We start from the raw sequence: 71,136 nt of genomic DNA on the forward strand, positions 1-71,136 counted from the left end.
AGAACACCTGGGGAATCGATCTCATATCAGGAGAGGAAGGCAGAGCCAGGCAGGAATATCTCATGTTTCTTTTCCTAAAAGGCAGCAATTTCCTCGAGAGTAACTGATCTCTGTTGCCTGGAGCTATATTTCCAGTATATCCCCATGTCCACTTTGGAGACCAGTATCCCTAGTCCACCCGCCAAAAAAAACCCATTTTCTCCAGTATAACTGATCTCTTTGTTCTGAAAATGAGCTATTATGCCAGTGGATCCCCAGGTCCCACCTGGAGGCTGGCATCCCTAAAAGCAGCAGATAAGGTGGGACCCTGGGCTGCACTGCCCCCCCCCCAGCCCCCTTCACAACAGGCCAGGTTCTCGAGGGGGAGATTTTATCACCAGAATAGGTTTGTGTGATAATGCCTTGCTCTAAATTCTGGAAGGAAAGCCTTTTACACTCTAACATCACAGAAGGACAGAGTTGATCAAAAGAGAACAGTGTCAATAGATCAGGGGCCAAACTGATCAATATGGCCTCTATGTGGTCATCATCAGCCATTATAAATGGACATAGCACCACTGACCCCTCTGGAGATTCTATGTGCGTCTCCCCACAAGGTAAAAGGTAAAGGTATCCCCGGTGCAAGCACCGGGTCATGTCTGACCCTTGGGGTGCCGCCCTCTAGCATTTTCTTGGCAGACTCAATACGGGGTGGTTTGCCATTGCCTTCCCCAAAGTACTAGTGATCAATTATATATTAGTTGAAAAATTATGAGCTTTGCCAAAATATTAGGAGGAGTTTAAAATTAATGGTGCAGCGACACATGATCATCTTGGCCAACAGCAAACTCATAAGGAGACCGAAATGTCAGCTCTAGGCTCCTCCCCCTCCCTCTTTTCTTTTGTTATTTTTCTCTTTTCCCTCTCTTTTATTGCATTGAAACTTTATTTTGTTGAAGCTACTAATAAAGGTTAATATTAGAAAAAGAAGAAAAATGAGCTTTGCTGAAATATTGGAGTTTATTACAGTTAATGATTTGGGAAGAAGTGACCATCTTCCCATTTCTGTTTAGGTATCTTTAGGCTTCTTTTAGGATGCCCTGGCATCATAGCTCATCTCTGGGCTACAAACCGGCTGCTTTGGAGGGAAGGGGGGCTTCATGGCATTATTCCTCCCTGAGGTCCCTCCCCGGCCCCACCCCAAAGTCCCCAGGTCTTTCCCAACCCAGAGTTGGCAATCCGGCTTGCAGAGCGGATTATTTTCCCTTGTGCCGAGCCCGTGTGCGTCTCCTAAACTCCGCCCCCAGGGCCGACCACCCATGCCCGACCAGAGCTTTCACTTTCGCCTCTCTCCGCATTCGCCCCTCCTTCCTTCCCTCCCTCCCTCCCTGCAGCCGCCCGAAGGTGCCCGACTCTGCACGGAAGTGCCCTGAGCCTCGCCCGTCTCCGGCTTGGAGCCTCGCAGCGCCGCTATCCGGAGGGTGAGACCCGTCACCGGTGCTGCTGCTGCTGCTGCTGCCGCTGCTGCGCCCCTGGGGATCCCGCAGCGGGGTCTCCCGGCCACACGGACTCGGCGGACGAGCCTGCCTCGCTGCCCGGGCGTGGAGCTGGCCTGAGTGGCCGCATCGAGGGGGCGGATCGCCGCTGCTGGAGCGTCCCCGCCTTGGCCGGGGGAGGGGGGTGCGAAGGGCAACCGGGAGCGGGAATTAGGGGGTGGGGTGGTGGGTCCCCAACAAGCGAATGCTCCTGGGTGCGGTCAGTCGATGCAGATGTCGCGAGGATGGGGGGAAACTCATTAGATCAAGGGTGGCCCGACTGCGACCCTCCAGAAGTCCGTGGACTACAATTCCCATGAGCCCCTGCCAGCATTCGTATTCACTGGCAGGGGCTCATGGGAATTGTAGTCCATGGACATCTGGAGGGCCACAGTTGGACCACCCTTGCATTAGATCAACTTATTGACAATTGTATGAGAGAGATAAATTGTAGGAAAAAGAGTGTCGGAATTCAAGGGAAAGTGAGAAGGAAGGAAGGAATGCTGGTGATTGATTGATTTCTTATCTCGCTGCCACGCCCTGTCTCCAGGGACTCCGACTCTTCAGGAAGGACCAAGGGTCCGCCCCACCCCTTCCTTACCCTCCCCTCTCAGCGACAGCCGTGCCCTTTTTCTTTTCTCTGCGTCCTGGGAGTGCTCTTCGGGAAAATTCTCCTTTGTTCCCCGCTTGCAGGTTTGCAACATGGAGCCCCTGGCAAGTGCAAATGGGCATTTCGCTCTCGATCTCTTCCAAAAATTCGGGGAAGCCAACCCGACAGGCAACATCTTTTACTCGCCGGTCAGCATCTGCACTGCCATGGCCATGGTCTTCCTAGGGGCCAGAGGGAACACAGCCACACAACTCGCCAAGGTCAGCAACCCTCCCCTCCTCTCCCTTCCGTATTTCTGGTGGTTTCTTCTTCTTCTGCTATCCGGCTGTTTTGTTATTTGGCCCTAAGCAAAACCTTCCATGGCCTGTGGGGATGCTTTAAACTGTCACGTCCATAAGAGAAGCTTTCCTTGCACTGGGTCCAGGAGCTCCTCTCAGCTCTCAGCTAGGGATGCCAGCCTCCAGGTGGGACTTGGGGATCCCCTGGGTGTATACCTCATCGCCAGACTGCAGAGATCAGTGCAGAAAAATGGAGAACTGTCCTATAGTTCCATGATGACTTTGTAAATCATTTCTATTTGACATAAGTCCCTATTAAGGTAAAGGTCAAGGTATCCCCTGTGCAAGCACCGAGTCATGTCTGACCCTTGGGGTGACGCCCTCCAGCGTTTTCTTGGCAGACTCAATACAGGGTGGTTTTCCATTCCCTTCCCCAGTCATTACCGTTTTACCCCCCAGCAAGCTGGGTATTCATTTTACCGACCTCGGAAGGATGGAAGGCTGAGTCAACCTTGAGCTGGCTGCTGGGATGGAACTCCCAGCCTCATGGTCAGAGCTTCAGTCCCTATTATCAAACTGTTATATATATTCAGAGCAGTATGTTTATTTACAATATACTGTTTCATGAAAGTTCCATGTAAAGCTTTCCTGAGCCACAAGGGAGGGCAGTATATATATAAATAAATAAAATAACTATGCTGAATTATCATGAGATCAAACATCCCCTTCAGTTTTCTATTTGACCTTCACCAAAATATCTGCCCTGTGGCTCATTCACATCTCCCCTTTCCCCTCTTTACCCCTAAAGAGTTGTCCTCTCTCCCTTTCGTATACCAGACAGTGCTTTCTCTGTCACGTGTTCACTCAGCTGCGTTTGTCCATGTTGTCTCCCTGAGAGGAGGAACTAAAATATATGCCAGAGGTAGTCAACCTGTGGTCCTCCAGATGTCCATGGAGGACATGGCCCCTGCCAGCGTTTGCTGGCAGGGGCTCATGGGAATTGTAGACCATGGACATATGGAGGACCATAGGTTGACTACCCCTGGTGTATGAGATGGGGCCATGCGTACAGGCCATTTCAGTGATCGTGGGGGTCATACATGTTATTTCAGTGAGGGCTGTTAGCCCAAATGTGGAACTGATTGCCCAGTGTTTAGCTCATGAACACTGAGATGCAATCCTAAGAACACTGGAGCAGACCCCATGGAGTAGACCCATTTAGGATTGCTCTAAAAAGGGTTTTAATAGCATAATATTGAATCATAGCAAAGTCTAAAATGACATGCCACAGGTCTGTACATAGGGGAAGCAAGATGTGTCCAAATTGTTGTACAGCTGTCAGATATATCAACTGGGATAAATTTCATTGTTCCAAGTGATATTTATGTGTATTCTTGCATCACAATGGCGATCCACCGGATGATCGATTGAGTCCTCTTCATTTCTTGGTTGCTTTACAAAAATACCGAGAGTAAGTGGTTGGCAGAGAATGTATCGCAAGAGATCAAAGGAGACAAAGAAGTAACATTCAGGAAGTAACATACGAGATAGTAAAGAGCAGAGATAGGCTACATCACTAACAGAGAGTAAGTGTGTGGAACTTCCAAGAAGAAGTTGCATATTGCCTACGGTGACCAGATTTTAACATTGGTAAAGCAGGACACCATTGACCGGGGGGGTTCTTGATTAAAAATTTGGTCTATATGGAGCAACAAAAATTTTCGTAGAACGCATAGAATGCCAAAATAGTATTGTAATATATATATATATATATATATATTTAAATTTCAACATAAGTACAATTTGCCAAGTAACCCCAGATGTCCCTCCAAAAGTGGGACAATCTGGTCACCTCAATATTGCCCTAAGAGAAGAACTGGCTTCTGTCCCCTGTTTTTTACTACTCAGAGGAGTTACAAAGCACCTTACGATTGCCTTTCTTTCTTCTTCCCACAACAGTGACCCTGTTTGGTAGGTGGGACTGGCCCGAGGTCACTCAGCTGGCTGCATCTGGAGGAGAAGTGGGAAATCAAACCCAGTTTTTCAGTATAAAGCCACTGGTCTTAACCACTACACCAAGCTGGCTCTCTAAGCAGTGATCAGGAGACAGCCAAGGACTGGCACTTATCAGGAAAGCAGATGCTGACCTTACTATTCTGTTTAACCTGTGTTCTTGCTGCCCCCTAGTGGGGAAGATATATTTTTGCAGGGTTCAGCCAAAGAGGTCCAGCTAAGCAAGCAACTCACCAGTAGAAGCACGTTCTTCAGTCATTAAGTGCTCATGATTAAGGGATGTCTCTATCTCATGGGCTTTTCATTGGTTTTTTTGCAGCTGGGGAGTCCTCTGCGAAATAAGGAAATTTGCTTCTCAAGTGCATTAAAAGTGCATTATGCAATGTGTGTGGAATGGGCCTCGGTCCAACATTCCCTTCAGTTCAGTTCTCTATTTGGCCTTCACAGACATGGCTGCCCTGTGGTTTATTCACATCTTTCCTCTTCACCCCTAAAGAGTTGTCTTCTCTTCTCTTCTTTTTATTTTTATTTATTTATTTTATCTTTACAGTTATATTCCGCCAAAGGTTCATGCCCTGAATAAATCTTTGTTGGCCTTAAAGGTGCCACTGGACTCTGATTTTATTGTGCTACTTCAGACCAACGTGGCTACCCATTTGAATCTATTGTTGTGGGAAGAGAAAGGGAAGGCGAAGATTAAAAAAACAACTCTTCCTTCCTCCCCCCTGGCAGACGCTTCATTTTGATGGTGTCGAGGACCTTCATTCACAGTTCCAAAAGCTCAATGCTGACTTGAACAAGAGTGGCACCCCCTATATATTGACGGTTGCTAATCGGCTTTATGGGGAAAAGACCTACACCTTTTTGCAAGTAAGTTGATGTTGAGGGCATAAAAGAACTTTTGCTTTCGACTGGCCCACAAGCTGCATCCTGGGATGGTCTTTTTTGCAGTGTGAATCTGGGATTGAGAATTGTTTGATCCCAAACCAAGATCTGCTATTTGAGCAAAGAAAAGTAAACAGGCAATGCAGATTCTTAAGAATGCTTCAGAGCAGTGGTCCCCAACCCCGGGTCCGGGGACTGGTGCCGGTCCGTGGCTCAGTCAGTACCGGGCCGCGGCTCCTCCTCGTCCTCCTCCCTGGCTGCTGCTCATCTTTGATGCTCTCCGGTGGCCGCCATGACTGAGGCTCGCCCTCGGCATGGCACTGCGCAGCTGCTGCTGGTAAGAGCCCCCCAGTGGACGGCGGGAAGTCAGGGGCCCCAGCGGGAAAGAAATGGAGCAGGGCTCAGGCGGTGGCAGCGACGTCCCTCGGCAAAATACTACCCCCCCCCCCCCCGGTCCTCAGTAAAATTGTCAAGCGTTGACCGGTCCCCGATGATAAAAAGGTTGGGGACCACTGCTTCAGAGGACGTTGGGTTTTTGGTGTTAAGGAGGCAGTGTCTTTTAGGATGATGGGATTGCCAATCAGATGATGCTCAAAGGTTTGCAGTCCCACAGATCTTAGTGAGGGGAGACGAATTGTCCTTTATGGAGAATCTTGGGGGACGGTGTCACATCATGTGAAATAGTAATAGAGTTTCTGCTGATGTTTCAGTGCTTATTATCCCTGATGAGAACTTGCCTGCAATGTGGATTATTTTGGTCAATGAGGATTAATGCAAAGGAATGCAATTCCTGCTCCCATCCAGAAATGTGATTAATTCAGTCTGTAGTTCCTAGGGGCAAGGGTGCCTGACACAGTATATTGAAACAGATTCTGCATGATTTCTCCAGGACTTTTTGACTAACACTCAGAAACTATATGGCGCTGAGTTATCTGCCGTGGATTTTCAAAATGCTGCATCTGAAGCCCGCAAGCAGATTAACCAGTGGGTTGAAGAGCAAACTGGAGGTGAGTCGGTCATAGACTTCCTGTCCTAACCTCTTGTCTTTCTGAGGGATCTCAGGTGAGTCTGTTCCTGGTTAGCATCATGTGCCATTCTGTCCACTGTCCTTCATCATTCTTAGGGAGAGGCAGAACCCAACCTCTCCCATGACAATTACTTGCTATGGCAGAACCATTAGATAAGAACCAAGTTCCCCTTCCCATGGACATGGCATAATTCTTCCCTTTCCCCCAGGATTGAAATGATGGTTGTGTCTTTCACAGGATTCGTCACATGGCTAGGCGAGCAATTGTTGGCCCCATTACCATGCTTCAGGCAAGCGGTCTGCTTTGGGATAGAGAGAGCAGACTGCATGAGTATTTGTGGAGCTACTGTTTAGTTCATTCTTTTAAAAGATTCTTTTTTTTAAAAAAAACCCCTCATACTTACAAAATTGCAAAGCAGTTCTCAGGGGAGGGACGAGGCTCCCTGGTGACAATCTGGGAGTTAGCAGCAGCAAGACAAATAACTACGTACCTGGCTGTCTAGCTAGCTGTTGTCTGTCATCATTCTTCTGCTGTCCAACAGTAATTCTGAAGGCGACCGGGGGGGGGGGGAGAGGGGAAGTGCGCTCAAAAAGCAGGAGCTGTTGAGCTAATCTGGGCACTGGAGGAGATAATCTGAAAACCATCAGGAAGTTCCCATCCGATCTACGTGAAATATGCATTCCTTCAGCGCCCCCTGGTGGACACTGGATTCTGACCCATCAGGCACACTGCAGATCTTGGGCTGAACACAGTAAGCCAACTGTACAACACAGTGACAATAGCCAGCCCTGCCTTGCATTAAGTCACCAGCCCACACTCAACTCTTTTTCATTTTAGTTGTTTTGTCCGTGGTTTCCTTGTAAGCTGCCTTGGGCCTCCTTTGCAGGAAACGTGGATTATGAATGGCCAAACAAATCAATGTTCCAGATGCTTTATGTGTTGGGTAGAAAATTAGTCTATTATTTCTTCTGCCTTTTCATTCCAGGTAAAATCCGTGACTTGTTACCTGAAGGCACGGTCAGCGAGATGACCAGACTCGTTCTGGTGAATGCCGTCTACTTCAAAGGCAACTGGGAAGAGCAATTTGAAGTGGGGATGACCGAGGAGATACCGTTCCGACTCAATAAGGTAGGAACCCAAAAGTTGAGCGGCAAATACAAAATTAAAAAATCTTTCAAATATTTATTAAAGAAAGTGCACTGATATACATTAAAAACATAATAAAAATAAGATATATCTAATTGCACGTGACAAAATAGACTGAATGTGTTTTGACCACGAGGGGGTCTTCTTTGGTGGTCAAATTAATGTGTGGAAGGCTCTTTTATACAATCTCAAAATCTAAAGGCTTGCTGGGTGGCAAAGAAAAATCCTGAAAAAATAAATGTTTAAAACACGTTAGAATGAGCATATATGTATATATATATATATATATGTGTATGTATATATATATATATATATATGTGTATGTATATATATATATATATATATATATATATATATATATATATATATATATATATATATATATATATAAAGGATATCTAATGTAATATATATTTTTTATTTATTTGATTTGCATAAACATGGTGGTAGCTTACTAGTATGTTTTAAGGGTCCAGTAGCACCTTTAAGACCAACAAAGACGAAGAGTGCTTGCACTCGAAAGCTTACGCCCTGAATAAATCTTTGTTGGTCTTAAAAGTGCTACTAGACTCTGATTTTATAGTATTATAAAGTATCTTATTTGGAGCACCCCTTCTAAAATACGTATTATTTGAGGCCACCGCTCTGAAAAGAAGATGAAAGTAAAATTATACAATTAAAAAAATAAAAATGCCCATATTTCAAACAGAATAGCTCCATACATACCTCAGCTTGTGTCTAGCTCTGCATCAAATGTGCATTCCCATGTGTGCCAGAAAAAGCTTTGTAATTGCAAAAAAAGGAGGGGGGAGGGGACATTTTATGTCCTGCTGGGCTGATCCAATATGGCTGTTATTGCATCAGCAGTTTTCTATGGGCTAGTGTTGAAGTCTCGGGCAGGAATGTAAGGGGAGGGGGGGGAGGAACAGAGATAAACCACAGAGTCAAGCTACCAAACAGTTTAAAATATAATAATCTAGTCCAATAGAACAGGGGTAGTCAACCTGTGGTCCTCCAGATGTCCATGGACTACAATTCCCATGAGCCCCTGCCAGCAAATGCTGGCAGGGGCTCATGGGAATTGTAGTCCATGGACATCTGGAGGACCACAGGTTGACTACCCCTGCACTAGAATGCAGACATCCAATTCATCTCCTCATTCAGTCCATATGCAAAAGAGTCCAGCTGGTATGTCCAAAACACCTCCCTGTTCCTCAAAAGTCTTGATAGTGTTATTGGGTGCAGACACCTGTTCGATCCCCCAAAATCTCAGTTGCCTCTCCGTGTGTCCAGCTTTTACAAAGGGCTTTGCAGGTGGAGCAGTTATCCTTTTACATCTGATATAGTTCACATATCCATGTCCTTATGGCTCTCGCAGTACATCCCGCATACTGTTTTTTACACGGACATTCAATTATATAGATTGTACAATTGCTTGAACAGTTTACGAATGGTCTTGATTATGGAATGTGTTTCTCTTGCATGCCAGAGATCAAACCAAGCAGTGGCCTCACGGGAAAAATCCAAGAGGAATGCTCTTTCTATTGATTGTGGTTGTCTCATTTTTGTTGTTATAAATTTTGCTTTTAACCAACATGTCCTGAATATTTTTAGATCTTCTGTAAGAGAATAAAGGTGGAGCTCTGCACCTGGTGATAGTTGACAAAAAATGCCAATGGTTTTGGGATGGCTGCTCTGACATAATTATATGAACCATTGTATGTAAAAACAGCAACCATCCCATCAGAATCCTGATTTCTTATCTTTAGTTTCAGAACAGGGGGACTCTCTAGTTGTATTTTCAGCTTTACAGAAGGCATGTTTTAAATTTTGGCTGAATAGCCCCATCTGCCAGTTGTTTTAATACTATGTTAGTCTCCCTTACAAAGTCAGAGTCAACCCTACAGTTCCTCCTGATCCTTAGCAGTACAGAAAAGGGCAAGTTCTTTTTTACATGGAAAGGATGGAAACTATCCACAGCTAGGTAGGAATCACAGCACTTAATTCCACCTTCCCTCTTTCAACCATCTGTACAAGATGCGTTTTCAGGGGCTGATAACTGGAGAGTTTGTTAATTTTGTTGGGAATCCTAAATCACACAAGTCCCCATCCTGTTCTACCCACACCACATCGGTATGCAGATGACACCATGCTCTTTCTGTCGATGAACGGCCAGCTGAGTAACCCCCCACCCGAGTCTCTGACTTAGTGTCTACAGACTGTGACAGAATGGCTCAGACAGACATAATATTTTCTACTGTATTTAGCTTGAAACTGTGTAGACTTTTTTTTTTTTTACATTTTCAATATTTTGGTGGCTGGAAATTATTATGCTGCCCTAGATTTCCGTTAGTCCACACAGAAGGCATGCAAGAGAATAAAGTGAAAAGGTTAAATCAAAATTGCTTTCGCTACTCAGATTACGAACCACAGCTTCAGATATGCTAAAAATTGTGCCTATATACTCTAAATCTGTGTTTCTTAACTTTTATTACAAACTTTCTCAACCAGAGTTTTCTGAAACCTTGGGGTTTCTCAACTGCCCTAGAAGGGTTTCACAAATGGGTTGATTATTTTATAAAATATATTTTTGAAATTTGTTAAACATTTCTTGGATGATATAACCACATGTGGTCATGTCAACCTCCTCCCCAAATGGTCATTGATGGGCCTAGAGGGGGTGGGCAGTTATGTTTCCCAACCCTATTCTACACGGTGGCACCACTTCTGGGGTTTCTCAAAGCCTGCAGAATGTTTAAAGCGGTTCACAACAGTAAAAAGGCAGGTTGGTCGCCCATTTTCATCAACTGCCTTCCCAGGCTGCAAGTGCAAAATCAGGACTCAAAAGCAATGCTCCAGACTTGATGTGGGATATATACATGATAGTCATGTTTTAAGTCTAGTTTCATTTAAGTCTAGCAGCACCCTCTGCTGCTAGACTTAATTGGTTCATAAGACTTCTGGCAGTCATCACAACCCTTGGTGTTATCATTGATTTTTGTGTGCTTTTTAAAAGCCTGGATCTGGGATTTTTATACTCAGAGTGGTGTGAGAAGGACAAAACTTAGATCGCTGACCAAAGGCCACTGCAAATGAGAAGGCGGAACTGGTTAAGATTCCAGATGCCCCCATTTGTCCCCCCAAATCATGAATGTACCCTGAGGTTTGGAGGAGGCTGTATAGGAACCTTGAGTATCCCTGGGCTGTAAGTTGCCTTACGCTGGAGGAACCTTCTCTAACTTAAGTGGCTCTGCCTCTAGAGGAGGAATTAATGGCCACTGGAAGCTACAAAGCATAACTTGTTTGAACATATTTGGGGCAATCTTGTTCCTGTCTATGTCCACTCATCAATCTCCCTGCCCCATTTTTTTCATTCCCCCATCCAGAAGGAAAAGAAGACCGTGAAGATGATGTACATGTCCAAGAAGCTTCCTTTTCGGTACATCCCTGAACTCAAATTGAGCATCTTGGAACTGCCGTACAAGGGGAAAGAACTTAGTATGATTGTCCTGCTGCCGGACGACATTGACGATAACTCCACTGGCCTGGAACAGGTGATCCCCCCCCCCGATATAAAATATTCTGCCTAAATAATAATATATCAGAGATATGGAAAAATACAGAAACAGAAGTGGCCAATACAGTATTTTGTTTTTAATTCAGAAATGAAGGCAGGAACAAGGAGAGTCTTCAAATCAGAACATTGCTTCATCTGGCCCAGTATTCCATTCCATTCATCCCATCCCATCCATCCATCCATCCATCCATCCATCCATTCATTCATTCATTCATTCATTCATTCATTCATTCACTGCCCCTCTCTGTATCCTGTCTGAGGGTGGTGTATAACATTTTTTACAACAAAGTTAAAATCAGAGTACAAAACTATACAATAAATAATTAAAACTCAGTCCTGATGCTCTGCCTCAATGTATCTGGGTGGTATGGATATTCTGGGGGGGGGGGGATTCATCTCTGCAACCCAGCCTCAGCCAAATGCTTGCTCAGAAGAGCTCTGGCATGCAGGTCCTATTGAACTTTGATAGCTCAGTCAGGGCTTGTGTCTCTGCAGGCGAGGAATTCCACCAGGCTGGGGCAGGGCCAAAAAGGACCTGGTAGAGGCCAGTTGTACTTCAAGAGGGCAGGGAACACCAGCACATTAGCATCTGGAGGTCTTGTCTGGGGGTATATTGAGAGAGACTGCCTTTAGATATGCAGTGTACTCTGATGGCTTGTGGAGGACTCAGAGAACTTTCCAAATTCTGCTGCTCAAGGCCCCTTTTCACTAACCTATCCTGTCTGAAGGACTATGGTCAGCCACTGAGCCTTTGTGGCATCCACCCCTTCCTACTGAACCCCACTAGGACTCCATAAACTCTTCTCCATAAACTTTTCAGATTAGGGCTTATGCTTTGCTAATTGCAGGTAAAGGTTTGTCTCATGGCAATACTTAGTAATGATGTCCTGGTTCTCTCTCTGTCTGTCTCTAATTGTAGCTGGAGAAGGCGCTCACCTTAGCAGAGCTCCAAAAGTGGACAGACCCAAGAATGATGACTTACTTCAGTGATGTTCGGGTGTACCTTCCGAAATTTAAGCTCGAAGAGACCTACGATCTGAAGTCATATTTCTCAGCGTTAGGAGTGCGGGATGTCTTTGACAGCTCCAAGGCCGACTTGTCAGGGATGTCCGGGTGCCGTGACCTCCACTTGTCCAAAATTCTTCACAAGTCATTTATAGAAGTGAACGAAGAAGGTACAGAAGCCGCAGCAGCAACTGCGGGAATAACATTGCTTTGCAGTTTGCCTATGGAAGAAGTTTTCAATGCTGACCATCCCTTTCTGTTTTTCATCCGTGAGAACACGAACCGTAACATCCTTTTCCTCGGAAGAGTTGCTTCTCCATGAAGCATGAAACAAAAGGCAGAACCATAGAGGAGAACTCCCCAATTAGTTATCCTTACCCTGATTGAGATCTTTTACTTGCTGTACAATCCTATGCAGTTAGGCCACGTTTCATTCCTATTGCTTTCGGTGGCTTAGGTGGAAGGAAGCCTGCCTTGGCTTGATTTCAATGCCGCTTGGCCTCCCTTGTGCTTGTTTTGCTGATTCTGCTCGGATGTTTTAACACTGTGTCCCACCACTTCTGCACTGAATGCTTCCTGGAATATGGAGCAAGGCATTAGTTATTTGAAATGAAGGGATGTTGCCCCAAAGATGGACATGAACACATTTTGGAGCAGTTGTTCCAGGGGTGGTCTTTCCTTAAAGCTGATTGTGATTATTTCTCAGTATCAGCTGGTTTTGCTCCCATAATTCAGTACCGTTAAACCTGAAAACTGGTGCTGCTAGGCTCTTCACTGGCCTTTAATCCAAAAAACTGGGTTTGATTCACGACTCCTCCATGTGAAGCCTGCTGAGTGCCTTTGAGCCAGTCACATTTCTCTCAGAGATCTTTCAACCCCACATACCTCACAAGATGGCTGTTGCAGGAAGAGGAAGTGAAAGATGATTGGTAGCTGCTATGATACTGCTTAAAGTAGAGACGTGTGAAGAATAGAAAGCTCTTCAGAGTCATTTCGAAAGAAAAGAATGAATAATGTGAATTTGTGCCTTAAGAAAATACCTATGAAACGGCTGAAGCACCTTTGGAAACAGTTCACCATTCAGTGCTCGGAAGGCGGGAGGCGACCATCTTGGAACAGGGCAACAGTATTTTCTTTGACATCAACATAAATATGGCATTTAACCCCTTATTTTCACAATGAAATAATCCAATAAAGCTTTTCCATTTGTCGCAGTGACTGTGGTCTGGTCCGATTCAGGTACAAACAGACGTTGGAGAAGCCTTAGGGATCTAATTAGGGTTCTTGTATCATTAAGATCCTGGGAAGAGGTAAACGGCAAAACTATTCCTGATTCATTTTAGATACGGCTCACAAAGAAAGATGAGGCCTCCAAATTACCTTTTTATTAAGGCATCAAGTATTTTCTTCTTTAGCCTCAAGTTAAAAGAATATAGGAAATCCCATTCTCCGTAGATAAAGGAGAGCAATAACATGAATCCACTTAAATATATTATCCCCAAAGCAAGCAGGTCACAACCAGGAAGCCCCTTTGACAGGGAGGGGGAGGGGAACTAGGAGAGAACTGTGGGGTGCACCCTGGGGTGGGGGGATCCAGGCAGTAAAAGTGGTCCATTCTTGGGTGCGGTCAGTAGATGCAGATGTATCAAGGGCAAGTCCAGAGAGGATTTGCAGGGAGTTTAGCCCCCCCCCCCCCGAATGATTAAATGAAAGAAAAAACACAAAAAGCTACTTATTGAATGATATGAGAGAAAAAGAGTTTGAAAATTCAAGGACAAGTGAGATAGAATGGACTTACTTGCACAAAGATTCTGGAATTAATTGTAACCCCCTCTTTCAAAATCCTATGCAGGTACCTGAAATGTAAGGTTTGCACATGTTTTGCACAAAGGAAATTCCTGCAGTAAACCAGGAAGATTGCATTAGGCCAGGACTGCCTGTGCCAGAGAGCTGTATATAATCCATCCATACACATTCAGCAACTTTTTAACAACAATCTTCAATTTTTAAAGGATTTTTAGTCACCAGGCACATAAAAGTTATTAGAGGTAAAGGTATCCCCTGTGCAAGCACCGGGTCATGTCTGACCCTTGGGGTGACACCCTCTAGCGTTTTCATGGCAGACTCAATACGGGGTGGTTTGCCAGTGCCTTCCCCAGTCATTACCGTCTACCCCCCAGCAAGCTGGGTACTCATTTTACCAACCTTGGAAGGATGGAAGGCTGAGTCAACCTTGAGCCAGCTGCTGGGATTGAACTCCCAACCTCATGGGCAGACAGCTTCAGACAGCTGCCTTACCACTCTGCACCACAAGAGGCTCTTTAAAAGTTATTACAAATATCTTAAATGTCACCCTGTAATGCACATGGAGATCTGGTACACTTCCTTTTGCCAGACTTCTGCTTCTTCATTGGATTCAGGAAACCAAATAACAGGAAAGCACCTCATAACTTAAGTGTCCTAGAAGAATTCTTCATTTTTTTTTAATACTTCGTATCTCAAAAGATCACCTCTTCTCCTAGGCGCTTAGGAATGATCCGTTTTTAAAGAAATTTGAGTAATATATTTTTAAAGATATTTTGCTGAGTGTTCCTGGATTGATTAGGCAGGGCTCTATCTTTAGCACAGGGATTCTTGGTCCATTGTCAAAGCAGGTTCCTGCCTTCCCAGCAGCATGGGTGGTTCTTCCCCACAGTCCTGGGAGTGCTCTTCTGGCAAGTTCTCCTTCGTTTCCCACTTGCAGGTGGGCAACATGCAGGTTGGCAAGTGTGAATGTTCAGGGAAGTCCACTTGAAAGACAACGTCTTTTACTCCCCAGTCAGCATGTCTACTGCCATGGCCGTGAGCCACACAACTCACAAAAGGTTAGCAACGCTCCTCCCCTCCCACTTCTGTATTTCTAGTGGTATCTTCCTTTACTCGTATCTGGCAATTTTGTTACTTGGCACAGACTGTCAGCCCTAAATAAAATCTTCCGTAGTCTGTGAGGATGCTTTAGATATAAGCTGTAACAGACTTTCTTGGGGATTTCTTTGTTAATTGAATGTGATTGTTTGTCTCATGATATTACTGTTACGTCCCAGGGTTCTTGCACAAGTGAGACCCACTCTCAGATGAAAATCCAACATGACTCCATAGAGCAGAAAAGGCTAAGAGTCTTTATTGATAAGATCCATTAAGCACAACAGAACATAAAACGATTGGAACAGGAATCATCGACAGACATAGAATGATGATCTCCCTGACATTTTAAAGGTCAGGGGTTTAAGCGGGAATACCAGTTCACATCGAGAGGCCTTTGATCTTTAGACATGAAACACAGGAGACATTACGTCCCACTTCCTAAGTGCTGAATAGACCACAGCTGGCCTCTAGCCACTCTCTTGTGAACCAAGGACACTAGGAGATAAAGCAGAGTTCTCAGTGGGGGGGGGGGGGATGAAACAACCGGATGGCTGGTTGTAACCGCGGGATGAAAGAGAAACCAGGAATTCCAGAGGAAGGATGGTGAGTTAGGCTATTGGCCCAAAAAAACAAAACAGATTGGGGCGGGGACAGAATATGATAAGTATGTGGTAATGATTTCCTGTCTCTCTGTGTCCCTAATGGTAGCTGGAGAACCGGTTCACTTTAGCAGGGCTCCAAGAGTAGACAGAGCCAAAAAAGACTTCTTACTTCATTGATGTTCATGTGCACTTCCCAAAATTTAAGCAGGAAGAGATCTACAATCTACAGTCCAGTTTTTCAGCTTTGGGTCTACTGGAAGCCTTTGACAGCTGCAAGGCCAACTTGTCTGGGATGTCGGGATCCCATACCATTAAGTGTCCACAACGGTTCACAAGACATTTATAGATGTGAACAAAGAAGGAACAGAATGTACAGCAGCAACTCCTGGAATAAATTACCTCTTGCAGTTTTAAAATGCCTAAAGAAGATTTCAATGCTGACTCTCCCTTTCTGCTTTTCATCTTTCAGAACCCGACAAAAACTATATTTTTCTTCGTACGTTTCTCCATGAAACATAAAATAAATGTCAGAACCTTAGAGTAGACTTACCTGGATTGAGAGAGAATGAAAATCTTTTACTCGCTGTGCGATCCTATGCAAAGTTATTCCAGCCTAAGTCCTACTGCTTTCAGTGGCTTAGGAGGAAGTAAGTCTGCTTACCTTGCTATCAATGCAGCTTGGCTTCTCTTGTGTTTGTTTTGCTGATTCTGCTGGGATGTTTTAACACTGTGTCACACACTTCAGCGCTGAATGTTCCCTGTAAAATGGAGCCAGATGTTATTTGCTTGCAATTCAGGTGTAATTGAATCAATTGCCCACATTATATTATACTGTGACTTTTATAAAGTTGCCAGAAGCCGTTTAATCTTGCCCTTGCTATCAAGGTTTCCTGGACTTACAGATGATCATCTAACTAACATCTTGCTTGCAGATAAAGATAATTCTGTTTCTTACATGGTGGCAAAGTTTTGCTATACTGCCAGCAGAGTGCGGAAATCTTTGGCTACTGTTGATGCTGAATGACCTGACTGTCAAAATGCTGTATTCATGTTTTGTGCCTTTGTCAACTCCCTGATGCCGAATGTCCTGTTAAAACGCTGTAATAATGTATGTGATCTGTAGACACTTTGATGCTGGTCATTGACCGTAATAAATAAATAAAAATATTTGCTTTAAATGAACGGATGTTGCCCTAAAGGTATACATGAAAGAAGTTTGGAGCAGTTCTTCCAGTGGTGAGGGCCAGCAGCCTTTCTCTGGAGTTCTGGGTTTGCTTCCCAACTCCTCCACAGGAAGCCTGCTGGATGACCTTTGGATGTTCCCAGTTCTTTCAGGGCTCTCTCAGCCTCACCTCCCTGACAAGATGCCTGTTGTGGGGGGAGGGAGAGGTGATTGTAAGCCACTTGGATGCTCCCTAAAGCAGAGACTCCTCAGAGTCATTTCAAAAGTCAGGAAAGTATAACTACTTGTGCAGAAGGGAATACCCACGAAAGGGTAGAAGCACCTTTGGACACACTTCCCCATTCCCTGCTGGGAAGGTGGGAGGCGGCCCCCTTTGGATAGGGCAGCAATTCTGCTTTCTTTGGTATCAACAGGACGTTGGTATTTAACTCCCAGGTCTTTCCCAACCCAGAGTTGGCACCTCGACTCCGAGAGGGGATTTTTCCTGGAGCCAAACCCCAGAGGCGCCTCCTAGGCACGGTACTGCCCCCATGGCCGACCCCGAGCAAGGAGGGATGAGCTTTCCCTGGACCCTCTCTCCCGCCCTCCCGCGGCAGCCCGGCCCCGAGACGCGCTGTGCGGGGAGGCGCCTCCGCCTTGACCTCGCTGCACCTGCTCGGAGCCCGCACACCGGCGCCGCCGTCCGGACAGGTAAGTCCGTCGCCTGCTGCTGCGCCCTGCAGTCCCGCCGAGGGGCTCCCTGCTTCGCGCCCGCGTGGGCTGGCCTCAGGTGGGGCTCACCTGGGTGGCCGCAGCGAGGGGGGCGGAGGGCCTCGTCGGGGGCGTTCTCGACTTGGCGGGAGGGGAGGACCCGGGTGCCAGAGGGGTTTGGGGGGCAGGGGTGAGGGGGTGCATTCAGTTCATGGAGACGTAGTAAGGCCGGGCTCAAGGGGCGGTTTGGGGCGGGCTTTAAACCTCCCCCCCCCCCCGAATAAAATTAAATAAAAGAAGCAATACAAAAAGCTGCTCGTTGAATCGCTGGAAACCGATTCACAATGGTGCGAGATAGAAAAAATAATGCAAAAAGTGTTTGACCATTCAAGAAAAACTGAGAAAGAACGAATCGTCTTCCTTCCTTCCTTCCTTCCTTCCTTCCTTCCTTCCTTCCTTCCTTTCTTTGCTCCAGTGCCCTGCCTGTCTCAAGGGACTCCGGAGTTTCACAAAGGCTCTGTAATGTACCTTGGCATGTATTCTTTTTGGGCGGGTTGGCTGTTTTTCCATCTCTTTCATCTGCATACCATCAAACCTGCTTGCATTTCCGAGGTGACGGCATTGCTCTGAGGACAGTCTTATTGGTCCCACTGTCTTCCTTTCTTTCCAGTGTGTCATCTGCAAAATCACCCCCAAAGCAAGAGACGCCATAAGAAGAGCCAGTTGTGCTTCTGGACCTGGTAACTCTGTCCTCCTCCTCCTTTTGCCATTTTTCGTTTCCTTTTGTTAGCGGGCACCGACTCCACCACGGGGGCCGTTGTCAACAGCCACAAAGGGAGACGTGTCCTCCAAGAGGGTCCATCTCAGCCAAGTCCTTCCCCTCTGACGTCCTCCTATGTGATCCCTTAGAAGGTACAGAGGTATTTCGGATTGTGTGTTGGAGACCCACAGACTGAGCATTCTCTGTTTCCCACTTGCAGGTTGGCAACATGAATAGAAATGGATATGTGTGTTTCGCCGTCCAACTGTTCAAAATAATCCGGGAAGCCAACCCAACAGGCAACATCATTATTTCCCCGGACAGCATCTACAACTCCTTGACCATGCTCTCCGTAGGGGCCAGAGGGAACACTGCTGCACAATTTGCCAAGGTCAGCAATCCCTCCCCCCTCCCCCCCACCCCTCCTGGTGGTACCTTCTGCTGGTATCTGGCTTTTTTTTTTTTACTTGGCACCCCTGCTCACCCTAAGTAAAATCTTCCATAGCCTGTGGGGATGCTTTAAACTGAACTGCTTAACTCCTATTTCTCCTCAGTCTTCTCTTGTGAGAGAAACAGTGATCAATGTGGCAAAAACGTAACACAACACAAGGGACAGGAATGGTGGCCTAGGATAACTGTTGGAGCAGTCCTCAAACACCTAGTTTCTTTAAATGAAACAAAGTCTTCTATGCCAGATGCTGCATCCAAGGGTACTAAATGAACTTGCAAATGTAATCTCTGAACCTTTGTCCATTATTTTTGACACTTCTTGGAGAACAGGTGAGGTGCCAGATGATTGGAGGTGGGCAAATGTTGTCCCCATCTTCAAGAAAGGGAAAAAGGGAGGATCCGGGTAACTATCAACCCACCAGCCTGACATCAGTAGCTGGCAAAATTTTGGAACAAATAAACACTCGGTCCTTGAGCAGCTAGAACTGAGAGCTGTGATTTCTAAAATTCAGCACAGGTTTCGCAAGAACAAGTCATGTCAGACCAACCTTATCTCTTTTTTCGAGAAAGTGACTACCTTGCTCTATCAAGGGGATGGCGTGGCACTGTTATCACTAGGTCCGCGGTACCAGGGGGAGGTGGGAATTTCAGCCGCCAAGGGGGTGGGTTATAGGGATTTTATTATTATTTTAGGAAGATTTTAATGTCAGTCGACAACTGTCACCCACCATGAGTCACGTTAGTGGGAGTGGCGGAATATAACCGTGAAGATAAAATTAATAAATGAAAATAAAAAGAAAAGAAGCCAACTTTTTCAGAGCGAAGAGGGAAGATGTGAATAAACCACAGGACAGACTGTTCAGGAGCTAAGCATTAGGCAATCAGTTCCACATTTGACTTACAGCCCTCACAGAAATGGCCTGTAAGACCCCCATGATCACTGAAATGGCCTGTATGTAAGGGGTGGGGATGAAGAGGGGATGGAATCAGGCATTTTCCGCTTTGGCAGCAGGCCTGTAAGGCTTTTTGGGGGGAGAAATGGGGGGGAATCACTCATTTTGCTCCCCAAGAACATACAGCACCTTTGTGAGTCACTCCTCTGTGAGTTGCGGGACAAGAGTCTTTGTTGAGAATGTGTGTGTGAGAGAGTGTGGAGGGAGGGGCTGCCAAATCCAGGTTGAGAAACTTCTGGACTTTTGGGGATGGCTTTGGGGATGGAGCAGAGGGGTGCAATGGCAGAGGGGCGCACCGTACACCCCAAAACAGCTCTTTTCTCTCGAAAACTGATCTCTGTAGTCTGGAGAGGAGGGCTATCTACACCCAGACCCAGTGCAAGGAAAGCTTCTCATGTTGACATGACAGTTTAACATCATAGAATCATAGAATCATAGAGTTGGAAGGGACCTCATTTGTCATCTAGTCCAACCCCCTGCACTATGCAGGATGCTCACATCCCTATTGCTCATCTACTGTAACCTGCCACCCCCTTGAACCTTCACAAAATCAGCCTCTCCGTCAGATAGCTATCTAGCTTCTGTTTAAAAATTTCCAAAGATGGAGAACCCACCACCTCCTGAGGAAGCCTGTTCCACTGAGAAACCGCTCTAATTGTCAGGAACTTCTTCTGGATGTTTAGACAGAATTTCTTTTCAATTAATTTCATCCAAATGGTTCTGGTCCATCCCTCCAGGGTAAGAGAGAAAAGCTCCATTCTCTATATGGCAACCTTTTAAATACTTGAAGATGGTTATCAGATCATCTCTCAGTCATCTCCTCTCCAGGCTAAACAGACCAAGCTCCCCCAACCTTTCTTCATATGTCTTGATCTCCAAACCCCTCACCATCTTTGTTGCCCTCCTCTGGACATGCTCCAGTTTGTCTACATCCTTCTTCAACTGGGGTGCCCAAAACTGAACACAGTACTCCAAGTGAGGCGGAACCAGAGCAGAGTACAGTGGTACCATCACCTCCTGTGATATGGACACAATACTCCGTTTGATACAGCCCAAAATCTGTATAAGCGAGAAGCCAGCAAGAGGCCCTGATCTAACCCATGCTGGCCTCAACAAGATCTGACACAATAGCTCCCTTGGACCCAGGACCTCCAACAGATTCATACCTGCAGAGCATATTGCCCTGCACAAACATAAGAAGAAAGTTATGTGGGACAGAGAAGGGGAAGGCGATAAGAAAAAACAACTCTTCTTCCATCCTCCCCCCTGGCAGACGCTTCATTTTGGTGGTCTTGAGGACCTTCATTCACAGTTCCAAAAGCTCAATGCTGAGTTGAACAAAAGTGACGCCCCCAGTATATTGAAGGTTGCTAATAGGCTCTACGGGGAGAAGAGCTGCACCTTTCTGCAGGTAAGTTGATGTTGAGGGCATAAAAGAACTTTGTCTTTTGACTGGCCCACAAGCAGCATCCTGGGATAGTTCTTTGCAGTGAGAATCTGGGATTGAAAGTTGTTTGATCCCAAACCAAGCTCTGCTGTTCGAGCAAAGAGAAGTAAACAGGTAATGCAGATTGTTAAGAATGCTTCGGAGAATGTTGGGGTTTTGGTGTTAAGGATGCAGTGTCTTTTAGGAAGTTGGGATTTTGGTGCCAGTTGCCAACCAGATGATTACCAAGGGTTTGCAGTCCCACAGATCTTAGTGAAAGGAGAGGAAATGTCCTTTATGAATAGTCCTTTATGTTGGTGAGGGTGTCATATGTTGTGAAATAGTGATAGAATTTCTGCTGATTTTTCATTGCTTATTATCCCCAATGAGAACTTCCCTGCAATGTGGGTTATTTTGGTCACCAAGGATTAATGCAAAGGAATACAGTTCCTGCTGGCATCCAGAAATGTGATTAATTCAGTCTGTAGTTCCTAGGGGCGAGGGTGACTGAAACTGTATATTGAAACAGATCCTTCATGATTTCTCAAGGACTTTTTGACTAACATTCAGAATCTATATGGCGCTGAGTTATCTGCCGTGGATTTTCAAAATGCTGCATCTGAAGCCCGCAAGCAGATTAACCAGTGGGTTGAAGAACAAACTGGAGGTGAGACGGTCATAGACTTCCTGTCCTAACCTCTTGTCTTTCTGAGGGATCTCAGGTGAGTCTGTTCCTGGTTAGCATCTTGTGCCATTCTGTCCACTGTCCTTCATCGTTATTAGGGAGAGGCAGAACCCAACCTCTCCCATGACAATTACTTGCTATGGCAGAACCATTAGATAAGAACCAAGTTCCCCTTCCCATGGACAATTCTTCCCTTTCCCCCTAGATTTAAGTGATAGTTGTGTTTTTCACAGGATTCGTCAAATGGCTAGGCTTGCAGTTGTTGGCCCTTTACCATGCTTCAGGCAAGCTGTTTGCTTTGGGATAAAGAGAGCAGACTGCATGAATGTTTGTGGGCCTATTGCTTAGATAATTGTTATAAAAGATTGCGGAGCAGTTCTTAGGGGAGGGATGAGGTTTCCTAGTGACAACCTGGGAGTTAGCAGTAGCAAGACAAATAACTACGTACCTAACTGACTAGCTAGCTGTTGTCTGTCGTCATTCTTCTGCTGTCCAACGGTAGTTCTAAAGGCAACGGGGGGGGGGGGGGGGAGTACGCTCAAGAAGTAGGAAGTGTCCTGTTCAGCTAATCAGAGCACTGGAGGAGATAATTTGAAAACCCATTGGCTCGATGGTATAACTGTGTCCCTCCAGCACCCCCTGTAGGACACTGGATTCTGACATATAATGCCCAGTGCCCACTGCAGATCTTGCATAGGGCAGCAGGTTGGGCTGAACACAGTGATGATAGCCAGCTCTGCTTTGCATTAAGCCAACAGCCCACACTCAACTCTTATGCACTGATTTTCATTTTACTAGTTTCATCATTGGTTTCCTTGTAAGCTGCCTTGGGCCTCCTTTGCAGGAAACATGGATTATGAATGGCCAAACAAATCAATGTTCCATATGCCTTAAGTATTGGGCAGAAAATTAATCTATTTTCATTCCAGGTAAAATCCTTGACTTGTTACCTGAAGGCACAGTCAGTGAGATGACCAGACTCATTCTGGTGAATGCCATCTACTTCAACGGCAGCTGGGAAGAGCCATTTGAAGTGGGGTTGACCAAGGAGATGCCGTTCCAACTCAATAAGGTTACGACAGGGCTTAGTTCCACCTTCCCTCTTTCACCTGTCTGTACAAGATGTGTTTTTAAGGTGGTGATAACTGGAGAGTTTGTGAATTTAGTGGGGAATCCTAAACCACACAAGTCTCCATGCTGTTCTACCCACCCCACATCAGTATGCAGATGGCACCATGCTCTTTCTGTCAATGAATGGCCAGCTGAGTTCTCCACCCCCGCCCCCCATGTCGCTGACTCGGGGTCTAGAGACTGATGAAATAGCTCAGGCAAGGCCCACTGAAGCTGAACCCTTCAAAGGCGGAGGTCTGGTGGCTGGGAAATGCACCTCCCCAATCTTGACAGTGTGGAAATCACTATGGCACAGACTCTCAGGAATCTGGGAGTGACCTTGGATTCCTCATTAATGATGGAGGCCTGGGTCACGAAGGTAGCTCAGCTGGCAAATTTCCATTTTCACTAGCACCCTATCTGGCCCTGGACCAGAAGAAGAAGAAGAAGAAGAAGAGTTGGTTCTTATATGCCGCTTTCCCCTACCTGAAGGAGGCTCAAAGCGGCTTACAGTCGCCTTCCCTTTCCTCTCCCCACAACAGACACCCTGTGAGGTGGTGAGGCTGAGAGAGCCCTGATATCACTGCCCGGTCAGAACAGTTTTATCAGTGCCACGGTGAGCCCAAGGTCACCCAGCTGGCTGTACGTGGGGGAGTGCAGAATTGAACCCGGCATGCCAGATTTGAATTCCACACTCATAACCACTACACCAAACTGGCTCACCAATCAGTCACAGTAATCCAATTGTCGCACACCTTCAGTCTGGAGTTCTGTAACTCACCCTATGCAGGTCTTTCCTTAGCCCTGATCCAGAACATTGGTGCAGAATGCAGTAGCCCAAGTCATGTCCATCGTGGGCTGACATCCAGCTGTCCTCCAACAGGCGTGCCGGTTTCCAATTGCATTCCAAGTCAGGTTTAGGGTGCTGGTTTTAATTTTTAAGGCCATACGCAGTCTGGGTCTAGTCCCTGGGAGTGCCTTGCACTCAGCAGGTACAAACAGGCTAGTAGTCCCTGGCCACAAAGAAATCTGGTCAGCCTTCAACAGACCTTCCTTGGCCTTGGCTGGTGCCTGGTGGAATGAGCTCCCAGAAAATATCAGGGTGCTGTCAGAGCTCAGTTAGGGCATCTCCACACATGGTTAAAATAGCATTACACCAGCTGAGTGGAGTAAGGCTACATACATTCATGCCTCCCGGCCCCTCCTCACTTTTTTACTGTCTCCTTCTTCTCTGCTGCTATTTAATGCTTCTCTCCCTCCACAACAGCTGCTGGAAATGGCGAAAGAGAGCAATACATTTTATAAGTGATTCTCTTCCGCCTGTCAATCATGCCAGGTAGCAAATCCACTTTCTCCATGCTTTAAAAGGACTGTGATGCCCGCTAATTTTTAAAAAATCAATAGCTCTCAGTTGAAACACCTATGCATCTAATCATAGATGAATGTTGCTTCTTTATTGTCACTGCTTATGGAATCATGAGTTTTGCTTCTTTTAAAAATAAATATCATTCCTGTTTTTTGGGGGGGGGGCGCTGAAAGAAGCATGCTGTGCTACAATTTTGGGGGGAAATTTATTTTGCCTTTGCCTGCACTATTGAATGCCTTCATGAGTCCACTTCAGTAGAGAGGGCAGCCTAGAAAGTCAAAGGAATAAATAGAAAAAGACATTTGTGAATGGAAGCCTCCTTTTATACACAGATCTCTTGGGCTGGACTGAGGCCATGATTTTGGTATTTTATGCTGCTCACCAAATAAGTACCTCGCCTGCCATTTTCAATCTGCTTATATTTTTAACCAAACTGCAAAGCATAATACTGTATATGGCTATAAAAATGTTAAAACCCTCTAAATATAACACTGATTATTCCTGCATTAGGTTCTTTGGAGCCAGAGTTCAGTTTAAATGCTTTTTGACTCAAAGGCTAGATGAATTTTGATGAAGCTAATGAATGTATTCATGCTGATGCAGGCTGGCAGCTGAAACGTCTATCCTGTTAAACACAGAGAGTTCCATTTTTTGATGCTTCAGGCAATAAATCCATAACCGAAATTGCTTTTGCATTAATATTTATAAGTTTATTTATATCCCGACATATCGCGGCCGCGACTGAGCGCGGCCGCCGTTGACGAAGCGGGGGCGGCAGGGCGACGCGGACCCAGCCGCGTCATCGGGCCGCGCCGCGGCCTGCCGAGGGGAGGGCGGGGCTGCTGGCCTTAAATAGGCCACTCGGAGGCAGCCCGCCCTCTTTCTCGGGGACACGCCGCCGGAACAGTTACCCTCCCTTTCCCTCCCTATTTGTTAAGTCCGTCGCAGCCGCAGGTCATGCCAGGAAGGGAGCCGTTTGGCGGGGAGCCCGCCTGCGCGCGGGACTCCCCGGAAAAAGGGGGGTCTCATTAATGAGATCGGCTAAAACCGGGCGCGGCCTACCCGGCTGGGAGGCCAGGGGCCCGGGGGGCCAAGCGGACAGGGGACCTGATGGAGGCGGACGCCCGTCAGGTCCACCGAGGCCGCTTCCCAGGAAACCCGCGGCGGAAGGCGTCCCATCCTCCCGGCTGGGAGAGAGGCGTGGAGCCGGAGCGCCGCGGGGAAAAAGGTGGTCAGCCGGACGGCTGGCGAGGGTAGGCTCCCTTTTCCTGCATGTGGGCCAACCCTTTCGTTGGAGGGTTTGGGGTAATAAACGGCTGCGGCCATTTTTGTTGCCAAAAAGCTGGGTTCGAGTCGTCACTGATACTCGCCACCTGCTAGTCAAACTATTTTCTAATGAGCCTCTTGTGGCGCAGAGTGGTAAGGCAGCCGCCTGAAAGCTTTGCCCATGAGGTGAAAATTATTATGCTGCCCTAGATTTCTGTTAGTCCACACACAGTGCGTGCAAGAGAATAAAGTGAAAAGGTTAAATCAAAATTGCTTTTACTACTAAGATAACAAAATGCAGCTTCACATATGCTATCAATTATGCCTATAAGCTCTAAATCAGTGTTACTTAACTTTTATCCCCGGCTTTCTCAAGCAGGGTTTTGTGAACAGCCCTAGAAGGGTTTCCCAAATGGGTGGGGTTTTTTTTAAAGCATAAATCTGCGATTTTATCCTCAGAGTGGTGGGAGAAGTATAAAACTTTGGTTGCTGACCAAAGACCACTACAAGTGAGAAGGCAGAACTGCTTAAAATTCCAGATATGTCCATTTGTCTCCCAAATTATGACTGCTCCCTGAGCTTTGGAGGTGGCCCACTAGGGAGCTGGACAGGAACCCTGAGTATCCCTAGTCTGGGTCTCATCTTAGGCTGGAGGAACCTTCTGTAACTTCAGTGGCTCTGCCACTAGAGGAGGAATTAATGGCCACTGGAAGTTACAAAGCATAACTTGTTTTAACATATTTTGAGCAAAATTGTTCCTGTCTATGTCCACTCATCAATGGTACACATGCAATCTCCCTGACCCATTTTTCTTCATTCCCCCATCCAGAAGGAGAAGAAGACCGTGAAGATGATGTACATGTCCAAGAAGCTTCCTTTCCGGTACATCCCTGAACGCAAATTGAGTGTCCTGGAACTGCCGTACAAGGGGAAAGGATTTAGTATGATTGTCCTGCTGCCTGATGACATTGGCCTGGAAGAGGTGATCTCCCCACCCCCCAAAAAATCTGTAATAGCTTGCACTGTATAAATAAAAGTGTAAGGGGTAGGTGGGCGGACATTGGACGCACGTACCGATTGGCCCGAAGTCTGGACAGGCCTTGCCCCCCCAGCTCAGCCAAGAGCAGTCTAGCAACATCACAGCCAGTGTGCCCCTGGCCACTGACAGAGACAGATGCACATGGGCCGCCCAGATGGTGGGGGGCAATTGACACCAGGGTGCCCTTGGCCGCTGTCAGGAGAGGTCAGTGGTACTCCCGGGGTAGGGGGGAAAATGGACCCTTAGACAGCCCTTTTCACTCCATGTCTTAACTGTCATATCCAACAACTTCCCTCATTAAGCTATCCTATCTTATGGCAACCCCAGTAGAGCCCCATAAGCTCTCCTCCATAAGCCCTTTTCAGATGCACATTAGGGTTTATCATTTTTGAGTGTAAATGTTTGTCTCTTGACAATAATTAGGTATGATGTCCTGGTTCTCTCTCTCTCTGTCTCTAATTATAGCTTGAGAAGGGGCTCACCGGAGAAGAGCTCCAAGAGTGGACAGACCCAAGAAAGATGTCCGTCAGTAATGTTCACGTGCACATACCGACATTTGAGCTCGACCAGACCTTCGATCTTAAGTCATATTTATCAGTGTTAGGACTGTGGGATGTCTTTGACAGCTCCAAGGCTGACTTGTCAGGGATGTCGGTATATCCTGAGCTCCACTTGTCCAAAATTGTTCACACGTCATTTATAGAAGTGAACGAAGGAGGTACAAAAGCTGCAGCAGCAACTGCTAGAATACCAATGTTTTCCAATCTGTGTAGGGGAAAAGTTTTCAATATTAACCATCCCTTTATGATTATCCTCCGTGACATAGATTCAGGTAATATACGTATCCTCGGAAGTGTTGCTTCTCCATGAAACGTGAAACAAAAGGCAAAACCATAGAGGAGAACTCCCCAATTAGTTATCCTTACCCTGCTAGAGAGAGAATGAAGATCTTTTACTCGCTGTACAATCCTGTGCAGTTAGCCCAAGTTTAATTCCTACTGCTTTCGGTGGCTTAGGTGGAAGGAAGCCTGCCTTGGCTTCATTTCAATGCCGCTTGGCTTCCCTTGTGCTTGTTTTGCTGATTCTGCACGGATGTTTTAACACTGTGTCCCACCACTTCTGCACTGATTGCTTCCTGGAATATGGAGTGTGGCATTCATTGCTTGAAATGAAGGGATGTTGCCCCAAAGGTGGACATGAACATATTTAGGAGCAGTTGTTCCATTAGTGGTCTTTCCCTAAAGCTTATTGTGAGGCCCATTCTGCACAAGGACCAATGTTGCCAATTGGTTCCTGAAAGCGGAAACGCTATTTTTAAAAGTGCTATTCGGCCCTATGCATACCTGCCTTTGTGGTGGAATCCAGTAGCGTTTCAATCGTTTCCCACAGGTTTCCAGTCTCGCAAAAATCACTAGAAAGGAAGCGATTTTTTCTGTGCTTTTTCCCGCCCATGGCTGTCAATCAAACGAACAGCCAATGGGCGGCCGTTATCATGCTCCCGAAAAGCCCCTTTCCCTTTAAGCACAGTTTTTTAAAAAAAAGAAAAACACAAGTTGCAACGAATATGCCTTTTTTTTATATCAATTTTTTAAAATTGTTATTTGTTCTTATAAAAAGCATTTACAGAAAAATAAAAAACAAAAAAGCGACCAGCTGATAAGTATCATCAATACACGTATATCATACTTAATGTAGTCTGATATTATCTCAAGAGATATATAGTCAGTTCCCATTACATATTGGTCCTAATCTAACAGTTACTGCTGTCTTTCTTAAGAAAGTCCAAATAATCACTCCACTGCTCATCATATTCTTCCGGAGATCTCTTCTTAACCATGTTAGTGAGTCTTGCCATTTTTGCTAAGTCCGCTAATTTATCAAGCCATGTAGAAATAGTTGGAGTCTCAGTCGCCTTCCAGTGCTTCGCCCACACCAACCGTGCCGCCGTAGTTGCATGGAAGAAGAGGATTCTAGAGGAAGTTGGTAAAGCACTTGGGTGGAAGCTTAGCAACATAGATTCAGGCTTCATTGGGTATCGCATTTTAAATATTTCCTGTAACACCATATGTATTTTAACCCAATACTTTTTTGCTTTCTTACAATTCCACCACATGTGATAAAAAGAACCTACTGCTTTATGACATTTCCAACATTTATTATCAAACCTATCTGAGATTTTTGCAATGACCTTTGGAGTAATATACCATCTATAAAACATCTTATACCAGTTTTCCCTTAAAATTTGGCAGTTGGTTTGTTTAGGGATTTTGATCCAAACTCGTTCCCATTCCTCCATATCAATTATGGAGCCCAGGTTTTGCATCCATTTAATCATACAATTCTTTACTTGTTCTAACTCAGTCTCATATTTCAAAAGAAGTTTATAGATCTGGCCCTGTAGGTGTGGTTTTTTGAGCAATAACATGTTTTCAAAATCACTAAGAGGCGAGTTTTTGTCCACTCGAATCTCAAAGTCTGTTTTTAGTCTAACTTTCAGTTGGTTATACTCCATCCATCGTAGCTCATATCCTTCTTTGTTTAATTCTTGCAGACTCTTGAGCTCACCTGTTCTCGTTAACAAGTCCTTGTACATTGGGCATGTTATTCTTTTTTGCTGCTGTCTGGAAAAATACGCCTCTATTGGCGATTTCAGTAAATATGATGAGGAGCAAAGTCTTGTTTTGTATTTATTCCAAATCTTTAGAAGAGATCTTGTCCAGAAGTTAACCTTAGGTTTTTCCTTTCCTTTTGTTTTCAGAGAGGGCCAGAGCATTTCATGGAAGCTTTGCTTACTATCTACCTTTTCCAGCACCAAATCTCTTGTCATTGGATCAATTATCCAGTCTGCCACTGCTGTCAGTGTTGCTGCATGTAGATATAATTTTAGATTTGGGACGCCCTGTCCCCCTCTCTTCTTGTCATCTTGTAGGATTTTAAAGGCAATTCTTGGCCTCTTATAGTTCCAAATGAACTTATTTATTTCAGACTGCCATTTATTTACCACAGAGTCGTTAATATCTATTGGCAGAGTTTGAAAGAGGAAGTTAAATTTTGGTAATATTGACATTTTTACTGTGGCCATTCTTGCTGACCACGAAAGGTTCAAGCTGTTCCACTTCTTAATGTCCTGTTGGATTTGTGACCAGAGCTCCCCGTAGTTGTTAGCAAACAAGGTATCAGAGCAGTTTCCAATTTGGACTCCTAGATATTTGACCTTTTTAGGGTTAATCTCACACCTTAGTGCCCTTTTGATTATCTCTATATTCAAGTCTGACATGCCAAGTAGCATAACCTTGGTTTTAGAGAGATTTATCTTGTATCCAGAGTGTTTCCCAAAAGTGTTTATCTCTTCGAACAACAATTCTAAGGTGGTGCTTGGATTAGTTAATACACAAACAACATCATCAGCATAGCTTTTAAATTTAAATTCTTCTCCCACAATCGTAAGTCCCGAGAGCTTTGCGTTTGCTCGAATTTTACTAGCTAGTGACTCCAATACCAGGTTAAATAGTAGGGGGGATAGCGGACATCCTTGTCTGGTTCCCTTCCCAATTTGGATAGGGTCTTTAGTTAACATTCCATTAACCAAGATTCTTGCCTCCTGCTTTGAGTATACATGCTTAATTAGGTTCCAAAAATTGTCCCCACATTTTAGTTGGGTAAGCGTGGCCAGTAGGAACTTCCATTGCACCTTGTCAAAAGCTTTTTCAGCGTCCAAAAACACAAAAGCCGCTTGGATTCCTTTAGTGCGGACCACCTCCATTGCATTAAGGACAAATCTGACATTGTTTTTCATGTACCTTTTGGGCATGAAACCTGTTTGATCTGGATGAATGATTTCATTAAGGCATTTCTTCAGTCTTTCTGCTAAGGCCTTTGCAAAAATTTTATAATCCACGTTAAGTAGTGATATTGGTCTATAAGCATTTGGCGATAGTGAGTCCATGCCTTCTTTGTGTATGAGTGTTATCGACGCTTGCTGCCACGATTTGGGGAGTGATTTTCCAGAATTGTCCACTACCTCATTCACCATCTGTGTCAGGACTGGTAGTAATGTATGATTTAATTTCTTGTAATAAGTTGCGGAGAGGCCATCTGGGCCTGGGGCCTTATTTAATTTCATAGCTGTCACCGCTTCGGCCAGTTCCTGGGCTGAGAATCTCTGGTTTAATATCTTTCGTTGCTCGTCTGTGAAGGTTAAGGATGGGGTACCTCCAAGATATTCCATGCTATCAGGTACAGTTTCTTCGTCTGTTTGGTATAAATTTTGGAAAAAGTTTGAGAGACATTGTTGTATTTCCGGATCTGTACGAAAGTGGTTGTCTCCATATTTGAGTCTGGATATAACACTTTTGTTATGATTTCCTTTTAATTTATATGCCAGCCATCTTCCAGGTTTGTCAGCATGTTCAAAATTCTTTTGTTTTATCCAGTCCAGTTTTTTCCTCATATCTTCGGTTTCCAGTGCATCTCTTTTTAGTCTTAAGAGCGTTATTTGTTTGGCTGTCTTCTTAGACAGATGGGCTTGGTGCTGAATTTCTAATTGTCTAATTGACCAGACAATTTCATTCAGCTCTTTTTCTTTCTTTTTCCTTTTGGCGGTGTTCAGGCTTATCAATCTTCCTCTTATATACGCTTTACTCGCATCCCAGACCGTAGATAATGGAATCTCTTTTGTGCAGTTGAGTTTGAAAAATTCTTTTAAGTCAGCTTCGCACAGATTCAGATTCTCTTTGTCTTCTAGAATATATTCATTCATTCTCCATCTTCGCATACCAGCTCTGCAGAAGGAAAATTCTGCCCATATTGGGTTGTGATCTGCAAAGGTGTTGGGGAGAATTTCCATATTTGCTACTTTTGGTAATAACGATTTTGAGCACCAGCATTGGTCTATTCTGGAGTATGAGGAGTGTCGAGGAGAATAGAAGGTGTACTGTTTGCTTTTGGGATGGAGTTCTCTCCAGAGATCTATTAATGAATTGAGGTGGATATTGCGCTTGGCCGATTTCGGAAAATATGCTCCCTGTCGGTTATGTGATTTGTCCAGTGATGGGTTCATTACTGCATTGAAGTCTCCGATTATGATCCACTGTTCAGTAATAGTTTCTGTGTGCTTCTGAAAGAATTCTTCGAAAAACTTGTCCTTCGCATTGTTGGGAGCATATATGTTTGTCAATGTATATTTCTGACCATCTGGTAGTTGTATTTCAAGTGTCAAAAATCGGCCATCATTATCTTGGATTTTCTGCTCAGCCTTAATGTTGGGGTTCGCAATGTAAGTTATCACCCCTCTTTTTTTCACTGTGGCAGAGGCTGCAAATTCTCTTCCTAGTTTTCTTGTTGATAATATATTTAGATTTTTTTTTCTCACATGTGTTTCCTGGATACAGTAAATATCTGCTCTCAATTTTTTCAGTTGGTTGAAAAATTTGGTGCGTTTGGCCGGTGAATTCAAGCCATTAGCGTTTACGGATAGCACCTTTAGCTTCTCCATTTTTCCGTGTTGGGGCGGTTGCTCCTTGTTCTGCTTGAGAAGGGGTGGCTTGTGTTCCCGTTGCTTGTGTTAGGTAGGATGATCTATCGTCGCAGAGTTGAACTAATCGACGCGTAGTTTCCGCTCTTGTTGGGGAGGTCCTAGGTGATCCTGCCCCTGAAGTGCCTTGAGATAAGTTGTCAGCAAGCTCTTGAGCCTGTTGGAGCATTCGGATAGTTTTTCTTCCCGATGGTAATATCACTTCAAGGGCGAATGGGATTCTCCAAAAATATCTTATCTCTTTGGCAATTAGGATCTGTCGCAAAAAATGAAATTGTGCTCTTTTCCGTAGTGTGTCTGCTGGCAAATCTTGAAAGATTTGTATTTCTTGGTCTGCCAATTTCAGCGGCGTCTCCCGATGCTTTTGGAGCAAGTTATTTCTTACTACTTTGCTATCAAAACTTACAAGAATATCTCTTGGCTGTTTCTTGCGTGCGGCAGCCTGTGAGTATACTCTATATACTTTGTCAATCCAGATCTCTTCCTCCTCCAAGTAATCTTCAAGGCTTTCGGTAATTTCCTTCCTCAGGTCTGTTTTCCCAAATTCTTCCGGTACGCCTTTAATTTTTACGTTCCTGGCTTTAGATTCTACTTCCAGGACTTCGAACTTGTCTTCTGCCACTTTTTCCCGCACCTGCTGATTATCTTCCACACGTTGGATTCTTGTTTGGTGTGTTGCCAGCTGATTTATGTTTTTGCCAACTACTTTCTCCAGACCATCAATTCTGTCTGAAAGTTCTTTCTTGATGTCTTGAACCTCCTTATCAACCTTTTTAACTGCTTCTAGTATCTCTGAATTAGCCTTGCATAGTAGGCGATACATTTGTGCATTGGTTAGGTTTTCAATATCACTTTCCTTCTCTTCTGCTTCTGTTCCCCTGATCTGTTTCTTTTTTTTTTCTGCTTCTGCCTCCTTTCTTGCTTCAGCCATCTCCTTTTTCCTCTTCCAAAAATTGGTTATAGTGACTTCTGATTTAGGGGATCTGATTTGCTTTGGGTGAGGTCTTAATCTGTCTGTCATCAAAAGAGAGTTTTTGTTTTGCTCAAAACCAACACTATAATTTGACTTTATGACCGCTTTCACAATGCCAATACAGTAAATAGAGTTTTAAATACAGTTATGGATTAATATTTGTTGCTATTATTTCTTCAATTTTAGGTGCTTGCTTTATCACCTTACAATAATCATTAAATCAATACTCTAGCAGAATGGCAGCCTGAACATTCATACACTCTGTTAATTTATTATCTGTGCGATACTAATCTTTTATACCAATATAATGGGCATAGATCGTTGATTTCTTCCAACCTGGTTGGTGGGGCTGACTCTCTCTTTAGACCCTGCAGATAACAGAACAAAACAACAAAAAAGCATAGGAAAAAAGAGGGGGGGGATAAGGGGGGATAGAAAGATATGTCCTTCCAAAATCAACTATAGCTCCAAAAATAACTTGCAGAGGGGTGTTAAAAATTTTTTTTTTAAAGGAGCCGTTATAAAAGTGACAACCACCAATAAACAGGGACTTTGTCTCAAAACAAAAGCCAAAAAGTGTTACAAAAGGTGAGGGGGGGCCAGGGCTATAAAAATATCAATGGAATTGTATATAGAGAATGTCCCCCCCAAAAAAATAAAAAATAAAAAGCCACCAGGAGAGAGAAAAAAAAGAAAAAAGCAGAATCGGCAAATTATAATCCACTCAAACAGGCGCAAGTTAGATGTCTAAAATGGGTCCTTCCTCCATTACAATATTCATTAACTCCGCTGCATACATCCACCGCAAATCCCAAACAAGTGTCTCGCGAGAGTTGAGAAGCCCGGTAATTATCAACCAAGCGATCTCCGTGAATTGTAAACAATTCCTGCCGCTTTCTCTGTTGGTAAGGATTTAAGCTTTTCCTTCTCTCTGTTCTGCCAAGTGTGATTCGCTAGTTTCCCCTCCCGTCTGTGGAGTCTGTGAAGAGCATTCCCATGCAAATTGATTAGATCGAGGGAGACTGATGCCTAGCTTTGAAGCAATAGAAAGCAGACAGAGAACTCACAGTCTTTATGCTGATGATTCCACTCCTTTTGTCAGTCGCTCGAGCTGTAAAAGCTAGTCAAAAAGTTGAGAGAACTGGCAGAAGAGATGCAGGATTTCATACAGCTGGTCGTCTCAAGCTTAGAAATTTACTTTCGGTTTAAGCTGCCGTCGGGGCCTCTGACACAAACTGCGGAGATCCGGAGAAATTATTCTCCACGGATCTGTAGGACCCTCTGGATGCCGTTCCCGGCTCCCGGGGCGACCACGAGCAAGGTTTGCGCACCTCGCTCAAGTCTGACAGGAGCTGCTGCCCCTGCCCCTCAGTTTGGTCTGAGAGACCATAAGATATGGTCTCCTACAGCGCCATCATTCCGAAGCTCCTCGCAACGAATATGCCTTGATTCCTTGATTTCTCCTAATGTAGAGACCCATCTAGCTGGCAGCTGGCGTGTGAGCTGCCGATTCATCGTTACCACGCTCCCCCAAGTGGAAACCCCCCCTCCCCATGCACGTGCGCGATTTTTGGCCGAAAATAAAGGGAAATTGCAAATGGGGCTGTGTTGTGCTTGGTGACTTGAGGGGAGCTTTAAAGCAGCTCTGTAGAGGGACTGTAGCCGGAGAAGCCTCGCTGAGTGAATGAAGCCTCGCCAGTTCGTTGCTTTCTGCTTGCTCCGAGAAAAAAAAATGGTGATCGCTTCGCCGGAAGTTCTTGGCTGGAACTGCAACAATGTTAACGCACAGGTCTTTTTTGCTACTGTTGCAGATTGTTTGCAAGAGTGTAGCACTTTTCGGAGGGTGAATCCACTTTTCTGGATTTCCCTTTAAGCACTACAACGAATCGCTTTTAGCTGATCGGTTTCAGGAGTGTGGCAGATTGTGTGTGACGTCGTGCGTAACTGCAAATTAGTAGCACTTGCCACACTCCTGCTCAATTTGCCACACTCAGCAGTGGAATAGGCTGCTTAAGGAGGTGGTGAACTCCCCCTCACTGGCAGTCTTCAAGCAAAGGATGGATACACACTTTTCTTGGATACTTTAGGATGGTTATGGCTGATCCTGCATTGAGCGGGGGGTTGGACTAGATGGCCTGTATGGCCCCTTCCAACTCTATGATTCTATGATTCTACATTTAATTTGTGCAGAATGGGCCTGAGTATTTCTCAGCATCAGCTATTTTTGATCCCATAATTCAGTACCGTTCAACCTGAAAACTGGTGCTGCTAGACTCTTCAGGGAGCCAGCAGCCTTTAATCCGGAGAACTGGGTTTGATTCACGACTCATGAAGCCTGCTGGGTATCCTTGAGCCAGTCACATTTCTCAGAGCTCTCTAAGCCCCACATACCTCATAAGATGGCTGTTGTGGGAAGAGGAAGGGAAAGATGATTGGTAGCTGCTATGATATTCCTTAAAGTAGAGAAACGTGAAGTATAAAAAGCTCTTCAGAGTCATTTTGAAAGACAAGAATGAATAATGTAACCATGTATGCCTAAAAAAATACCTATGAAAAGGTAGAAGCATCTTAGGACACATTTCACCATTGAGTGCTGGGAAGGTGGGAGGCTACCATCTTTGAATAGGTCAACATTACTTCTTTCTTTGATATCAACAGGACTTTGATTTTCACAATCAATTAATACAATAAAGCTCTTCCATTTGTCTCAGTGACTCTGGTCTGGTCTGATTCAGGTACAAGCAGGCATTGGAGAAGCTTTAGGGGTCTATTTAGTTTTCCTGTATCATTAAGTTCCTGGGAAGAGGTACATCCCTACTTTGCTGTCCTGGGCGTGAGGCATACCTGGAGGACCGCATCAAGGGGAGCGAATGGTCACATCGGGCCATCCTTGCCTTTGACCAGGGGAGGGGGGAGAACTAGGAGAGAACTGCAAAGTGTATGCCCCAGGGTGGGGTGGGGGGCCCTTACCGCAAATGGGGTCCTGTTCCATTCCTGGGTATGGTCAGTGGATGCAAATGTAGCAAGGCTGTGTCCAAAGGGGATTTGGGAGGAGTTTAGCCCCTCAAAAAAAGATTAAATAAAAGAAAAAACACAAAAAGCTACAATTTGAACCAACTATTAACAATGATATGAGAGATTCAAGATTCAAGGAAGATTCAAGAGATTCAAATTCAAGGAAAAGTGAAAGACAAAGAATGATGAACTTGCATGAAGGTTCTGGAATGAAAAGTAAACCTCCTTTAAAAGCCTGTGCAGGCGCCTGAAATCTCTGGTGTGCATCTTGATTTTGATTTCATTTATTCGATTTGTTTCATTTATTCAAATTTGTTACGATTTGAATCAACCTATTGACAATGATATGAGAGAAAAAGAGTTTGAAAATTCAAGGAAAAGTGAAAGACAACGAATGATGAACTTGCACGAAGGTTCTGGAATGAAAAGTAAACCTCCTTAAAAATCCTGTGCAGGTGCCTGAAATCTTTGGTGTGCATCTTGATTTTGATTTCATTTATTCAATTTGTTACCCACCACTCGTGGCATGCTGGCTCGTGGTGTGTTCCATGACAATCCAGATACAATAAAACACAATTAAAACCCCACTTAAAATCCCAATAACTTTCCAGAAAAATACAGTTAAACTTGGCGGTAAAATAGATATAAGCCTTCCATATACCAGCCAGGACGGCAAGAGAGTATGACAGCTAGTCACATCAGCGTGACATCATGTCTTCCTTAGGGGAGCCCCATCCGATCTTCCTCCAGCACTGGCCTCATCTGCAGACTGGCCTCATTCTGCATAAAGCAAATTCTTGCAGTAGACCAGGAGGGTTGCAATAGAACAGGGTTGATTCTGTGATTCTGCTTACTTTGTTTATTCCATTGTGGATGCTACTGAATTCAGATTGATTTGAACTAGGGTCTTCCTTTATCCCCCTATTGAAACAGAAAGTATTCTGCACTGGATTGTGGAAGCTCAGAATGGAGGGGAGATAAGCGCAGCAGCCGCCTCTTTCTTTTCTTGAATGGGGGGTGGTGGTGGAGAGGACTGGAGACAGCAGAGGGGGGGGGACTAAGAGGCAAAACTCTGCTGAGAGAAGTTAGGGCTTCTGGAGCGTCGTCATTTTAAGACAAGCCTTGCAACCGGGAACTGGGAAGACTTTGAACTGACGCCCTGGCCAATCAGGGAAGACTGATTTGCTACAGCTTTGGAGGCAGAGTTAATTTGGTTTTTGAAATATCAAGGCTTATATCCAGGATATTGCAGGGAAAAGGTAGAGTCATCACAAATTAATCATGCTTGTTGCAGAGGGAATATGTAATGTGCCCAAAATCAAAATGTGAATCGAATTCTGTGTAGACGGCAGGGATTTATTTGAGCTAGCAGTGGGTAAAAAGCCCTGTGCACACTACACCTGGGACCCCCTGTGTAAGAGAGCTGTATATAATCCAGCCATACACATTCAGCAACCTTTTTAGGACAATCTTCAATTTTAAAGGATTTTTAGTCACCAGACACATCTGGTACATTTCGTTTCGCCAGACTTCTGCTTCTTCATTGGATTCAAGAAATCAAATAAAAATAAAAACAAAGTCTGAATGGTGCCCAAAGAAAGAACCTCGTAACTTAAGTGTCCTAGAAGAATTCTTCATATTTTTTCAAATACTCTGTAACTCAAAAGATCATCTCTAGATACTTAGGAATGATCCATTTTTGAGGAAATTTCAATGTAATATTTTTGTCATACATATTTTGCTGAGTGTTCCTGGATTGATTAAGCAGGTCTCTGTCTTTAGCACAGGGACTCCTGGTCTATTGTCAGAGCAGGTTCCTGCCTTCCCAGTGTCAGGCGCCGAGAGAACTCACAACTAGCTTCTTAATTAATAGAAAGCTTTATTGAAAAGTACTACACGCATCAAGACTGGCGAAGTCAAATCTGACCTGAGTACAGATTTGCTTCTCCTTATCAATACAATTCTCCCGCTCAAAACTTGAAAGTTCCCAAGGGAGGGGAGAAGGAGAGAAGAGGCACAGGCAATTAAAACAGTGATACATTCACATGGCCTTGACTGGGTGATAGCGAAACCGGGCCCAGCCAAGAGGCCTCAACAAGTGATAAGAGTTACAACAACATATTTCACTTTTAATTATAAGCAAGAATATAGGATCTGTGGCAACCAGGCACCAAGCAATATAACTGTCATGGAAGAACTCAGGCTAATTTATGACAGAGATTCTACAATCCTGACATTCTTCCACCCTAAAAAGGACCCCCCCCACACACACACACTAGCCCGCATCCACTGGACGGGGACAATCTGGGAATGCACAGTGGAATGCTCGAAGGAGCTGCGGGGCTTTTACATTCGCTGCCTCCACCCACTCTCTCTCCCCCGAAGGGAACTCTTTCCAATCCACCAAATATTGGAGGCGACCCTTGTGCACACGAGAGTCCAAGATCTGATTGACTTCGTAGTGGGTATCTTTATCAACGTAGATAGGCACTGGTGTTGAGAGCGGAGGGTGCCACACATCCGGCACGGGGGCTCGCCGCAGCAGGCTGGAATGAAACACCGGATGCACATTCCTGTAAGTTTTAGGCAAACGCAATTCCACAGTCACAGCATTGATCAGCTTCACAATGGGAAAGGGCCCCACAAATTTGGGACCCAGCTTCTTAGATTGTTGCTGACAATGTAAGTTTTTTGTAGACAGGTAGGCAAGGTCACCCACCTTCCAGGCTGGGGCAGGTGCACGTTTTTTGTCTGCCTGGGACTTATAAGCTTGTTTAGCCTCTTCCAGGCTAGAGACAATATCAGGCCAACCTGCACTAATGGTTGCTGCCCATTTTGTAACTTCAGGAGCTTCAGCAGAAACTAAATCCCAGGTAGGTGCAGCAATCAAGTCAGTCCCGTACACCACCTTAAAGGGAGATACTCCTGTGGAGGCATGTACCCCGTTGTTGTAGGCAAATTCAGCAATTGGCAAGAGGGCAACCCAATCATTTTGTTGGTGGTTAATAAAACAGCGCAGGTACTGTTCAAGAATTTGGTTCACCCGTTCAGTTTGACCGTTAGATTCAGGGTGGTAGCCCGATGTCAGGGCTTGCTCTATCCCCAGCAACTTCAAAAGCTCCCGCCAGAACTTGGCAATGAACTGGGGGCCCTGATCCGTGAGCAATCTCCTAGGGATTCCAAGTAGGCGGATTATGTGGGTCACAAACATAGAAGCCAGTTTGGCCGCTGAGGGCAAGCCCACACAGGGAATAAAATGGGCTTGTTTTGAGAATGCATCCACCACCACCCAAACTACAGTCTTGCCCTGGCTGGGAGGCAGGTCTGTAATAAAATCCATGGTGACATCGGACCAGGGCCGGGCAGGAGTGGGCAGAGGCTGCAGCAGCCCCTTTTTCTTTCCTCCCGGAGGTTTGAAAACCAGGCAGGTGGGGCAGCCCTGCACATATTTCTCCACATCGCTCTGCAACGTTGGCCACCAATAATGTCTTCTGACCAGGTGCAGAGTTTTCACGAAACCAAAATGTCCTGCGGTTTTCGCATCATGGCAAAGTTTTAAAACGTCCCCGCGCGCCGCCGCTGGAACGTAAAGGTGCTCCCCCTTGAAAAACAGGCCCCCCTTGTCGACGAGGTCAGGGCAGAGGGAAGCAAACTCAGAGTCCTGTAACACCTCCTTCTGTACCCACCCACCGGGAATCGGGTTTCTCTTCTTTGTTTGACTGCGCATCACTGCTGCCATCCCCAATTGGGCGGGGGTGAACACTGTGTCCACCAATGGGTCACGCTTACTGTTGTACTGGGGCAAGCGGGAGAGGGCGTCCGCCAAAAAGTTCATTTTGCCTGGCAGATGCTTAAGGGTAAAGTTGAAACGAGAGAAAAACTCCGCCCACCGCATTTGCTTAGCAGAGAGTGAGCGGGGCTGCTTGAGTGCTTGGAGATTTTTATGGTCTGTCCAAACTACAAACGGGACAGCAGACCCCTCCAACCAATGTCTCCATGGGGCAAGCACTAATTTTACTGCGGCTGCCTCTTTTTCCCAAATTGCCCAGTTGCGTTCTGCCCCGGAAAACTTCTTTGGCAGATAGGCTAAGGGGTGCAACTTCCCATCCTCCCCCTCTTGTAGGATCACGGCCCCCATTGCCACATCCGAGGAATCTACTTGCACGGTAAATTGCTTAGTTGGGTCAGCATGGGCCAACACCGGTTCAGATGTAAACAGGAGCTTCAGATTCTCAAAGGCTTCCTGACACCGGGGGGTCCACTGGAGTGGGGCGCCCGGTCGACTTGCTGCCTTTCCCCCCTCTTTTGTTTTCAACAAATCAGTGAGCGGCAAAGCCACTTTGGCAAAACTGGGAATAAACGTTCTATAAAAGTTTGCAAAGCCTAAGAAGCTCTGTAGCTGTCTCCTCATCCTGGGAGGTTCCCAGGCCAGCAAGTCACGCACTTTGCCCGGGTCCATTTCAATCCCCTCTTTGGAAACCCGGAAACACAAAAACTCCACCGCGTCCCGGTGAAATTCACACTTCGAAAGTTTGGCAAACAAATGGTGCTTCCGCAGCCGGCGGAGCACTTCGCGGACTAATTTGGCGTGTTTGCCCACGTCTTCTGAATACACCAAAATATCATCAATATAAACCAACACCCCTTGATACAACAAATCATGCATAATTTCATTTATCATGTTCATGAACACGCCCGGAGCGCCGGCGAGGCCGAACGGCATAATAGTGTATTCAAATTGGCCCAAGGGGGTGTTGAAAGCAGTCAGGTACTCATGCCCCTTCTTTATACGGACTCTGTAATAGGCTTCTCTCAAGTCCAGCTTTGTAAAGATCCGGGCCCTCCCCAAATGTCCCAACCTTTATCAAAGGCAACGGGTAAGCATTGCAGGTGGAAACAGCATTCAGCCCTCTGTAGTCCGTACAGAGGCGCAAGGACCCATCCTTCTTTTTCACAAAGAGGACCGGGGCAGCCAGGGGAGAAGTGGCCGGTCTGATAAATCCCCGGGCTAAGTTTTTGTCCAAGAACTCCCTAAGTTCCTTCATTTCTCTAGGGCTCATAGAGTACAGTTTGGCTTTGGGAAGTGGCTCCCCTTTCTTTAGCTCAATTGCACAGTCTGTTTTGTGGTGGGGAGGTAGTTGGTCGCATTCAGCTTCTGCAAACACATCCGCAAAATCTCGATACTCCCAAAGGACAGCAGCCTCCCTGGCAGTCCCCACTGCGGCCACGGCTCTACAGCTTTGAGCGGGTTGGGGCCGCACATGCTGCTTACAACTAGACAATGAAAACTTCACTGTTCCTTTCTTCCACTTCACAGTGGGGTCATGTTCCCGCAACCAGTCCAGCCCCAGCACACACGGGAAAGCGGAGTGAGGCGCTACTAGGGGTTGGATCTGCTCCCAATGTTTTTCAATGTCCAAGTCCATCGGGAGCGTTTTCACCGTAGCTCCCCCCCTGGGGCACACTTCCCATCCAGTTGAGTAATGGGTAGGGGCTCCCCCAGTTGCACCTTCCCCACCCCCAAAGTCTCGGCTAGCGCTGGGCTAACTAGGGTTTTTGTACACCCCGAGTCCACTATGCAACGTACCCCCAATTTTCTCCCAGAGTTGGGCTCTGTGAGGGTCGCAGGTAAAAGGACCAGTGGAGAGTCACTCACCGCGCGTCTGCCCCTGCCGGAGACCTGCTGGCGGGGCGCCTTCACAGCAGGCTGTCTTCATTTCCCGACTGCTCCTCCGATTGAATTTCTTCATCCTGGCCGCTGCTGTCCTCCGATTCCTCCACCACAGTTGCAGCCCCAGCCGGAGCAAGCAGAGACTTGGCGCTTTTCTTCGGGGCCGCCTTCTTGGTTGTGGAAGCTTTGGCTGGGGATATCCCCGTCGACTTGGCACTGGGTGATGCCTTAGCTGGGCATTGAGGGAAGAAATGTCCCGCCTGGCCACAACCCAGGCAGAGTCCCTTTTCCATGCGCCGAGAGCGCTCGCTAGGTTCCAGCTTGGCCTTGGGCTTGATTTTCTTAGGAGTAGAAGTCTTTCCTCCCGTCTTGTCAGCAATTCCTTTATATTCGGCCGCCCGCTCCAGACGGCTTTCCATCTCCCCTGCCAGTTGCACCCATCCCGACACGGTCAGTGGGTCTTCTAAAAGGAGACACTTAGTGGATTTAGCTTTATATATTGTTCCGGGTAGGCGTTGTATTGGTTTTTCAGAAGTGTTAGACCTGTGGGAGAAAAATTTAAATGGTTGGGAAAGGCCATGGGATGTAGAAACATTTTTTTCACATATTATTTCCTTGTAAAAACAGGTAAATCAATAGGAATTTTCGTACGTCTAAGTAACCAGTGAACGGTTCGGTTAGCTTCATTTATTGTTCCCGTTGGGCATTCTGTTGGTTTTTCGGAAGTGTTAGACATCTGGGAGAAAAACTGAAGTGGCTGGGAAAGGCCATGGGACGTAGAAATATTTTTTTTCACATTTTATTTCCTTGTAAAAACTGGTAAATCAATAGGGATTTTCGTACGGATAAGTACCCAGTGTACGGTTCGTTTAGCTTTATATATTGTTCCGGGTGGGCGTTGTATTGGTTTTTCAGAAGTGTTAGACCTGTGGGAGAAAAACTGACGTGGCTGGGAGAGGCCATGGGATGTAGAAATATTTTTTTCACATTTTATTTCTTTGTAAAAATAGGAAAATCAATACGGATTTTCGTACGTCTAAGTACACAGTGAATGTTTCGGTTAGCTTCATTTATTGTTTCCATTGGGCATTCTGTTGGTTTTTCGGAAGTGTTAGACCTCTGGGAGTAAAACTGAAGTGGCTGGGAAAGGCCATGGAATGTAGAAATATTTTTTCACATTTTATTTCCTTGTAAAAACTGATAAATCAATAGAAATTTTCGTACGGATAAGTACCCAGTGAACGGTTCATTTAGCTTTATATATTGTTCCGGGTGGGCGTTGTATAGGTTTTTCTGAAGCGTTAGACATGTGGGAGAAAAATTTAAATGGTTGGGAAAGGCCATGGGATTAAGAAATATTTTTTTCACATTTTATTTCCTTGTAAAAACAGGTAAATCAATAGCGATTTTTGTACGGATATGTACCCAGTGAACGGTTCGTTTAGCCATATATATTGTTCCGGGTGCGCATTGTTTTGGTTTTTCGGAAGTGTTAGACCTATAAGAGAAATATTTAAATGGTTGGGAAAGGCCATGGGATGTAGAAATATTTTTTTCACATTTTATTTTCTTGTAAAAAATGGTAAATCAATAGGGATTTTCGTACGGATAATTACCCAGTGAACGGTTAGTTTAGCTTTATATATTATTCCGGGTAGGTGTTGTATTGGTTTTTCAGAAGTGTTAGACCTGTGGGAGAAAAACTAACGTTGCTGAGAGAGGCCATAGGATGTAGAAATATTTTTTTCACATTTTATTTCCTTGTAAAAATAGGTAAATCAATAGGGATTTTCATACGTCTAAGTACCCAGTGAACGGTTCGGTTAGCTTCATTTATTGTTCCCGTTGGGCATTCTGTTGGTTTTTCGGAAGTGTTAGACCTCTGGGAGAAAAACTGAAGTGGCTGGGAAAGGCCATGGGATGTAGAAATATTTTTTCACATTTTATCTCCTTGTAAAAACTGGTAAATAAATAGGGATTTTCGTACGGATAAGTACCCAGTGAACGGTTCGTTTAGCTTTACATATTGTTCCGGGTGGGCGTTGTATTGGTTTTTCAGAAGTGTTAGACCTGTGGGAGAAAAACTAACATGGCTGGGAGAGGCCATGGGATGTAGAAATATTTTTTTGACATTTTATTTCTTTGTAAAAATAGGAAAATCAATACGGATTTTCGTACGTCTAAGTACACAGTGAATGTTTCGGTTAGCTTCATTTATTGGTCCCATTGGGCATTCTGTTGGTTTTTCAGAAATTTTAGACCTCTGGGAGTAAAACTGAAGTGGCTGGGAAAGGCCATGGAATGTAGAAATATTTTTTCACATTTTATTTCCTTGTAAAAACTGATAAATCAATAGGGATTTTCGTACGGATAAGTACCCAGTGAACGGTTCGTTTAGCTTTATATATTGTTCCGGGTGGGCGTTGTATAGGTTTTTCTGAAGTGTTAGACATGTGGGAGAAAAATTTAAATGGTTGGGAAAGGCCATGGGATTAAGAAATATTTTTTTCACATTTTATTTCCTTGTAAAAACAGGTAAATCAATAGCGATTTTTGTACGGATATGTACCCAGTGAACGGTTCGTTTAGCCATATATATTGTTCCGGGTGCGCATTGTTTTGGTTTTTCGGAAGTGTTAGACCTATAAGAGAAATATTTAAATGGTTGGGAAAGGCCATGGAATGTAGAAATATTTTTTTCACATTTTATTTTCTTGTAAAAAATGGTAAATCAATAGGGATTTTCGTACGGATAATTACCCAGTGAACGGTTCGTTTAGCTTTATATATTGTTCCGGGTAGGTGTTGTATTGGTTTTTCAGAAGTGTTAGCCCTGTAAGAGAAAAATTTAAATGGTTGGGAAAGGCCATGGGATGTAGAAATATTTTTTTCACATTTTATTTCCTTGTAAAAACAGGTAAATCAATAGGGATTTTCGTACGGATAAGTACCCAGTGAACGGTTCGTTTAGCTTTATATATTGTTCCGGGTAGGCGTTGTATTGGTTTTTCAGAAGTGTTAGACCTGTGGGAGAAAAACTAACGTTGCTGGGAGAGGCCATAGCATGTAGAAATATTTTTTTCACATTATATTTCCTTGTAAAAACAGGTAAATCAATAGGGATTTTCATACGTCTAAGTACCCAGTGAACGGTTCGGTTAGCTTCATTTATTGTTCCCGTTGGGCATTCTGTTGGTTATTCGGAAGTGTTAGACCTCTGGGAGAAAAACTGAAGTGGCTGGGAAAGGCCATGGGATGTAGAAATATTTTTTCACATTTTATCTCCTTGTAAAAACTGGTAAATCAATAGGGATTTTCGTACGGATAAGTACCCAGTGTACGGTTCGTTTAGCTTTATATATTGTTCCGGGTGGGCGTTGTATTGGTTTTTCAGAAGTGTTAGACATGTGGGAGAAAAACTGACTTGGCTGGGAGAGGCCATGGGATGTAGAAATATTTTTTTGACATTTTATTTCTTTGTAAAAATAGGAAAATCAATACGGATTTTCGTACGTCTAAGTACACAGTGAATGTTTCGGTTAGCTTCATTTATTGTTCCCATTGGGAATTCTGTTGGTTTTTCGGAAGTGTTAGACCTCTGGGAGTAAAACTGAAGTGGCTGGGAAAGGCCATGGAATGTAGAAATATTTTTTCACATTTTATTTCCTTGTAAAAACTGATAAATCAATAGGGATTTTCGTACGGATAAGTACCCAGTGAACGGTTCGTTTAGCTTTATATATTGTTCCGGGTGGGCGTTGTATAGGTTTTTCTGAAGTGTTAGACATGTGGGAGAAAAATTTAAATGGTTGGGAAAGGCCATGGGATTAAGAAATATTTTTTTCACATTTTATTTCCTTGTAAAAACAGGTAAATCAATAGCGATTTTTGTACAGATATGTACCCAGTGAACGGTTCGTTTAGCCATATATATTGTTCCGGGTGCGCATTGTTTTGGTTTTTCGGAAGTGTTAGACCTATAAGAGAAATATTTAAATGGTTGGGAAAGGCCATGGGATGTAGAAATATTTTTTTCACATTTTATTTTCTTGTAAAAAATGGTAAATCAATAGGGATTTTCGTACGGATAATTACCCAGTGAACGGTTCGTTTAGCTTTATATATTGTTCCGGGTAGGTGTTGTATTGGTTTTTCAGAAGTGTTAGACCTGTGGGAGAAAAACTAACGTTGCTGGGAGAGGCCATAGGATGTAGAAATATTTTTTTCACATTTTATTTCCTTGTAAAAATAGGTAAATCAATAGGGATTTTCATACGTCTAAGTACCCAGTGAACGGTTCGGTTAGCTTCATTTATTGTTCCCGTTGGGCTTTCTGTTGGTTTTTCGGAAGTGTTAGACCTCTGGGAGAAAAACTGAAGTGGCTGGGAAAGGCCATGGGATGTAGAAATATTTTTTCACATTTTATCTCCTTGTAAAAACTGGTAAATCAATAGGGATTTTCGTACGGATAAGTACCCAGTGAACGGTTCGTTTAGCTTTATATATTGTTCCGGGTGGGCGTTGTATAGGTTTTTCAGAAGTGTTAGACCTGTGGGAGAAAAATTTAAATGGTTGGGAAAGGCCATGGGATGTAGAAACATTTTTTTCACATATTATTTCCTTGTAAAAACAGGTAAATCAATAGGAATTTTCGTACGTCTAAGTAACCAGTGAACGGTTCGGTTAGCTTCATTTATTGTTCCCGTTGGGCATTCTGTTGGTTTTTCGGAAGTGTTAGACATCTGGGCGAAAAACTGAAGTGGCTGGGAAAGGCCATGGGACATAGAAATATTTTTTTCACATTTTATTTCCTTGTAAAAACTGGTAAATCAATAGGGATTTTCGTACGGATAAGTACCCAGTGTACGGTTCGTTTAGCTTTATATATTGTTCCGGGTGGGCGTTGTATTGGTTTTTCAGAAGTGTTAGACCTGTGGGAGAAAAACTGATGTGGCTGGGAGAGGCCATGGGATGTAGAAATATTTTTTTCACATTTTATTTCTTTGTAAAAATAGGAAAATCAATACGGATTTTCGTACGTCTAAGTACACAGTGAATGTTTCGGTTAGCTTCATTTATTGTTCCCATTGGGCATTCTGTTGGTTTTTCGGAAGTGTTAGAACTCTGGGAGTAAAACTGAAGTGTCTGGGAAAGGCCATGGGATGTAGAAATATTTTTTCACATTTTATTTCCTTGTAAAAACTGATAAAACATTAGGGATTTTCGTACGGATAAGTACCCAGTGAACGGTTCGTTTAGCTTTATATATTGTTCCGGGTGGGCGTTGTATAGGTTTTTCTCAAGTGTTAGACATGTGGGAGAAAAATTTAAATGGTTGGGAAAGGCCATGGGATTAAGAAATATTTTTTTCACATTTTAATTCCTTGTAAAAACTGATAAATCAATAGGGATTTTCGTACGGATAAGTACCCAGTGAACGGTTCGTTTAGCTTTATATATTGTTCCGGGTGGGCGTTGTATAGGTTTTTCTGAAGTGTTAGACATGTGGGAGAAAAATTTAAATGGTTTGGGAAAGGCCATGGGATTAAGAAATATTTTTTTCACATTTTAATTCCTTGTAAAAACTGGTAAATCAATAGCGATTTTTGTACGGATAAGTACCTAGTGAACGGTTCGTTTAGCCAAATATATTGTTCCGGGTCCGCATTGTTTTGGTTTTTCGGAAGTGTTAGACCTGTAAGAGAAATATTTAAATGGTTGGGAAAGGCCATGGGATGTAGAAATATTTTTTTCACATTTTATTTTCTTGTAAAAAATGGTAAATCAATCGGGATTTTCGTACGGATAAGTACCCAGTGAACGGTTCGTTTAGCTTCATATATTGTTCCGGGTAGGCGTTGTATTGGTTTTTCAGAAGTGTTAGACCTGTGGGAGAAAAACTAACATGGCTGGGAGAGGCCATGGGATGTAGAAATATTTTTTTCACATTTTATTTCCTTGTAAAAATAGGTAAATCAATAGGGATTTTCGTACGGATAAGTACCCAGTGAACGGTTCGTTTAGCCATATATATTGTTCCGGGTCCGCATTGTTTTGGTTTTTCAGAAGTGTTAGACCTGTAAGAGAAATATTTAAATGGTTGGGAAAGGCCATGGGATGTAGAAATATTTTTTTCACATTTTATTTTCTTGTAAAAAATGGTAAATCAATAGGGATTTTCGTACGGATAAGTACCCAGTGAACGATTCGTTTAGCTTTATATATTGTTCCGGGTAGGCGTTGTATTGGTTTTTCAGAAGTGTTAGACCTGTGGGAGAAAAACTAACGTGGCTGGGAGAGGCCATGGGATGTAGAAATATTTTTTTCACATTTTATTTCCTTGTAAAAATAGGTAAATCAATAGGGATTTTCGTACGTCTAAGTACCCAGTGAACGGTTCGGTTAGCTTTATAAATTGTTCCGGGGGGGCGTTGTATTGGTTTTTTGGAAGTTTGAGACCTCTGGGAGAAAAACTGAAGTGGCTGGGAAAGGCCATGGGATGTAGAAATATTTTTTTCAAAATTTATTTCCTTGTAAATCTGGTAAATCAATAGGGATTTTCGTACGGATAAGTACCCAGTGTACGGTTCGGTTAGCTTCATTTATTGTTCTTGTTGGGCATTCTGTTGGTTTTTCCGAAGTGTTAGACCTCTGGGAGAAAAACTGAAGTGTCTGGGAAAGGCCATGGGATGTAGAAATATTTTTTCACATTTTATTTCCTTGTAAATCTGGTAAATCAATAGGGATTTTCGTACGGATAAGTACCCAGTGTACGGTTCGTTTAGCTTTATATATTGTTCCGGGTGGGCATTCTGTTCGTTTTTCGGAAGTGTTAGACCTGTGGGAGAAAAACTGACGTGGCTGGGAGAGGTCATGGGATGTAGAAATATTTTTTTCACATTTTATTTCCTTGTAAAAATAGGAAAATCAATACGGATTTTCGTACGTCTAAGTACCCGGTGAATGTTTCGGTTAGCTTCATTTATTGTTCCCGTTGGGCATTCTGTTGGTTTTTCGGAAATTTTAGACCTCTGGGAGTAAAACTGAAGTGGCTGGGAAAGGCCATGGGATGTAGAAATATTTTTTCACATTTTATTTCCTTGTAAAAACTGGTAAATCAATAGGGATTTTCATACGGATAAGTACCCAGTGAACGGTTCGTTTAGCTTTATATATTGTTCCGGGTGGGCGTTGTATAGGTTTTTCTGAAGTGTTAGACCTGTGGGAGAAAAATTTAAATGGTTGGGAAAGGCCATGGGATTAAGAAATATTTTTTTCACGTTTTATTTCCTTGTAAAAACAGGTAAATCAATAGCGATTTTTGTACGGATAAGTACCCAGTGAACGGTTCGTTTAGCCATATATATTGTTCCGGGTGCGCATTGTTTTGGTTTTTCGGAAGTGTTTGACCTGTAAGAGAAATATTTAAATGGTTGGGAAAGGCCATGGGATGTAGAAATATTTTTTTCACATTTTATTTTCTTGTAAAAAATGGTAAATCAATAGGGATTTTCGTACGGATAATTACCCAGTGAACGGTTCGTTTAGCTTTATATATTGTTCCGGGTAGGTGTTGTATTGGTTTTTCAGAAGTGTTAGACCTGTGGGAGAAAAACTAACGTTGCTGGGAGAGGCCATAGGATGTAGAAATATTTTTTTCACATTTTATTTCCTTGTAAAAATAGGTAAATCAATAGGGATTTTCATACGTCTAAGTACCCAGTGAACGGTTCGGTTAGCTTCATTTATTGTTCCCGTTGGGCATTCTGTTGGTTTTTCGGAAGTGTTAGACCTCGGGGAGAAAAACTGAAGTGGCTGGGAAAGGCCATGGGATGTTGAAATATTTTTTCACATTTTATCTCCTTGTAAAAACTGGTAAATCAATAGGGATTTTCGTACAGATAAGTACCCAGTGAACGGTTCGTTTAGCTTGATATATTGTTCCGGGTGGGCGTTGCATAAGTTTTTCTGAAGTGTTAGACCTGTGGGAGAAAAATTTAAATGGTTGGGAAAGGCCATGGGATGTAGAAACATTTTTTTCATATTTTATTTCCTTGTAAAATCAGGTAAATCAATAGGAATTTTCGTACGTCTAAGTAACGAGTGAACGGTTCGGTTAGCTTCATTTATTGTTCCCGTTGGGCATTCTGTTAGTTTTTCGGGAGTGTTAGACCTCTGGGAGAAAAACTGAAGTGGCTGGGAAAGGCCATGGGATGTAGAAATATTTTTTTCACATTTTATTTCCTTGTAAATCTGGTAAATCAATAGGGATTTTCGTACAGATAAGTACCCAGTGAACGGTTCGTTTAGCTTTATATATTGTTCCGGGTAGGCGTTGTATTGGTTTTTCAGAAGTGTTAGACCTGTGGGAGAAAAACTAACGTTGCTGGGAGAGGCCATAGGATGTAGAAATATTTTTTTCACATTTTATTTCCTTGTAAAAATAGGTAATTCAATAGGGATTTTCATACGTCTAAGTACCCAGTGAATGGTTCGGTTAGCTTCATTTATTGTTCCCGTTGGGCATTCTGTTGGTTTTTTGGAAGTGTTAGACCACTGGGAGAAAAACTGAAGTGGCTGGGAAAGGCCATGGGATGTAGAAATATTTTTTCACATTTTATCTCCTTGTAAAAACTGGTAAATCAATAGGGATTTTGGAACGGATAAGTACCGAGTGAACGGTTCGTTTAGCTTTATATATGGTTCTGGGTGGGCGTGGTATAGGTTTTTCTGAAGTGTTAGACCTGTGGGAGAAAAATTTAGAAGAAGAAGAAGAGTTGGTTCTTATATTTAAATGGTTGGGAAAGGCCATGGGATTAAGAAATATTTTTTTCACATTTTATTTCCTTGTAAAAACAGGTAAATCAATAGCGATTTTTTTACGGATAAGTACCCAGTGAACGGTTCGTTTAGCCATATATATTGTTCCCGGTGCGCATTGTTTTGGATTTTCAGAAGTGTTAGACCTATAAGAGAAATATTTAAATAGTTGGGAAAGGCCATGGGATGTAGAAATATTTTTTCACATTTTATCTCCTTGTAAAAACTGGTAAATCTATAGGGATTTTCGTACGGATAAGTACCCAGTGAACGGTTCGTTTAGCTTTATATATTGTTCCGGGTGGGAGTTGTATAGGTTTTTCTGAAGTGTTAGACCTGTGGGAGAAAAATTTAAATGGTTGGGAAAGGCCATGGGATGTAGAAAGTTTTTTTTCACATATTATTTCCTTGTAAAAACAGGTAAATCAATAGGAATTTTCGTACGTCTAAGTAACCAGTGAACGGTTCGGTTACCTTTATTTATTGTTCCCGTTGGGCATTCTGTTGGTTTTTCGGAAGTGTTAGACCTCTGGGAGAAAAACTGAAGTGGCTGGGAAAGGCCATGGGATGTAGAAATATTTTTTTCACATTTTATTTCCTTGTAAAAACTGGTAAATCAATAGGGATTTTGGAACGGATAAGTACCCATTGAACGGTTTGTTTAGCTTTATATATTGTTCCGGGTGGGCGTTGTATAGGTTTTTCTGAAGTGTTAGACCTGTGGGAGAAAAATTTAAATGGTTGGGAAAGGCCATGGGATTAAGAAATATTTGTTTCACATTTTATTTCCTTGTAAAAACAGGTAAATCAATAGCGATTTTTGTACGGATAAGTACCCAGTGAACGGTTCGTTTAGCCATATATCTTGTTCCGGGTGCGCATTGTTTTGGTTTTTCAGAAGTGTTAGACCTGTAAGAGAAATATTTAAATGGTTGGGAAAGGCCATGGGATGTAGAAATATTTTTTTCACATTTTATTTTCTTGTAAATAATGGTAAATCAATAGGGATTTTCGTACGGATAATTACCCAGTGAACGGTTCGGTTAGCTTCATTTATTGTTCCCGTTGGGCATTCTGTTGGTTTTTCGGAAGTGTTAGACCTCTTGGAGAAAAACTGAAGTTGCTGGGAAAGGTCATGGGATGTAGAAATATTTTTTCACATTTTATCTCCTTGTAAAAACTGGTAAATCAATAGGGATTTTCGTACGGATAAGTACCCAGTCAACGGTTCGTTTAGCTTTATATATTGTTCCGGGTGGGCATTGTATAGGTTTTTCTGAAGTGTTAGACCTGTGGGAGAAAAATTTAAATGGTTGGGAAAGGCCGTGGGATGTAGAAACATTTTTTTCACATTTTATTTCCTTGTAAAAACAGGTAAATCAATAGGAAGTTTCGTACGTCTAAGTAACCAGTGAACGGTTCGGTTAGCTTCATTTATTGTTCCCGTTGGGCATTCTGTTGGTTTTTCAGAAGAGACCTCTGGGAGAAAAACTGAAGTGTCTGGGAAAGGCCATGGGATGTAGAAATATTTTTTTCACATTTTATTTCCTTGTAAAAATAGGTAAATCAATAGGAATTTCCGTACGTCTAAATACCCAGTGAACGGTTCGTTTAGCCATATATATTGTTCCGGGTGTGCATTGTTTTGGTTTTTCGCAAGTGTTAGACCTGTAAGAGAAATATTTAAATGGTTGGGAAAGGCCATGGGATGTAGAAATATTTTTTTCACATTTTATTTCCTTTTAAAAATAGGTAAATCAATAGGGATTTTCGTACATCTAAGTACCCAGTGAACATATCGGTTAGCTTCATTTATTGTTCCCGTTGGGCATTCTGTTGGTTTTTCGGAAGTGTTAGAACTGTGGGAGAAAAACTGACGTGGCTGGGAGAGGCCATGGGATGTAGAAATATTTTTTTCACATTTTATTTCCTTGTAAAAATAGGTAAATCAATAGGAATTTCCGTACGTCTAAATACCCAGTGAATGTTTCGGTTAGCTTCATTTATTGATCCTGTTGCGCATTCTGTTGGTTTTTCGCAAGTTTTAGACCTCTGGGAGTAAAACTGAAGTGGCTGGGAAATGCCATGGGATGTAGAAATATTTTTTCACATTTTATTTCCTTGTAAAATCTGGTAAATCAATAGGGATTTTCGTACGGATAAGTACCCAGTGAACGGTTCGTTTATCTTTATATATTATTCCGGGTGGGCGTTGTATAGGTTTTTCTGAAGCGTTAGACCTGTGGGAGAAAAATTTAAATGGTTGGGAAAGGCCATGGGATTAAGAAATATTTTTTTTACATTTTATTTCCTTGTAAAAACAGGTAAATCAATAGGGATTTTTGTACGGATAAGTACCGAGTGAACGGTTCGTTTAGCCATATATGTTGTTCCGGGTGCGCATTGTTTTGGTTTTTCGGAAGTGTTAGACCTGTAAGAGAAATATTTAAATTGTTGGGAAAGGCCATGGGATGTAGAAATATTTTTTTCACATTTTATTTTCTTGTAAAAAATGGTAAATCAATAGGGATTTTCGAACGGATAAGTACCCAGTGAACGGTTCGTTTAGCCATATATATTGTTCTGGGTGTGCATTGTTTTGGTTTTTCGGAAGTGTTAGACCTGTAAGAGAAATATTTAAATGGTTGGGAAAGGCCATGGGATGTAGAAATATTTTTTCCACATTTTTTTCCTGGTAAAAACTGGTCAATCAATAGGTATTTTCGTACGGTTAAGTACCAAGTGAACGGTTCGGTTAGCTTTATAAATTGTTCCGGTGGGGCATTGTATTGGTTTTTCAGAAGTGTTAGACCTGTGGGAGAAAAACTGCCGTGGCTGGGAGAGGACATGGGATGTAGAAATATTTTTTTCACATTTTATTTCCTTGTAAAAATAGGTAAATCAATACGGATTTTCGTACGTCTAAGTACCCAGTGAATGTTTCTGTTAGCTTCATTTATTGTTCCCGTTGGGCATTCTGTTGGTTTTTCGGAAGTGTTAGACCTCTGGGAGTAAAACTGAAGTGGCTGGGAAAGGCCATGTGCTGTAGAAATATTTTTTTCACATTTTATCTCCTTGTAAAAACTTGTAAATCAATAGGGATTTTCGTACGGATCCGTACCCAGTGAACGGTTCGTTTAGCTTTATATATTGTTCCGGGTGGGCGTTGTATAGGTTTTTCTGAAGTGTTAGACGTGTGGGAGAAAAATTTAAATGGTTGGGAAAGGCCATGGGATGTAGAAACATTTTTTTCACATTTTATTTCCTTGTAAAAACAGGTAAATCAATAGGAATTTTCGTACGTTTAAGTAACCAGTGAACGGTTCGGTTAGCTTAATTTATTATTCCCGTTGGGCATTCTGTTGGTTTTTCGGAAGTGTTAGACCTCTGGGAGAAAAACTGAAGTGGCTGGGAAAGGCCATGGGATGTAGAAATATTTTTTTCACATTTTATTTCCTTGTAAAAACTGGTAAATCAATAGGGATTTTCGAACGGATAAGTACCCAGTGAACGGTTCGTTTAGCCATATATATTGATCTGGGTGTGCATTGTTTTGGTTTTTCGGAAGTGTTAGACCTGTAAGAGAAATATTTAAATGGTTGGGAAAGGCCATGGGATGTAGAAATATTTTTTCCACATTTTTTTCCTGGTAAAAACTCGTCAATCAATAGGTATTTTCGTACGGTTAAGTACCAAGTGAACGGTTCGGTTAGCTTTATAAATTGTTCCGGTGGGGCATTGTATTGGTTTTTCAGAAGTGTTAGACCTGTGGGAGAAAAACTGCCGTGGCTGGGAGAGGACATGGGATGTAGAAATATTTTTTTCACATTTTATTTCCTTTAAAAATAGGTAAATCAATACGGATTTTCGTACGTCTAAGTACCCAGTGAATGTTTCTGTTAGCTTCATTTATTGTTCCCGTTGGGCATTCTGTTGGTTTTTCGGAAGTGTTAGACCTCTGGGAGTAAAACTGAAGTGGCTGGGAAAGGCCATGTGATGTAGAAATATTTATTTCACATTTTATCTCCTTGTAAAAACTTGTAAATCAATAGGGATTTTCGTACGGATCCGTACCCAGTGAACGGTTCGTTTAGCTTTATATATTGTTCCGGGTGGGCGTTGTATAGGTTTTTCTGAAGTGTTAGACGTGTGGGAGAAAAATTTAAATGGTTGGGAAAGGCCATGGGATGTAGAAACATTTTTTTCACATTTTATTTCCTTGTAAAAACAGGTAAATCAATAGGAATTTTCGTACGTTTAAGTAACCAGTGAACGGTTCGGTTAGCTTCATTTATTATTCCCGTTGGGCATTCTGTTGGTTTTTCGGAAGTGTTAGACCTCTGGGAGAAAAACTGAAGTGGCTGGGAAAGGCCATGGGATGTAGAAATATTTTTTTCACATTTTATTTCCTTGTAAAAACTGGTAAATCAATAGGGATTTTCGAACGGATAAGTACCCAGTGAACGGTTCGTTTAGCTTTATATATTGTTTCAGGTGGGCGTTGTATAGGTTTTTCTGAAGTGTTAGACCTGTGGGAGAAAAATTTAAATGGTTGGGAAAGGCCATGGGATGTAGAAATATTTTTTTCACATTTTATTTCCTTGTAAAAACAGGTAAATCAATAGGAATTTTCGTACGTCTAAGTAACCAGTGAACGGTTCGGTTACCTTCATTTATTGTTCCCGTTGGGCATTCTGCTGGTTTTTCGGAAGTGTTAGACCTCTGGGAGAAAAACTGAAGTGGCTCGGAAAGGCCATGGGATGTAGAAATATTTTTTCCACATTTTTTTCCTTGTAAAAACTGGTCAATCATTAGGTATATTCGTAAGGTTAAGTACCAAGTGAACGGTTCGGTTAGCTTTATAAATTGTTCCGGGGGGGGGGCGTTGTATTGGTTTTTCGGAAGTGTGAGACCTCTGGGAGAAAAACTGAAGTGGCTGGGAAAGGCCATGGGATGTACAAATATTTTTTTCAAATTTTATTTCCTTGTAAAAACAGGTAAATAAATAGGAATTTTCGTACGAATAAATACCCAGTGAACGGTTCGGTTAGCTGCATTTATTGTTCCCGTTGGGCATTCTGTTGGTTTTTCCGAAGTGTTAGACTTCTGGGAGAAAAACTGAAGTGTCTGGGAAAGGCCATGGGATGTAGAAATATTTTTTCACATTTTATTTCCTTGTAAAAACTGGTAAATCAATAGCGATTTTTGTACGGATAAGTACCCAGTGAACGGTTCGTTTAGCCATATATATTGTTCCGGGTGCGCATTATTTTGGTTTTTCGGAAGTGTTAGACCTGTAAGAGAAATATTTAAATGGTTGGGAAAGGCCATGGGATGTAGAAATATTTTTTTCACATTTTATTTTCTTGTAAAAAATGGTAAATCAATAGGGATTTTCTTACGGATAATTACACAGTGAACGGTTCGTTTAGCTTTATATATTGTTCCGGGTAGGCGTTGTATTGGTTTTTCAGAAGTGTTAGACCGGTGGGAGAAATACTAACGTTGCTGGGAGAGGCCATAGGATGTAGAAATATTTTTTTCACATTTTATTTCCTTGTAAAAATAGGTAAATCAATAGGGATTTTCGTACGTCTAAGTACCCAGTGAACGGTTCGGTTAGCTTCATTTATTGTTCCCGTTGGGCATTCTGTTGGTTTTTCGGAAGTGTTAGACCTCTGGGAGAAAAACTGAAGTGGCTGGGAAAGGCCATGGGATGTAGAAATATTTTTTCACATTTTATCTCCTTGTAAAAACTGGTAAATCTATAGGGATTTTCGTATGGATAAGTACCCAGTGAACGGTTCGTTTAGCTTTATATATTGTTTCAGGTGGGCTTTGTATAGGTTTTTCTGAAGTGTTAGACCTGTGGGAGAAAAATTTAAATGGTTGGGAAAGGCCATGGGATGTAGAAATATTTTTTTCACATTTTATTTCCTTGTAAAAACAGGTAAATCAATAGGAATTTGCGTACGTCTAAGTAACCAGTGAACGGTTCGGTTAGCTTCATTTATTTTTCCCGTTGGGCATTCTGTTGGTTTTTCGGAAGTGTTAGACCTCTGGGAGAAAAACTGAAGTGGCTGGGAAAGGCCATGGGATGTAGAAATATTTTTTCCACATTTTTTTCTTTGTAAAAACTGGTCAATCAATAGGTATATTCGTACGGTTAAGTACCAAGTGAACGGTTCGGTTAGCTTTATAAATTGTTCCGGGGGGGGGGGGCGTTGTATTGGTTTTTCGGAAGTGTGAGACCTCTGGGATAAAAACTGAAGTGGCTGGGAAAGGCCATGGGATGTAGAAATATTTTTTTCAAATTTTATTTCCTTGTAAAAACAGGTAAATAAATAGGAATTTTCGTACGAATAAATACCCAGTGAACGGTTCGGTTAGCTTCATTTATTGTTCCCGTTGGGCATTCTGTTGGTTTTTCCGAAGTGTTAGACCTCTGGGAGAAAAACTGAAGTGTCTGGGAAAGGCCATGGGATGTAGAAATATTTTTTCACATTTTATTTCCTTGTAAAAACTGGTAAATCAATACGGATTTTCGTACGGATAAGTACCCAGTGAACGGTTCGTTTAGGTTTATATATTGTTCTGGGTAGGTGTTGTATAGGTTTTTCTGAAGTGTTAGACCTGTGGGAGTAAAATTTAAATGGTTGGGAAAGGCCATGGGATGTAGAAACATTTTTTTCATATTTTATTTCCTTGTAAAAACAGGTAAATCAATAGGAATTTTCGTACGTCTAAGTAACCAGTGAACGGTTCGGTTATCTTCATTTATTGTTCCCGTTGGGCATTCTGTTCGTTATTCGGAAGTGTTAGACCTCTGGGAGAAAAACTGAAGTGGCTGGGAAAGGCCATGGGATGTAGAAATATTTTTTTCACATTTTATTTCCTTGTAAAAACTGGTAAATCAATAGGGATTTTCGTATGGATAAGTACCCAGTGTACGGTTCATTTAGCTTTATATATTGTGCCGGGTGGGCGTTGTATTGGTTTTTCAGAAGTGTTAGACCTGTGGGAGAAATCTGACGTGGCTGGGAAAGGCCATGGGATGTAGAAATATTTTTTTCACATTTTATCTCCTTGTAAAAACTTGTAAATCAATAGGGATTTTCGTACGGATCCGTACCCAGAGAACGGTTCGTTTAGCTTTATATATTGTTCCGGGTGGGCGTTGTATAGGTTTTTCTGAAGTGTTAGACGTGTGGGAGAAAAATTTAAATGGTTGGGAAAGGCCATGGGATGTAGAAACATTTTTTTCACATTTTATTTCCTTGTAAAAACAGGTAAATCAATAGGAATTTTCGTACGTTTAAGTAACCAGTGAACGGTTCGGTTAGCTTCATTTATTATTCCCGTTGGGCATTCTGTTGGTTTTTCGGAAGTGTTAGACCTCTGGGAGAAAAACTGAAGTGGCTGGGAAAGGCCATGGGATGTAGAAATATTTTTTTCACATTTTATTTCCTTGTAAAAACTGGTAAATCAATAGGGATTTTCGAACGGATAAGTACCCAGTGAACGGTTAGTTTAGCTTTATATATTGTTTCAGGTGGGCGTTGTATAGGTTTTTCTGAAGTGTTAGACCTCTGGGAGAAAAACTGAAGTGGCTGGGAAAGGCCATGGGATGTAGAAATATTTTTTTCACATTTTATTTCCTTGTAAAAACTGGTAAATCAATAGGGATTTTCGAACGGATAAGTACCCAGTGAACGGTTCGTTTAGCTTTATATATTGTTTCAGGTGGGCGTTGTATAGGTTTTTCTGAAGTGTTAGACCTCTGGGAGAAAAACTGAAGTGGCTGGGAAAGGCCATGGGATGTAGAAATATTTTTTTCAAATTTTATTTCCTTGTAAAAACAGGTAAATAAATAGGAATTTTCGTACGAATAAATACCCAGTGAACGGTTCGGTTAGCTGCATTTATTGTTCCCGTTGGGCATTCTGTTGGTTTTTCCGAAGTGTTAGACTTCTGGGAGAAAAACTGAAGTGTCTGGGAAAGGCCATGGGATGTAGAAATATTTTTTCACATTTTATTTCCTTGTAAAAACTGGTAAATCAATAGCGATTTTTGTACGGATAAGTACCCAGTGAACGGTTCGTTTAGCCATATATATTGTTCCGGGTGTGCATTATTTTGGTTTTTCGGAAGTGTTAGACCTGTAAGAGAAATATTTAAATGGTTGGGAAAGGCCATGGGATGTAGAAATATTTTTTTCACATTTTATTTCCTTGTAAAAACTGGTAAATCAATAGGGATTTTCGAACGGATAAGTACCCAGTGAACGGTTCGTTTAGCTTTATATATTGTTTCAGGTGGGCGTTGTATAGGTTTTTCTGAAGTGTTAGACCTCTGGGAGAAAAACTGAAGTGGCTGGGAAAGGCCATGGGATGTAGAAATATTTTTTTCAAATTTTATTTCCTTGTAAAAACAGGTAAATAAATAGGAATTTTCGTACGAATAAATACCCAGTGAACGGTTCGGTTAGCTGCATTTATTGTTCCCGTTGGGCATTCTGTTGGTTTTTCCGAAGTGTTAGACTTCTGGGAGAAAAACTGAAGTGTCTGGGAAAGGCCATGGGATGTAGAAATATTTTTTCACATTTTATTTCCTTGTAAAAACTGGTAAATCAATAGCGATTTTTGTACGGATAAGTACCCAGTGAACGGTTCGTTTAGCCATATATATTGTTCCGGGTGTGCATTATTTTGGTTTTTCGGAAGTGTTAGACCTGTAAGAGAAATATTTAAATGGTTGGGAAAGGCCATGGGATGTAGAAATATTTTTTTCACATTTTATTTCCTTGTAAAAACAGGTAAATCAATAGGAATTTGCGTACGTCTAAGTAACCAGTGAACGGTTCGGTTAGCTTCATTTATTTTTCCCGTTGGGCATTCTGTTGGTTTTTCGGAAGTGTTAGACCTCTGGGAGAAAAACTGAAGTGGCTGGGAAAGGCCATGGGATGTAGAAATATTTTTTCCACATTTTTTTCTTTGTAAAAACTGGTCAATCAATAGGTATATTCGTACGGTTAAGTACCAAGTGAACGGTTCGGTTAGCTTTATAAATTGTTCCGGGGGGGGGGCGTTGTATTGGTTTTTCGGAAGTGTGAGACCTCTGGGATAAAAACTGAAGTGGCTGGGAAAGGCCATGGGATGTAGAAATATTTTTTTCAAATTTTATTTCCTTGTAAAAACAGGTAAATAAATAGGAATTTTCGTACGAATAAATACCCAGTGAACGGTTCGGTTAGCTTCATTTATTGTTCCCGTTGGGCATTCTGTTGGTTTTTCCGAAGTGTTAGACCTCTGGGAGAAAAACTGAAGTGTCTGGGAAAGGCCATGGGATGTAGAAATATTTTTTCACATTTTATTTCCTTGTAAAAACTGGTAAATCAATACGGATTTTCGTACGGATAAGTACCCAGTGAACGGTTCGTTTAGGTTTATATATTGTTCTGGGTAGGTGTTGTATAGGTTTTTCTGAAGTGTTAGACCTGTGGGAGTAAAATTTAAATGGTTGGGAAAGGCCATGGGATGTAGAAACATTTTTTTCATATTTTATTTCCTTGTAAAAACAGGTAAATCAATAGGAATTTTCGTACGTCTAAGTAACCAGTGAACGGTTCGGTTATCTTCATTTATTGTTCCCGTTGGGCATTCTGTTCGTTATTCGGAAGTGTTAGACCTCTGGGAGAAAAACTGAAGTGGCTGGGAAAGGCCATGGGATGTAGAAATATTTTTTTCACATTTTATTTCCTTGTAAAAACTGGTAAATCAATAGGGATTTTCGTATGGATAAGTACCCAGTGTACGGTTCATTTAGCTTTATATATTGTTCCGGGTGGGCGTTGTATTGGTTTTTCAGAAGTGTTAGACCTGTGGGAGAAATCTGACGTGGCTGGGAAAGGCCATGGGATGTAGAAATATTTTTTTCACATTTTATCTCCTTGTAAAAACTTGTAAATCAATAGGGATTTTCGTACGGATCCGTACCCAGAGAACGGTTCGTTTAGCTTTATATATTGTTCCGGGTGGGCGTTGTATAGGTTTTTCTGAAGTGTTAGACGTGTGGGAGAAAAATTTAAATGGTTGGGAAAGGCCATGGGATGTAGAAACATTTTTTTCACATTTTATTTCCTTGTAAAAACAGGTAAATCAATAGGAATTTTCGTACGTTTAAGTAACCAGTGAACGGTTCGGTTAGCTTCATTTATTATTCCCGTTGGGCTTTCTGTTGGTTTTTCGGGAGTGTTAGACCTCTGGGAGAAAAACTGAAGTGGCTGGGAAAGGCCATGGGATGTAGAAATATTTTTTTCACATTTTATTTCCTTGTAAAAACTGGTAAATCAATAGGGATTTTCGAACGGATAAGTACCCAGTGAACGGTTAGTTTAGCTTTATATATTGTTTCAGGTGGGCGTTGTATAGGTTTTTCTGAAGTGTTAGACCTCTGGGAGAAAAACTGAAGTGGCTGGGAAAGGCCATGGGATGTAGAAATATTTTTTTCACATTTTATTTCCTTGTAAAAACTGGTAAATCAATAGGGATTTTCGAACGGATAAGTACCCAGTGAACGGTTCGTTTAGCTTTATATATTGTTTCAGGTGGGCGTTGTATAGGTTTTTCTGAAGTGTTAGACCTCTGGGAGAAAAACTGAAGTGGCTGGGAAAGGCCATGGGATGTAGAAATATTTTTTTCAAATTTTATTTCCTTGTAAAAACAGGTAAATAAATAGGAATTTTCGTACGAATAAATACCCAGTGAACGGTTCGGTTAGCTGCATTTATTGTTCCCGTTGGGCATTCTGTTGGTTTTTCCAAAGTGTTAGACTTCTGGGAGAAAAACTGAAGTGTCTGGGAAAGGCCATGGGATGTAGAAATATTTTTTCACATTTTATTTCCTTGTAAAAACTGGTAAATCAATAGCGATTTTTGTACGGATAAGTACCCAGTGAACGGTTCGTTTAGCCATATATATTGTTCCGGGTGCGCATTATTTTGGTTTTTCGGAAGTGTTAGACCTGTAAGAGAAATATTTAAATGGTTGGGAAAGGCCATGGGATGTAGAAATATTTTTTTCACATTTTATTTTCTTGTAAAAAATGGTAAATCAATAGGGATTTTCGTACGGATAATTACACAGTGAACGGTTCGTTTAGCTTTATATATTGTTCCGGGTAGGCGTTGTATTGGTTTTTCAGAAGTGTTAGACCGGTGGGAGAAAAACTAACGTTGCTGGGAGAGGCCATAGGATGTAGAAATATTTTTTTCACATTTTATTTCCTTGTAAAAATAGGTAAATCAATAGGGATTTTCGTACGTCTAAGTACCCAGTGAACGGTTCGGTTAGCTTCATTTATTGTTCCCGTTGGGCATTCTGTTGGTTTTTCGGAAGTGTTAGACCTCTGGGAGAAAAACTGAAGTGGCTGGGAAAGGCCATGGGATGTAGAAATATTTTTTCACATTTTATCTCCTTGTAAAAACTGGTAAATCTATAGGGATTTTCGTACGGATAAGTACCCAGTGAACGGTTCGTTTAGCTTTATATATTGTTTCAGGTGGGCTTTGTATAGGTTTTTCTGAAGTGTTAGACCTGTGGGAGAAAAATTTAAATGGTTGGGAAAGGCCATGGGATGTAGAAATATTTTTTTCACATTTTATTTCCTTGTAAAAACAGGTAAATCAATAGGAATTTGCGTACGTCTAAGTAACCAGTGAACGGTTCGGTTAGCTTCATTTATTTTTCCCGTTGGGCATTCTGTTGGTTTTTCGGAAGTGTTAGACCTCTGGGAGAAAAACTGAAGTGGCTGGGAAAGGCCATGGGATGTAGAAATATTTTTTCCACATTTTTTTCTTTGTAAAAACTGGTCAATCAATAGGTATATTCGTACGGTTAAGTACCAAGTGAACGGTTCGGTTAGCTTTATAAATTGTTCCGGGGGGGGGGCGTTGTATTGGTTTTTCGGAAGTGTGAGACCTCTGGGAGAAAAACTGAAGTGGCTGGGAAAGGCCATGGGATGTAGAAATATTTTTTTCAAATTTTATTTCCTTGTAAAAACAGGTAAATAAATAGGAATTTTCGTACGAATAAATACCCAGTGAACGGTTCGGTTAGCTTCATTTATTGTTCCCGTTGGGCATTCTGTTGGTTTTTCCGAAGTGTTAGACCTCTGGGAGAAAAACTGAAGTGTCTGGGAAAGGCCATGGGATGTAGAAATATTTTTTCACATTTTATTTCCTTGTAAAAACTGGTAAATCAATACGGATTTTCGTACGGATAAGTACCCAGTGAACGGTTCGTTTAGGTTTATATATTGTTCTGGGTAGGTGTTGTATAGGTTTTTCTGAAGTGTTAGACCTGTGGGAGTAAAATTTAAATGGTTGGGAAAGGCCATGGGATGTAGAAACATTTTTTTCATATTTTATTTCCTTGTAAAAACAGGTAAATCAATAGGAATTTTCGTACGTCTAAGTAACCAGTGAACGGTTCGGTTATCTTCATTTATTGTTCCCGTTGGGCATTCTGTTCGTTATTCGGAAGTGTTAGACCTCTGGGAGAAAAACTGAAGTGGCTGGGAAAGGCCATGGGATGTAGAAATATTTTTTTCACATTTTATTTCCTTGTAAAAACTGGTAAATCAATAGGGATTTTCGTATGGATAAGTACCCAGTGTACGGTTCATTTAGCTTTATATATTGTTTCAGGTGGGCGTTGTATAGGTTTTTCTGAAGTGTTAGACCTGTGGGAGAAAAATTTAAATAGTTGGGAAAGGCCATGGGATTAAGAAATATTTTTTTCACATTTTATTTCCTTGTAAAAACAGGTAGATCAATAGCGATTTTTGTACGGATAAGTACCCAGTGAACGGTTCGTTTAGCCATATATATTGTTCCGGGTGCGCATTATTTTGGTTTTTCGGAAGTGTTAGACCTGTAAGAGAAATATTTAAATGGTTGGGAAAGGCCATGGGATGTAGAAATATTTTTTCACATTTTATTTCCTTGTAAAAACTGGTAAATCAATACGGATTTTCGTACGGATAATTACCCAGTGAACGATTCGTTTAGCTTTATATATTGTTCCGGGTAGGCGTTGTATTGGTTTTTCAGAAGTGTTAGACCGGTGGGAGAAAAACTAACGTTGCTGGGAGAGGCCATAGGATGTAGAAATATTTTTTTCACATTTTATTTCCTTGTAAAAATAGGTAAATCAATAGGGATTTTCGTACGTCTAAGTACCCAGTGAACGGTTCGGTTAGCTTCATTTATTGTTCCCGTTGGGCATTCTGTTGGTTTTTCGGAAGTGTTAGACCTCTGGGAGAAAAACTGAAGTGGCTGGGAAAGGCCATGGGATGTAGAAATATTTTTTCACATTTTATCTCCTTGTAAAAACTGGTAAATCAATAGGGATTTTCGTACGGATAAGTACCCAGTGAACGGTTCGTTTAGCTTTATATATTTTTTCAGGTGGGCTTTGTATAGGTTTTTCTGAAGTGTTAGACCTGTGGGAGAAAAATTTAAATGGTTGGGAAAGGCCATGGGATGTAGAAATATTTTTTTCACATTTTATTTCCTTGTAAAAACAGGTAAATCAATAGGAATTTGCGTACGTCTAAGTAACCAGTGAACGGTTCGGTTAGCTTCATTTATTTTTCCCGTTGGGCATTCTGTTGGTTTTTCGGAAGTGTTAGACCTCTGGGAGAAAAACTGAAGTGGCTGGGAAAGGCCATGGGATGTAGAAATATTTATTCCACATTTTTTTCTTTGTAAAAACTGGTCAATCAATAGGTATATTCGTACGGTTAAGTACCAAGTGAACGGTTCGGTTAGCTTTATAAATTGTTCCGGGGGGGGGCGTTGTATTGGTTTTTCGGAAGTGTGAGACCTCTGGGAGAAAAACTGAAGTGGCTGGGAAAGGCCATGGGATGTAGAAATATTTTTTTCAAATTTTATTTCCTTGTAAAAACAGGTAAATAAATAGGAATTTTCGTACGAATAAATACCCAGTGAACGGTTCGGTTAGGTTCATTTATTGTTCCCGTTGGGCATTCTGTTGGTTTTTCCGAAGTGTTAGACCTCTGGGAGAAAAACTGAAGTGTCTGGGAAAGGCCATGGGATGTAGAAATATTTTTTCACATTTTATTTCCTTGTAAAAACTGGTAAATCAATACGGATTTTCGTACGGATAAGTACCCAGTGAACGGTTCGTTTAGGTTTATATATTGTTCTGGGTAGGTGTTGTATAGGTTTTTCTGAAGTGTTAGACCTGTGGGAGTAAAATTTAAATGGTTGGGAAAGGCCATGGGATGTAGAAACATTTTTTTCATATTTTATTTCCTTGTAAAAACAGGTAAATCAATAGGAATTTTCGTACGTCTAAGTAACCAGTGAACGGTTCGGTTATCTTCATTTATTGTTCCCGTTGGGCATTCTGTTCGTTATTCGGAAGTGTTAGAACTCTGGGAGAAAAACTGAAGTGGCTGGGAAAGGCCATGGGATGTAGAAATATTTTTTTCACATTTTATTTCCTTGTAAAAACTGGTAAATCAATAGGGATTTTCGTATGGATAAGTACCCAGTGTACGGTTCATTTAGCTTTATATATTGTTCCGGGTGGGCGTTGTATTGGTTTTTCAGAAGTGTTAGACCTGTGGGAGAAATCTGACGTGGCTGGGAGAGACCATGGGATGTAGAAATATTTTTTTCACATTTTATTTTCTTGTAAAAAATGGTAAATCAATAGGGATTTTCGTACGTCTAACTACCCAGTGAACGGTTCGGTTAGCTTCATTTATTGTTCCCGTTGGGCATTCTGTTGGTTTTTCGGAAGTGTTAGACCTCTGGGAGAAAAACTGAAGTGGCTGGGAAAGGCCATGGGATGTAGAAATATTTTTTCACATTTTATCTCCTTGTAAAAACTGGTAAATCAATAGGGATTTTCGTACGGATAAGTACCCAGTGAACGGTTCGTTTAGCTTTATATATTGTTTCAGGTGGGCGTTGTATAGGTTTTTCTGAAGTGTTAGACCTGTGGGAGAAAAATTTAAATAGTTGGGAAAGGCCATGGGATTAAGAAATATTTTTTTCACATTTTATTTCCTTGTAAAAACAGGTAGATCAATAGCGATTTTTGTACGGATAAGTACCCAGTGAACGGTTCGTTTAGCCATATATATTGTTCCGGGTGCGCATTATTTTGGTTTTTCGGAAGTGTTAGACCTGTAAGAGAAATATTTAAATGGTTGGGAAAGGCCATGGGATGTAGAAATATTTTTTTCACATTTTATTTTCTTGTAAAAAATGGTAAATCAATAGGGATTTTCGTACGGATAATTACCCAGTGAACGATTCGTTTAGCTTTATATATTGTTCCGGGTAGGCGTTGTATTGGTTTTTCAGAAGTGTTAGACCGGTGGGAGAAAAACTAACGTTGCTGGGAGAGGCCATAGGATGTAGAAATATTTTTTTCACATTTTATTTCCTTGTAAAAATAGGTAAATCAATAGGGATTTTCGTACGTCTAAGTACCCAGTGAACGGTTCGGTTAGGTTCATTTATTGTTCCCGTTGGGCATTCTGTTGGTTTTTCGGAAGTGTTAGACCTCTGGGAGAAAAACTGAAGTGTCTGGGAAAGGCCATGGGATGTAGAAATATTTTTTCACATTTTATTTCCTTGTAAAAACTGGTAAATCAATACGGATTTTCGTACGGATAAGTACCCAGTGAACGGTTCGTTTAGGTTTATATATTGTTCTGGGTAGGTGTTGTATAGGTTTTTCTGAAGTGTTAGACCTGTGGGAGAAAAATTTAAATGGTTGGGAAAGGCCATGGGATTAAGAAATATTTTTTTCACATTTTATTTCCTTGTAAAAACAGGTAAATCAATAGGAATTTTCGTACGTCTAAGTAACCAGTGAACGGTTCGGTTAGCTTCATTTATTATTCCCGTTGGGCATTCTGTTGGTTTTTTGGAAGTGTTAGACCTCTGGGAGAAAAACTGAAGTGGCTGGGAAAGGCCATGGGATGTAGAAATATTTTTTTCACATTTTATTTCCTTGTAAAAACTGGTAAATCAATAGGGATTTTCGAACGGATAAGTACCCAGTGAACGGTTCGTTTAGCCATATATATAGTTCCGGGTTTGCATTGTTTTGGTTTTTCGGAAGTGTTAGACCTGTAAGAGAAATATTTAAATGGTTAGGAAAGGCCATGGGATGTACAAATATTTTTTTCACATTTTATTTCCTTGTAAAAATAGGTAAATCAATAGGGATTTTCGTACGTCTAAGTACCCAGTGAACATATCGGTTAGCTTCATTTATTGTTCCCGTTGGGCATTCTGTTGGTTTTTTGGAAGTGTTAGACCTCTGGGAGAAAAACTGAAGTGGCTGTTAAAGGCCATGGGATGTAGAAATAGTTTTTTTCTCATTTTATTTCCTTGTAAAAATAGGTAAATCAATAGGGATTATCATACGTCTAAGTACCCAGTGAACGGTTCGGTTAGCTTCATTTATTGTTCCCGTTGGGCATTCTGTTGGTTTTTCGGAAGTGTTAGACCTCTGGGAGAAAAACTGAAGTGGCTGGGAAAGGCCATGGGATGTAGAAATATTTTTTCACATTTTATCTCCTTGTAAAAACTGGTAAATCAATAGGGATTTTCGTACGGATAAGTACCCAGTGAACGGTTCGTTTAGCTTTATATATTGTTTCAGGTGGGCTTTGTATAGGTTTTTCTGAAGTGTTAGACCTGTGGGAGAAAAATTTAAATGGTTGGGAAAGGCCATGGGATGTAGAAATATTTTTTTCACATTTTATTTCCTTGTAAAAACAGGTAAATCAATAGGAATTTGCGTACGTCTAAGTAACCAGTGAACGGTTCGGTTAGCTTCATTTATTTTTCCCGTTGGGCATTCTGTTGGTTTTTCGGAAGTGTTAGACCTCTGGGAGAAAAACTGAAGTGGCTGGGAAAGGCCATGGGATGTAGAAATATTTTTTCCACATTTTTTTCTTTGTAAAAACTGGTCAATCAATACGTATATTCGTACGGTTAAGTACCAAGTGAACGGTTCGGTTAGCTTTATAAATTGTTCCGGGGGGGGGGGCGTTGTATTGGTTTTTCGGAAGTGTGAGACCTCTGGGAGAAAAACTGAAGTGGCTGGGAAAGGCCATGGGATGTAGAAATATTTTTTTCAAATTTTATTTCCTTGTAAAAACAGGTAAATAAATAGGAATTTTCGTACGAATAAATACCCAGTGAACGGTTCGGTTAGCTTCATTTATTGTTCCCGTTGGGCATTCTGTTGGTTTTTCCGAAGTGTTAGACCTCTGGGAGAAAAACTGAAGTGTCTGGGAAAGGCCATGGGATGTAGAAATATTTTTTCACATTTTATTTCCTTGTAAAAACTGGTAAATCAATACGGATTTTCGTACGGATAAGTACCCAGTGAACGGTTCGTTTAGGTTTATATATTGTTCTGGGTAGGTGTTGTATAGGTTTTTCTGAAGTGTTAGACCTGTGGGAGTAAAATTTAAATGGTTGGGAAAGGCCATGGGATGTAGAAACATTTTTTTCATATTTTATTTCCTTGTAAAAACAGGTAAATCAATAGGAATTTTCGTACGTCTAAGTAACCAGTGAACGGTTCGGTTATCTTCATTTATTGTTCCCGTTGGGCATTCTGTTCGTTATTCGGAAGTGTTAGACCTCTGGGAGAAAAACTGAAGTGGCTGGGAAAGGCCATGGGATGTAGAAATATTTTTTTCACATTTTATTTCCTTGTAAAAACTGGTAAATCAATAGGGATTTTCGTATGGATAAGTACCCAGTGTACGGTTCATTTAGCTTTATATATTGTTTCAGGTGGGCGTTGTATAGGTTTTTCTGAAGTGTTAGACCTGTGGGAGAAAAATTTAAATAGTTGGGAAAGGCCATGGGATTAAGAAATATTTTTTTCACATTTTATTTCCTTGTAAAAACAGGTAGATCAATAGCGATTTTTGTACGGATAAGTACCCAGTGAACGGTTCGTTTAGCCATATATATTGTTCCGGGTGCGCATTATTTTGGTTTTTCGGAAGTGTTAGACCTGTAAGAGAAATATTTAAATGGTTGGGAAAGGCCATGGGATGTAGAAATATTTTTTCACATTTTATTTCCTTGTAAAAACTGGTAAATCAATACGGATTTTCGTACGGATAATTACCCAGTGAACGATTCGTTTAGCTTTATATATTGTTCCGGGTAGGCGTTGTATTGGTTTTTCAGAAGTGTTAGACCGGTGGGAGAAAAACTAACGTTGCTGGGAGAGGCCATAGGATGTAGAAATATTTTTTTCACATTTTATTTCCTTGTAAAAATAGGTAAATCAATAGGGATTTTCGTACGTCTAAGTACCCAGTGAACGGTTCGGTTAGCTTCATTTATTGTTCCCGTTGGGCATTCTGTTGGTTTTTCGGAAGTGTTAGACCTCTGGGAGAAAAACTGAAGTGGCTGGGAAAGGCCATGGGATGTAGAAATATTTTTTCACATTTTATCTCCTTGTAAAAACTGGTAAATCAATAGGGATTTTCGTACGGATAAGTACCCAGTGAACGGTTCGTTTAGCTTTATATATTTTTTCAGGTGGGCTTTGTATAGGTTTTTCTGAAGTGTTAGACCTGTGGGAGAAAAATTTAAATGGTTGGGAAAGGCCATGGGATGTAGAAATATTTTTTTCACATTTTATTTCCTTGTAAAAACAGGTAAATCAATAGGAATTTGCGTACGTCTAAGTAACCAGTGAACGGTTCGGTTAGCTTCATTTATTTTTCCCGTTGGGCATTCTGTTGGTTTTTCGGAAGTGTTAGACCTCTGGGAGAAAAACTGAAGTGGCTGGGAAAGGCCATGGGATGTAGAAATATTTTTTCCACATTTTTTTCTTTGTAAAAACTGGTCAATCAATAGGTATATTCGTACGGTTAAGTACCAAGTGAACGGTTCGGTTAGCTTTATAAATTGTTCCGGGGGGGGGGCGTTGTATTGGTTTTTCGGAAGTGTGAGACCTCTGGGAGAAAAACTGAAGTGGCTGGGAAAGGCCATGGGATGTAGAAATATTTTTTTCAAATTTTATTTCCTTGTAAAAACAGGTAAATAAATAGGAATTTTCGTACGAATAAATACCCAGTGAACGGTTCGGTTAGGTTCATTTATTGTTCCCGTTGGGCATTCTGTTGGTTTTTCCGAAGTGTTAGACCTCTGGGAGAAAAACTGAAGTGTCTGGGAAAGGCCATGGGATGTAGAAATATTTTTTCACATTTTATTTCCTTGTAAAAACTGGTAAATCAATACGGATTTTCGTACGGATAAGTACCCAGTGAACGGTTCGTTTAGGTTTATATATTGTTCTGGGTAGGTGTTGTATAGGTTTTTCTGAAGTGTTAGACCTGTGGGAGTAAAATTTAAATGGTTGGGAAAGGCCATGGGATGTAGAAACATTTTTTTCATATTTTATTTCCTTGTAAAAACAGGTAAATCAATAGGAATTTTCGTACGTCTAAGTAACCAGTGAACGGTTCGGTTATCTTCATTTATTGTTCCCGTTGGGCATTCTGTTCGTTATTCGGAAGTGTTAGAACTCTGGGAGAAAAACTGAAGTGGCTGGGAAAGGCCATGGGATGTAGAAATATTTTTTTCACATTTTATTTCCTTGTAAAAACTGGTAAATCAATAGGGATTTTCGTATGGATAAGTACCCAGTGTACGGTTCATTTAGCTTTATATATTGTTCCGGGTGGGCGTTGTATTGGTTTTTCAGAAGTGTTAGACCTGTGGGAGAAATCTGACGTGGCTGGGAGAGACCATGGGATGTAGAAATATTTTTTTCACATTTTATTTTCTTGTAAAAAATGGTAAATCAATAGGGATTTTCGTACGTCTAACTACCCAGTGAACGGTTCGGTTAGCTTCATTTATTGTTCCCGTTGGGCATTCTGTTGGTTTTTCGGAAGTGTTAGACCTCTGGGAGAAAAACTGAAGTGGCTGGGAAAGGCCATGGGATGTAGAAATATTTTTTCACATTTTATCTCCTTGTAAAAACTGGTAAATCAATAGGGATTTTCGTACGGATAAGTACCCAGTGAACGGTTCGTTTAGCTTTATATATTGTTTCAGGTGGGCGTTGTATAGGTTTTTCTGAAGTGTTAGACCTGTGGGAGAAAAATTTAAATGGTTGGGAAAGGCCATGGGATGTAGAAATATTTTTTTCACATTTTATTTTCTTGTAAAAAATGGTAAATCAATAGGGATTTTCGTACGGATAATTACCCAGTGAACGATTCGTTTAGCTTTATATATTGTTCCGGGTAGGCGTTGTATTGGTTTTTCAGAAGTGTTAGACCGGTGGGAGAAAAACTAACGTTGCTGGGAGAGGCCATAGGATGTAGAAATATTTTTTTCACATTTTATTTCCTTGTAAAAATAGGTAAATCAATAGGGATTTTCGTACGTCTAAGTACCCAGTGAACGGTTCGGTTAGGTTCATTTATTGTTCCCGTTGGGCATTCTGTTGGTTTTTCGGAAGTGTTAGACCTCTGGGAGAAAAACTGAAGTGTCTGGGAAAGGCCATGGGATGTAGAAATATTTTTTCACATTTTATT

The 71,136-nt window shown here is 42.2% G+C and overlaps 2 protein-coding genes across 4 annotated transcripts; both read left to right on the forward strand.

Annotated features, from left to right (window-relative positions):
• The first annotated feature begins 1,296 nt into the window (after nt 1-1,296).
• LOC143845237 (leukocyte elastase inhibitor-like) lies at nt 1,297-13,270 on the forward strand. The gene is made up of 7 exons (XM_077353466.1): nt 1,297-1,460; nt 2,208-2,384; nt 5,148-5,285; nt 6,190-6,307; nt 7,314-7,456; nt 10,861-11,028; nt 11,971-13,270. Exons 2-7 carry the CDS (start codon nt 2,217-2,219, stop codon nt 12,376-12,378), a joined length of 1,143 nt encoding a protein of 380 aa, XP_077209581.1. The 5' UTR covers nt 1,297-1,460; nt 2,208-2,216; the 3' UTR covers nt 12,379-13,270.
• Nucleotides 13,271-17,352: 4,082 nt separating this feature from the next.
• On the forward strand, nt 17,353-29,005 carry LOC143845239 (leukocyte elastase inhibitor-like). 3 transcript variants are annotated; one of them, XM_077353469.1, is made up of 8 exons: nt 17,353-17,435; nt 18,106-18,175; nt 18,416-18,586; nt 20,872-21,009; nt 21,574-21,691; nt 22,639-22,781; nt 26,281-26,433; nt 26,956-29,005. In XM_077353469.1, exons 3-8 carry the CDS (start codon nt 18,425-18,427, stop codon nt 27,358-27,360), a joined length of 1,119 nt encoding a protein of 372 aa, XP_077209584.1. In that variant the 5' UTR covers nt 17,353-17,435; nt 18,106-18,175; nt 18,416-18,424; the 3' UTR covers nt 27,361-29,005. The 3 variants fall into 3 exon arrangements, with proteins under 3 accessions (XP_077209584.1, XP_077209586.1, XP_077209585.1); XM_077353471.1 differs by lacking the exon at nt 20,872-21,009; XM_077353470.1 differs by lacking the exon at nt 18,106-18,175 and having other exon boundaries at nt 17,386-17,435.
• The last annotated feature ends 42,131 nt before the right edge of the window (nt 29,006-71,136 follow it).

This window comes from Paroedura picta, chromosome 9 (genome assembly GCF_049243985.1).
Source record: "Paroedura picta isolate Pp20150507F chromosome 9, Ppicta_v3.0, whole genome shotgun sequence".
NCBI lineage: Eukaryota > Metazoa > Chordata > Lepidosauria > Squamata > Gekkonidae > Paroedura > Paroedura picta.

Bases quoted from the DNA above. Each gene is read 5' to 3' on its own strand.
- LOC143845237 (XM_077353466.1), top strand. From the start codon at position 2,217: ATGGAGCCCCTGGCAAGTGCAAATGGGCATTTCGCTCTCGATCTCTTC. The intron at 5,286-6,189 runs GTAAGTTGATGT...TGATTTCTCCAG, and splicing joins AGACCTACACCTTTTTGCAA to GACTTTTTGACTAACACTCA. The intron at 6,308-7,313 runs GTGAGTCGGTCA...TTTTCATTCCAG, and splicing joins GGTTGAAGAGCAAACTGGAG to GTAAAATCCGTGACTTGTTA.
- LOC143845239 (XM_077353469.1), top strand. From the start codon at position 18,425: ATGAATAGAAATGGATATGTGTGTTTCGCCGTCCAACTGTTCAAAATA. The intron at 18,587-20,871 runs GTCAGCAATCCC...CCCCCCTGGCAG, and splicing joins CTGCTGCACAATTTGCCAAG to ACGCTTCATTTTGGTGGTCT. The intron at 21,010-21,573 runs GTAAGTTGATGT...TGATTTCTCAAG, and splicing joins AGAGCTGCACCTTTCTGCAG to GACTTTTTGACTAACATTCA.